This window comes from Mercenaria mercenaria, chromosome 10 (genome assembly GCF_021730395.1).
Source record: "Mercenaria mercenaria strain notata chromosome 10, MADL_Memer_1, whole genome shotgun sequence".
Classification (NCBI taxonomy): Eukaryota; Metazoa; Mollusca; class Bivalvia; order Venerida; family Veneridae; genus Mercenaria; species Mercenaria mercenaria.
This window is the reverse complement of record NC_069370.1, coordinates 74,630,172-74,702,260: the sequence shown is the minus strand read 5'-3', so window position 1 is coordinate 74,702,260 and position 72,089 is coordinate 74,630,172. Positions and strand designations below refer to the sequence as shown.

Sequence of the window (72,089 nt, the reverse complement as noted above, 5' to 3'; positions counted from 1 at the left end):
TTAATTGTAGTTGCAATTATATAGTGGTTTCAATGGTTTGAAATTCTAGAAAGTATAGAATTGTATGCGACACATCGTGTAATTATGGTCTCATGATGGTGAACATTTATGCCAAGTTATTTCAAAATCCCTTAATGCATAAAGAAGTTACTGCACTGACACTAGAAAAGCAGACCATGTTTCACCTTTAAGTGTTACTTTAAAAAAAAAAAGGAAAATAATAAGATGGACATTAAGTATATATTGCCGATGTTTGTACGTAATCTTTGAGAGAGGTAGGTGTAATAGCATTGAAGTAATTGCACAATCAAATATATGAGGACACATATATAAACAGACCGAACAGACAAACCACATGTTGCCTGCTATATTCCACCCTCCTTCGAACTTTGTTTGCGGGTTATAATTATGAAGAAGTACTACAGGAGCATAGGAAACGACGATATTTTATAAAGAAGTCACTCACAAACAGGCATACAGTCTTTTTACGAAACTCGCAAGGACTTGTACAGTATTTAAGCAAGCATGCATATAATCAGGAAATAACACCAAATCTTCTTTCATTGACGGTTATAAACAAATTGGAGAATTTATCAATGATTTTATTTTATTTTACCAAACTAGTATTGTTTCTTTATCCATGAAACAGTGAAATTTACATGTAGGTCATTCTTCAAGCAAGAAAATAAGTACTTTTGACGCCGACAATGTACAATTCTAGACAAAATCTGTGATCAATCGAGTTTTTTTGCTATAATTCTACCTGTCATCAGACTAACACATTATATACAGAAACAAATCATGTTCAGCTTCCAATAAAATGTAAATATACATACATTCGAAGCACATCAGTCACTTTAAAATGTTATTTTTTAACTTCTAGCTGTCAGTTTATTGTTTTGATCACTCGCAAGAGGAAGAGGGGGCTACAGTCGTTTATAGGGTGTGAGTAGGAATTTGATTGCGCGTTTACCACCCGTGTTTTTGTGACCGTTCGATCAAGGTAAAACATTATTCCTCGGTGAAATTAATGATTTAAAATATACATATTTCAATTTGAGACAACCGCCTATAAAGGGACTACGTTAAACAAATTAATCATTGCCTTTATTCTTTATAATAACATAATACCATTTTTTTCAATTCCATCCTCGCGTCTTTATTTCTCATCCTCGGCCGTTCAGTGAAATCCAAAGTGGCATGTTAAAACATTTTTGTGCTATTGATAGGCATGGTAGACATATAGACAAAATAAAAATATGAGCCGCGCCATGAGAAATCCAACATAGTGCATTTGCGACCAACATCCGCGCAATCTGGTCAACTGCCTACTGCAATTAGAGAAACCGTTAGCGAACAACATGGATCCTGACCAGATTGCGCGGATGCTGGTCGCAAATGCACCATGTTGGTTTTCTCATGGCGCGGCTCATATGACCTTTTGAAGGGGTATTTTATTCTTCAGCTAAATAAAAGAAGCATGTTCAAGCGCGTCAGTTACTTTCATTTTCGATGATATAAAACACGTGTTTTTGTGTTTTATTTTCACCAAGAAGTACGTATACGAAACATTTACTTCTGTTACAAACGGGGCAGTACATAGCTATATTGAAAATTCAGCCAAAAACACGTTGAACGCAAAACATCAACAACAAATAAAAAAACACCAAAAAACAGTTATTCCTTAAAAAATGATTTGTAGCAATTCAAACTTTATATAGATATTCAGTCGAAAAATTCGTACTTGCATGATTTACCGTACTGTGTATAACTAACTTATTAAATACATCTACCCATCAAGTTCATTACAAAAATATACTCTGGCAAAAATGACGATATCAATTACAACAACTTGTAACTAATGCAACATATAGTGTACACAGAATATCACTGCGGTCATGTACATAAGCCGTGATATAGTCACATGCCAAATGAAATTTATTTTAGTTAAGTTATCAATATATAAATTTGTGAATTTGTGTACTATACCATTATTCGACAATTTACATGCTGATAATTCTCTGTTACAATTACTAATACGCCTATCCAGTAATTCAATGGCCAGATTCATTTTGTTGACTTTTTCATAGGAATCTACATTATCTAGGATGGTTTTTAATCTGAATACATTATGAGCCTGTTCGCACACATACCCCCTTAACATATTTATTTCTGTTTTCCTAGGGGTATGAATGGTGTCCTCTGGTGCATTTATCTTTGAAATACAGGCATAAAATGGTTGGCTCCGGTGCAGTTTTTGGTCTAATAATGGAGGGGTTACTCCTTACTCCTTTCTTGATGTGGGCTGTGTGTGGGGGTGGGGGGGGGGGGATGTCAGGGGGCTCTCCCCTTTGAACATTTTGAAATACAGGTTTGAAATGGTGGCCTCTGGTGCGTTTCTGGGTGCATATTTTGAGAAAAAAAGTATTCCTTTACCAAAATAGTAGGGTGCATCTTTGATGAGTAATATGAGTAAGCCTATAGGTCACTTCTCAGCCAACTGGAGGGGGCACGGGCCCCCTCAACCCGGCCCTGGAATCCTGGCCTGCGAAATCTCCTGAAACTTCAGAACTTACGTTGACAGCGATCATTAGGTTTTCGTGTTGTTGTTTCTACGCTTGGTTTGACGTCACGCTGACACAATTTAGGTGATAATGGCGACTTTCCAACAATTACTTTACAGGTAAGAAGTCAAAAATTCAAATTTAGAATCTATGAATATAACGCAGTGGCACCTTCCGTAACCGGTAACGTCAAGGTTTTTCGTTTTTGTCGGTGATAGAAAAATCCCTTTTTACACGTTTTCTTTTAAAGCAGCTGTATCGGTATGTTATAAAGGAAACAAATTAACTATTTTTCTAAGATTGATGTCTGGGCTCAAACTTAAAGCAAACTGAATCATTCCCGCCTTTGATTTAAATTTTATCCGCGTAGTCAGACTGGCACAGTCGACAGCTAATTTGCTTTAAATTTGGGACTCAATTAGCGTCAATATTTACTTAATTAATTATTGTTGGGGTAGCTCTGCGTAAGAGAGCCGACATTGCCGCCTATGCACTTGATCGCTCGAGATATTTAGTGACGTCATATATTGTATGACATAATTGGAATTTAGCGTTTTAAAAGTTATTGTGTCATGGCGAGCTGCTTAATGTGTAGAAGGCTATATTCTAAAGAGGCTGAAGCAGTTGACGTCTTTGTATCGTACAGGTTCTTCCTGGATTATTCATTTGGAAAATACTGTGATTAAAGATATTGTTTCAAATGCATAGTTCAGTTATTTGCCTGAAATTCTTCGAAAGACTGCCGCAGATTGACTGGATTATTAGTGGATAAATTTTCGGATGATGGATTTTCAGTGTAAAATTTCTGACTTTGAAAATTGTGCATTTAACTGGACATCGTTTGGAAGGATTTATGGATGAATGGAATAATGATTAAAGGAATTTATAACTGAATACATTACTTAATGGCCGGATTCTTTCGTGCAAAGTAAGTTCTTTTCTATTTTTCATTTTTACATTTTTCAACATTTCGTTTGTAGAGCTATACTAAATTCTATTTCAAACCCATTCTGTTTCTTACGGGAGGAAAAATAGCTAAGTGTAAAAAATAAGTGTGAAACGTCCCCACTGAATAACACGTGAAATTTCCCAAAAATCTCCAAAATAGAGAACATTTGGCAATGGCGACCAGAAATAAACAACAGCGAATTCCCATAGAGAAACTGAAATTTAGTCGCACGGGAAAACCAGACGATTGTTTCAAAAATCCTTGAAATTCTTGAGTGTGACATTTTTTTTATTCACAGAAACATGTTTTATGTTCTTTGATCCCGTTTCATATCTTCATATCAGTCCAAAGTTGAGGTCCAAAATTAGGTGGGACAGACTATAATATAAATCTCTAATTATTTTATTTCTTCTGTTTACATGCTAGATCATTTTCATATCGAAAATGTATCGTGAGCAGAAGTCATTATTCGTAATTTAATAGAATAATTATGATAAACTTGAATTCCGCAAAAAATAGAACAGATAAAGAATGTAAATGTAGAACACCCCTCCCCGCTACACGCACCTTCTCTATTAAATCTGACCGCGTCCGAACCAATTCGATAGTGTCATATAAAATCTTTAAAACTCGAAGAATCAATAGAAATAAAAAATAACAGTTTTAAAATGATTATTTTTATATTTATGATTTTTATTTCATTTTTTCTTTCAATTCAGAATGAATTGATCAGTATGATTGGATAACAAGAGGGTCATAAAGGCCCTGTATCGCTCACCTGACCTATTGACCTAAAGATCATCAAGATTAACATTCTAACAAAGTTTCATTAAGATATGGTCATAAATGTGGCCTCTAGAATGTTAACTAGCTTTTCCTTTGATTTGACCCGGTGGCCTAGTTTTTGACCCCACATGAACCAGATTTAAACTTGACCTTAAGATTATCAAGGTTAACATTCTGACCAAGTTTCATGAAGATACAGTCTTAAATGTGGCTTCTAGAGTGTTAACAAGCTTTTTCTTTGATTTGACCTGGTGACCTAGTTTTTAATCCCACCTGACCCAGATTTAAACTTGGCCTAAAGATCATCAACATTAACATTCTGACCAAGGTTCATTAAGATACGGTCATAAATGTGGCTTATATAGTGTTAACTAGCTTTTCCTTTAATTTGACCTGGTAACTTAGTTTTTGGCCCCATCTGACCCAGATTTAAAGTTAACCTAAAGATCATCAAGTTTAACATTCCGACCAAGCTTCATTAAGATATGGTCATAAATATGGCATCTAAAGTGCTAACTAACTTTTCCTTTGATTTGACCCAGTGACCTAGTTTTTGACCCCACATAACTCAGATTTGAATCTGACCTAAAAATAATCAAGATTAACAGTCTAACCAAGTTTCATTAAGATATGGTCATAATTGTGACCTCTAGAGTGTTAACTAGCTTTTCCTTTGATTTGACCTAGTGACCTAGTTTTTGACTCTACATAATCCAGATTCAAACTGGACTTAAAGATTATCAAGATTAAAATTCTGACCAAGACTCATGAAGATTGGGCCAAAACTGTGACCTCTAGAGTGTTAACAAGCTTTTCCTTTGATTTGACCTGGTGACCTACTTTTTGACCCGAGATGACCCAATATCAAACTCTTCCAAGACTTTATGGAGGGTAACATTCTGACCAAGTTTCATTAAGATTGGACCAAAATTGTGACCTCTAGAGTGTTAACAGTCAAATTGTTGACGACGAACGGACGGACGGACGACGGATGACGACGGACGACGGACACAGGGTGATCACAAAAGCTCACCTTGAGCACTTCGTGCTCAGGTGAGCTAAAAAGATCAAAGGCTGAACTATGTTATTTTCAACTGCGACATTTAATTATATTTTAAGTATCATGTAAGCTAATTGCGACAGGTTGTAAGTTATGTTAGATCATGTTAGGAAATAGAACAAAAACTTTATTAATTCATGGAAAATACCTTTTTTTCATTTTTCTTAACCTGAATTTGTCGAGAACAACCTTGCTGAAAAAAATGTTTATTAATCCAAAATCATCAAAGATAATGCGCATTAGTTAAACTATATCAGCTGTGGGTTTGCAAAGATCTACATATATTTTCCTTTGTCTTTCAGTGGATATTTACAACAAAACAAACTCATTATTGATCAATATATTGAAATAAAGTATAACACTAACATAATTTATATTGTGGAGTCATGTCTTTTTGCCCTACGTAGAGTGCGCATGCGCGAAAATTGTTTCCCGTTGCTAAGGAATTAGTACGAAGTAAAAAGGTCTATAGAGGTATTACATTAATAAACGTTATTGGAAAAATATTTTCATTAGTATTAAGAAATCGTATCAATAACTGGTGTGAACAAGAAAATGTATTTAATGACTCTCAATATGGTTTCCGTGATGGGCGTTCTACAACAGATGCTATTTTCTTATTACATGCTATCATACAAAAGGTTTTATCTAGAAAGTCAAAATTATGGTGCATTTTCATTGATTACCAGAGGGCCTTTGATACAGTTAACAGAGATGCTTTATGGACTAAACTGATACAATCAGGTATAAGCTGTAAAATGATTAACATGTTAAAATGTATATATTGTAATTTTCAAGCTTGTGTAAAAATGTCAGGTAATATGAATATTTCTGACTTCTTCAATGTAACTATCGGTTTGAAACAGGGTGAGCCCTTATCTCCCTTGCTCTTTATACTCTTTATAAATGATATTGCTGAAAATATGAATTTTGATGCATTAACTGAAAAAGATTTTGAACTATTGTCTATGTACATGATCTTATTTGCTGATGACATAGTATTGTTCACTACTGATCAAAATAGTCTGCAGTCACAAATAAATGCTATATATCATTACTCTGTAAAATAGGGAAAGAATTGAAATTGTTGATAATTTTGTATATCTTGCAATTAAATTCACCTACACTGGTAGCATGGCAAATGCTGTTAAAACACTACATGATCAAGCCCTTAGAGCATATAATAATCTCTTAAATGTTTTTGATAATGTTAGTCTTGATATTAGAACAAAGTTATCTTTATTTGATTCTATGATTGTTCCTATTTTAACATATGGATGCGAAGTATGGTGTGTTTATAATTACAAAGAGGTAGATAAATTACACATTCGTTTTTGTAAATATATACTGGGTGTTAAAAGGCAAACCCCTACATATGCTGTATATGGCGAACTTTGACGCGTGCCTTTATCAGTTATTTGTAAGGGAAGAGCTGTTAAGTTCTGGTTGAAAATTATGAAAAATAACGAATTACCTATTTATCACATGTATAATGATTTATGTAATAATGTTAATACTGTTTGTTGGCTAGCAGAATGAATTCTATCATTGATCACCTCGGATATTCGAATATCAGATTTTTCTTTGATACCAGTGTAAATTATTATAATTTGTTAAAAACAAGAATAAGGGACCAATTTGTCCAAGATTGGAGTGTTAATATTAATGCCATTTCAAAATTAGATAGTTATTGTAAATATAAAACTGCATTTTGTTTTGAAAAGTATTTAGATGCAATGTCATATCAAATGACAACCTAAGGAAACAAATGGCTAGTTTACGATTGATTATGTTCACATAATTTAGAGATAGAGCTAGGAAGATATGTTAATGTAGAAAGGAATAATAGATTATGTAAATTATGCAATCAAAATGTTATCGAGTCAGAATACCATTTCATATTATGTTGTCCACGTTATAGTTGCATAAGATCTAAATACCTGGGCCGATGCTCATGGCCTACTGTGCAAAAAGTTTAATACACTAATGTCATCCAATAGTAAAAGATGTATATACAGTCTTGCAAAATATATTAAAGAAGCATTAACTGTAAGAAAGAATACTCTTGAAAATCTACTTGTCTTCTGATCGAATACAACTATTCTGTTGTGTTCTTTGTCTTCTGTATATATGTTCATTTTCTCGTGTATGATTGTTTTTGCCATAAGTTTTTTATATTTGTAAATGGCCAAAGGCAAATGTATTGCTGATTGCCAATAAACTGAAACTGAATCTGAAACTGTTATCATGTATACATCTTTGGGATACTGTTCTTTCATTACGGTTATGCTTAAGCGGTCGGTAATAGGAGGAGGTATGAATGGTGTTGCACGTAGTTTGACTTCCACTGGTTCGGCTTTTGCTTCAAAAGTGTCTTCTTACACGGATGATTGTTCTGCTCTTAATGTGGCTTAATAGTGTGCTTAATTAAGTAGATTTTTCATTTAATTGTATTAACAACTATCTTTTTTAACCAAATATAAAGTACTTCTTTACCGTTATCAAGACACTTTTTATCTCAGAGCACTGCGTGTCATGTCTCGAGTGGAAGGATAAATTTGAACACATGTATTGAAATATTTTAAACTTTGTAAAGTATTCATATTTCATCATTTAGTTGGGCATCTAAGGCCAAGTGGTTAAGATCGCCGACTGAGAATCGCTTGCCTTACAGCATTCCCGGTTCGAAGTCCCACGTGCAATTTATGTTTCTTATAGACACCTGGGGATTCCTCGATAACTCATACTTGCGAAATCGTCCATATGGCACACATTAGTACCAATTTGACTTTAAACAGAACAAAACAAACAAACAAAATTCATAAAATGGTTGGTATTACCTACAAGTTTTTAACTTGGTATAATATAATTGTAAACCAATACTATATTTAATTTACCATGTTGTTCTTATGTATATGTACAGTAGAATACCGTAGTAAATGTAAATAAAGATTGTCTGCTGGAAATGAAGATTGAACTAAAGGAGGTGTCAGGATTTTAGTAAGAGGTTTGGACAACTATGTTATAGAATTTCCTATGCCATTTGATCAGTTTCCAACTAAACCCATTGTTGCACACAATGTCTGTTAAAGTGTTTCGGAATATAGTCTCTTACCTTATTTTGACATCGTATAAACTTGTTGTTTCATAGTCTAGTTCTGCTTTAAGATAAAGTTCATTTGTGTTGTCTATTCCAAATTTGTCTTCCGATGGCGTTTGGCTTACCATGATGTAAGATATGGTATTCGATGCAGTCGCATTTAAAGTAACAATTACCGAACCAACGGTCCTGTCTTCTGCTAGCGTTTCTGTAGCCCCGTTAGATGGCGAATTCCAAGTAACTTAGTAAGAGAAATACATGTGTGAACAAACAAAGTGCACATTCACATATTTGAATGTAGCGGAATATAGAATATAACAAGTTAAAGCATAGCAAAAGTTCCTTCTATGGCACATCTATATAAATATAAAATGATCATCTTAGTATTTACGCTAGTTATTTAGTTTTAGATCCAACAACAAATTAAATCTGTTACCACTTTCAATAGAGTAAACATGGCAATAAGACATTGACCCGGTCAATCCATTATGATTCGATGTGTGAATTTGTTGCGCATAATTAGAGGGTCGCAGTGGGGTTTGTTTTCTCATATTAACCATGCATTTGAAGGTAACGATAATATTTGGTTGTTTACATTTAAATTTGCTGATATATGTCTATCTGGTCGACTGAATGTACATATGTTATGTTCTTCAAGAATTGAGGAAATAAAAGAATCAATCAATCATCCTCGGGTTTAGTATTATGTAATCCATGGAACGCGTTCAGTCAGAGAGACGCCTCAATTGAGAAAGAATAGTTTAACGTCAGAGGTTATTTCTAAGGTCAAGGAGTTTAATTGGCCAGCTTGTAATTACAACAGCTTTCGATATCAGTAGCTCAGTCAAGTGTGACTTACCGAATTAAGATATTCCTTCTCAAGAGAAGGAACAATAACAGTAACCGTACTATACAATTTACACTTATATAAGGTCACAGTTGTATTTATGCAACAAGGAAACATTCAGTTTGACAAAAAATCCGTGATCTGGATCTATCTAGGTAAGGTTTCATGAACTTTTAAAAATGTAACAACAAGTCGCCTTCTTTGGCATTGCAACTAATAATGTATTTGTAGGACTCGGGTGCCCCCATTTAGCACGTGACCGCAGGTTTGTGTTCGTTTGGTATATGGTTCATGAATTTCAATTGCCATTCAAAAAAATAATATAAAATGAAATGAAATACCAAGAGGACCAAGATGGCCCTAGGTTGCTCATCTGACAAACACCTCAAAACAGAGTAAACATGTTTTCTCCCAGATGACCCATATTTGAACTTGGCTTAGATTTCATCAAGGCAATCATTCTGACCAAATTAATTTTACGAATATCCAGTGTAAAATGCAGCCCCTATCGCGTACACAAGGGTTTTCTTTAATTTGACAGGGTGACCTAGTTTTTGACGCTAAATGACCCATATTAATACTCGACCTAGATTTCATCCAAACTAACATTCTAATCAAATTTCATGAAGATCCAGTGCAAAATGCTTCCCCTAGTGCATACACAATGATTTTCTTTGATTTGACTTAGTAACATACCGTAGTTTATGACCCAAGATGACCCATATTTGACCTTGACCTAGATTTCATCAAGGCAATCATTCTGACCAAGATTCATGAAGATGAATTGAAATATACAGCCAATATCGCATACACAATCCTTTCTTTGATTTGACATAGTGACATAGTTTTTGACTCCAGATGACCCATTTTGAACTCGGGTAAATTTCACCAAGGCAATTATTCTGACCAAAATTCATGAAGATAATTGAAAAATACAGTCTATATCTCATACACTATGTTTTTCTTTGATTTGACTTAGTAACCTAATGTTTGACCCCAGATGACCCACTTTCAAACTCGGCCTAGATTTTATCAAGGCAATTACTTTGACCAAAATTCATGAAGATCAATTGAAAAATACAGCTTCTATCGCATACACAAGGTTTTTCTTTGATTTGACATAATGACCTAGTTTCTGACCGAAGATAACCCATTTTTGAACTTTGCCTGGATTTTATCAAGGTAATTATTCTGACCAAGTTTCATGAAAAATACAGCCTAGATCGCAAATACAAGCTAAATGTTGACAGAAAGACGACAGACAGATGCCGGACATCTAGTGATCACAAAAACTCACCTGAGTAGGCTATTGCTCAGGTGAGCTAAAAATAAAGAAAAGTTAAAGACATGAAAAACCTCTGTTTAAACAAGTGAAGAACTCATAAAATGATGCTACAGACCAAGTGTGATCAAGATCATGCAATGACTTCATGAAAAAATGTTTAAAGGTATTTCTATGTTTAGCTCTGCAAGGGGGCCATTGCGCATATTTTAGCAAATTTGGGAGATAACCTTATACTGATGGTACAGACCAAGTTTGATCAAGATCCATCATGCTGTTCATAGAATAAGTCATTTAAAGCTATTTCTATTTGTAGCTCTAGTGGTCACCAAAAGGGGTCAAGTGCCACAATCCGTAATCGTTACCTTCCACCACTTTTGTTCATTGAGAACTAGATCAATCTAACGTTTAATAAGTAACACACAAGATATAATACCTAAGAGGCAATGCGTAAAATGTAAGAGGTAATTAATAACACGTAACACAAATGATATGTCATACATAAGAGGTAATGCATAAAAACTAAGACAAAGTGTCCCTAATAGGCTTCCATAAGATACACCATATCTTAAAAAGTACACTATTTTCAAAATGGTAACATGATAAATGTCATTTATAATAGGAAGATTTACCTGCGCAAATGCATTGACTTACGCACGTAAATACAAGAAAAGCTATCAACGTCTTCCGCATTTTTAAACCAAACACCTCGAAAAAGAAGATTTTGTCATTCGATATTTAGAATGTGAAGTAATAAAACTTAAAACATACTTAATACAAACCAAAAACAAACAACAGGTACAAAACACTAGAATTGAATTATGATTTGCAAATGTTTTAAACGATAAATAACGTTTAGAAGGATATAGTGACATGGTTTCCTTTTTTGTACAAGATTATAAACCATGAGAAATTAAATCATAAATTACAAAGTAAGATATGAATCTTTTTAAAGCTAATTTAAAACTATTTCCACACTGAAACGAATCTTCGAACCTATATAGGTTTGGGGCGGGCGATCTCAACCATTTAACCACGATGGCTCCTCTGTTAATCATTTTTTAAGTAGGTGTGTACAGCTTTCAATTAGATGTTGCGTGGTGATTCTTTACTTTCAAATATGCTATTAGGCATTAGATTCCGTTAGAGTTCAGTGCTAGGATGTCGCAAATGCTGCTATACGAAAGCCATTAAATACCATATAATCGCATGTAACGACTCGAGTTTAATATGCAATTTAGACTCATTCCATGTGAAGATTATTATTATTACTATTATTATTATTATTTACCAGATTTTTATAGCGCTCCTTTCATCCATAAAACAAACGTTCAAAAGCGCTGTACAAACTACATATCACAGAATCATATGGACACACAATACAACACAAAAATACATCAACAATAAAAGGTATTTAACCTGAATCAGATTTTACTCTACATATGCATTTAAATTGTACTAGATATTATAAAGAATAATATACAACAGTAAATAGTTTCTATTGCCAAGTCATATAACAGCTTGTTTTCGAGTGCAAAGCTAGTTTCAATAGACCTTAAAGAAAAGGTGTGTTTTTAATGATCTTTTGAAAGCATCCAAGCTTTTAGCGTCTCTAATTATTAATGGTAGCCGGAAGAGCATTCCATAACTTCGCTGCAGCTGATGAAAATCTACGATCACCGTACCTCACAGTTTTGCTTTTTGGAACAACTAGTTGTTTTGAGTTGTTCTTGGATCTCAGATTTCTTGCTGGTTGATAGAGTTCTAGCAAGTCTTTAACATAGATCGGTGATTGGTTATGCAATGCTTTGTATGTGTGAACTAGAATCTTAAAGTTCACTCTGCGAGTATTTGGATAATCAAAAAAATAATAAAAAAATATGCGTTTAACAATATTTTAGACCCGATGTAGGACAACTACTATATACCGTTAAGTTAGACTATTTCGCGATGTTTTATATTTTGTCTTTAATGTATTTACAAGGTAATTAAGCTAGCGTGATTCTGTGTGACTGATCTTTCCACTTAGTATTCTTTTATAAAGACATGAAAAGTATTGTACAGTAGGTAGTAAGCCGTTGCAACGCTTTTGGAATAATGCAGAATAGTTACATTTAATTTTCTTGTTTTTTCCCAAAATCAGATTTTTATTTTCACATACATTAACATCTTTCAGTGTCATATATACATTATTTATGTTAAACTTGATGAAAATGAACGTGTTGAAAATCATATACCAAAACTGCGGGTTGGTATCTTGTATATAAATATAAAATGCAAGTTATCCGGTCAAAGAGAATTTAAAAATGTTAGCGTCATTGGTCACTTGTAACATAACGCCTGAATTGGTATAATAACCAAAACCTCACTGTCAGTCACTGTGCGTGCGTGCGTGCGTATGCGTGCGTGCGTGTATGCGTATGCGTGTGCGTGTGCGTGTGTGTGTGTGCGTGTGCGTGTGCGTGTGCGTGTGACTAACTCTTAAACGTTGTTACAAATTAATCAAGTACAGTTGAAGAATAAATTGATCGTAACCAATCAAATTATGCGGTTCAATAGTAACTGATTTGTAATATATCAAATGTAATAATAAAATAAAGTAAAATGTGCCTGCTAAGTTTAAATCTTTCTATTTGATATTTCAAAAATGCTTCGAATGTCGGTATTATATCAACAGGTAGAAGGCAATATATTTGTTTTATATCCAAGTGCGCGATGCTGTATATCACCATTTATATCTTTAGGGAAATTTTACACTCGGCAATTTTTCATGTAAGCGTTAGTCTTTTCACACAACCGTGTTTCTTTTTATTTTAAATCAATGCTTGTTTGTTAGTGAGCTCATTGATAGTCGCCTCAAAAATCCATATATGTGACTCCGCCATAAGATTGTTAGTAATATTAGTCAGAGGATAGAGTGCATGATACTGAAATTTCAGACCGTTCTTTGGTTCTTTATCGTGCCAAATGTAAAAAATCCGTAGACGTGAACCTTATCCCTGTGTTAGAAATGTTAGTTGGAGGAATCGAACGTATTATCCTTACTTTATAGTTACTTTAGACAGATTTACCACTGGATCAATGTATACCTTTGCGAAAGTAGCCCTTGGTAGCGTTATATACCGGGCGCGTTCACGTTCTCTAAAAGCACATTATAGACGTTACTACACTTGTCGTAAAGCACAACATAATGGCTATTTATCATAAAGCACAATACAAACGTTATAACACCTGTCTTAAATCACATTACCTACCGGCTTCTTTGTTCCGATGAGGTCTATAAACACCTTATAGGCCACTTAAGAGCTCTATAACAATTAAATTTCCAGACCTATCCTACCTCTACTGTTTACACGAAAAAGACGAAAAATCTCGAGTGCCTGTAGCAGGAATCGAACCACAGTCGCTCGGATGATAGTCCAATGCTCTAACCACTTAGCCAAATTGTCGACATAATTACGCACTTGTCAGAGATTAAAGAGGCACCACAAAATAAGTGTATTCTTTTGTGTTTAGATGATGGTAATTATACATGCTTTGCATGAAGAAAATGAGAAATAACAAAAGTATTTAGTTACAAATTGACAATGACATATATTAGGCCAAGACAATATGTGTAATGTCATAACATTTTATTAAATAACTGTAGCAATGTATACAGAAATCGGTGTCATTAGTAAAATGTCAATCACATTTTGTTTCTACAGTGTAAGATAGTTATTCATCTAGTTCTTGAAACTATGTTGAAAAGAGATTGACTGAATAAGTTTGCAGATGAAGTTGTCAAAACACATTTATTCAGGAATGGCCTAAATTGTCCACCTGAAAGCTTGTAGCATAACTGTTTATTACCTTTATTACCTGTATTTAAACAATGATTTTCATGAAGATTTTGTGAGTGAAAAAGTAGGTCACTAGGTCGTGGTAGGTCTTTAAATTTAAAGTTATGCATAAGCGACCAAAACAATGCAGTAGAATCATGAGAAATCCGTGCCTATCGTTTAAGGGGAACGCGTGACTGACTCCGTAAATATAGTATCACTTGTTTTAAAAGAAAGTACGTTTTATCATCGCTTGTGTCGTGAACACATTACAGACGCTACTACATCTGCCATGAAACACACGAAACCGACGTTATTACACCTGTCGTAAAGCACACTACAGGCGCTATCACACCTGCCGTGAAGCGCATCACAATGACTATCATATCTGTCGTGAGGCACTTCACAGAAGTTATTATTACTTTTTAAACTACATCACAGACGTTATTACGCTTGTCGTGAATCGTAAAGCACATAACAGACTCTGTAACACCTTTCGAGAAGCAAGACAGAAACAATGATATTAGTCGTGAAGCACATTATATGCGTTCTGACGTCTGTCGTGACCTATATTAAAGACATTAGTCCACCAGCCGAGTACCACATTACAGGTGATATTACAGAAGGTGGCTTGTTGTATAGAGGATAAGTGGATGAAAATGTGATTATCTTATAGTGATACTATTGACGGACGTCATCTTTCAATTTCATTTTCCTTAACATAATATAAGTTCATTCTTCTCCGATTTCTAATTCATTTTTTTCTTGTATCTTTAATTTTATATATACTGAAGTTATTTCCTGATAATGTTATTTGCTATTAGTGAAATTTAAGATTGTAGGGGTACTACTACCCCAAGGTATGTGAGTACGGACACATTTAGAGTACGAATGAGTGTATACAAACGAATATGAATTCTACGCGGCATTATGTAAAAACATACCGGATGATTCTTATCAAAATCATTAATTTGATTCCTAAAAACAAATACGTGATACATAACTCACTCACTCATTATTGTTCAACGAATAGAATTTGTGAACCGTGTGAGCGTAGCAAGTGAAGTTTTCAAATCACCTCTGGTTATTGCCAACAACTGAACCGATGCTTCGTAAACCGGGATAAGCGAGTGCGTAAATTTTTGGGGGCAGTACGTCTGAGGTTGGTAAATTACTGATACAACAAAACATACTTTTGATTAAATTGTATCTTTTAAGCTACATGGAAGAAACTACACGTACATGTCAGTCAACACAGAAATGCATATACGTCCCTGCTTGGCAAAGCTTTTCAAATGTCACAGCACCTGAATTGCCTTTTTGCACACGATTTTCCTCCCATTATTACATGGGCAGTTCCAGTAAAAAGTCATGGTAATAAAATATAATTTAAATAAAAAAAAACAGAAAGGCAAAACAAATAATGCTTTTACTGAAATGTTTACAGTAGTTATTTAGCAAAACTAATATACATGTAGTCACTTCTTAACAAAAGAAGTAAAAATGTGTTTCTAAAACAAGATGGATTTTACAGGCTAGTTCTGATAGCAAGTTAGCTTAAAAATGCAACAGATAATCTTGTCACATTGTACCAACTGAATCATTGTCATTTGTTTTTCAGCCTCATCAGAATGACTCTAACATATCACAGGGTAAGACAAATAGGCGGTCAGAAAAGGACTCGAAGCCTGGTTCTCACATTCTGTTGGAATTTGTCCTCGAATTTTAGTGAGTAAATTTCTTAAATAACACAATTCACAGGGTGACAAAATGTGTAACTAGACCGGGGCCTCGGAATTCCGTTCCGATGCTCAACCGACCGAGCTACCAAAACACCTGCACGTTTTTCAGTACGTAAGTCCCATACCGTGATAATAACACCGTAGGTGTAGGTGTAACGATGCCCGTTAGATAAACATATTGAATGACCGACCTATATTGTTGTGCAAAAAAAAAATACCCATAGGTACTGATTAAATGTGTGAAAATAATACATTAATCGTGAATACTAAAACCTTATTAATGGTAATATATCGTATACAAAGTCAATGTTGTCTAAATAGTTAAAAGGTTTGGACACGTTGCTCGGAATCACAGAACACGTTAAATATTCAAACAGTCATGTATTGTAAAGTATGCACACAACAGTAAAAAACTGTAGTAGAAAATATAGGAAACGGGTTGATTGAAAATCCAACAACAAGTACCTTTTACTTAAATGCAATGTTCGAAAAAAGGTAAGAGGATTCTACAGTGTTTTTGTACTATGTGAACCAAATCTTGAAACTTTGAATATAAAGGAGAAAACAATTATTGATACCAGGATTTACCAAGAAAATGGATATATTTCTGTTTCATTGACAAATATGTAGTAGCCATTGTGTACAAAGTCATTTCCATTCTTTAAAACGGAGAAACTTTAGTTTTAGATTTGCAAGAAAAAGCACATTAGTAAAATGTAAAACTGTAACCATGACAAAATTTACAAGTACAAAGAGGTACACAAAATATAACTTCCTTAATAGTTTGCATAACTAGTGGTAAATCTACCCTTACCTCTCATCTTTTGTTGCGTTGTTTAAAGTTTTTATCATCTCATCTGATACTAATATTCCAATTCAAAATAAATATTTAAACAGAATAAATCAATCGAACTTTAAAAGTCTGAATATGTTTTATCCTGGAAAGAAACACTCGCCGCGAGGGAATTTGTATCCAAAATTAACATGCTAAACGAACAGAAAGGTTTCTTTACGTGTATTGTCATTCGTATACACGTTATTGTTCGAAATGATACATTTATTAGCCGACACTGTGCAGTAAAGTGATAGTTTCGTATTTGCATGTCATGGTAAAAATATGAAACGAATTTAAACTATGAGAAAACCGTGTAGACATTGATTTATGTATTTTTTTTTCTTTTCTTTTTTGTTTACAATTCAATTTATTTAAGTGTCTACCCGACCATGAAGCCATAATAACTAGCTTGACATCGAAAGCTCGGCGTTTATATAGTCGTGTATTAAAAGTAGCACGACGTTCCTGTTTAACAGGGCATTCCTAAGTCCAAGACATAAGTATTAAATTAGGTCTGGAATAAGCTTGCACTTAATTCGTTTCAAGGAAAACGCCTACCTCTCCAACAAATATACTAGTCTTAACTTTTGACTGAATATATAAACTCTTTTAAATGGAGGAAGGGAGACGAGGACGTGTGCGATATCCCGCAATCTATCAATCGATAGAATACCACTAGATGTATAATTATAGATGTTTCACAAATTTGTCCATTCACTAGACTGCCTGAGCTGAATAATTTTCACACAATTTGACCCCTGTTCTTTTAAGCCATTTTAGTGCTAACACCGTGTCAGTTATCCCTTTATCTTTACCGTCATGTGTCCATAATAAAACGAATGCTGTTTGCGGGCCAGCAAAATTTACCTACATCTCTTGGTTTTGGTTTTGACAACAATTTACACAGTAGGCCCATGTTTCGTTAACATTAACCTCAGTACCTCCATGAATCTTGATGACGTCATCACAAAATATCAACGGGACAGTGTCATATTTAACAGCAAATATCCAGTATTCTTTCGAATGTATTTTCTGTGCAGGAAATGTGGGCATTCAATTAGTAACAAATAACATATTAAGATCACTATATTATTTTGTCAAGCATACATGTCCAAGGTACACATGACATGCAGTGTTGCCGTCATTCTTCTTTACAGATATGGATTTAGAAAAAGAATGCAAAGATTTTTTAAACTGATACAGAAAAGGAGTGAATTCGCCTAAAATGACTGATTGTTACATTTATTGCCATTCATTGCACACTCTTGATACCAGAAGAGACATTTGACTCCTGAGCTGAAACCTTGAAATAGATCTGAAGACACGGTTATTATTATTATTATTATGGGTCTTGCCGGCATGGGTAAAATCACCGGAAACGCCAGCCCGGTATGCAAGAAACAGACATCTCTTCTTTATTTGCCGTTTGGCATATATACGTTAAAATAGCCATGAGAATCGGAAGAAGTAGAACAATATCTTTGTATAGAAGAATATGCCAAGATAATGTAGAGTTTGTGTTTGAAAGCTAAATCATCGTAAAAATATGTTATTTAACATATTCATTAATCAGCATTAAATAGGATTTTTTATTTAACAAACGTCATCGTGTAATCCTATCATTATGAAAAGGAAGGAACATAAAGATTTTAGTGCTTCTAATTTAAAATATAACCATTTCATAGTCTGTATGAATGAGTTTTTGTGTTTAGTGATTCAGTCAAAATACAGGTAATTGTGCATTTTATGGTTGATGTTAAATGACTGTCTATAAAATTGTCCTGTTTTCAGCTGGTAACAGAATTCCAGTGGGCCCCGGTCTAGTGGTAACACGCTTGACTGTCAATCCTGAGGTCTGGGGTTCGAATCCCGGTCCAGGCACTGGAAATTTCTGCGAGGCTCTTGAGTGTCTCCCACCTAACTAGAGGCCTGTACTGGTTCTTCCCAGAAAAGACGGCATCACATGTATCTGTGATATACACCGGGCACGTTAAAGAATCAGACTGTCTATTCGCAAAGAGCTAGGCTAAGTTAGCCGGACACGTTTGTATCCAAAATGTTCTCTCTGTCTGTTCTGGGGACTTTATTTCACTCTGTCCCTCTGGTCAGATCGCTCTGTGTCTGCTAGTAGAGGATGAATTTCGCGCCCTGAGATGCTGCGTTTGAGATATGTAAAGCGCCTTTGAACGTGTTTATCATGAAAAGGGCGCTATATAAATCTGGTATTATAATGATAAATAATAATGATAATTCAGGGATTCCTGTTTTTAGGAGTTTCAGTCATTTGGTTGCTTATTTTTAGTTGCTGCAACTAATCTATATAGGCGATTCATGCAGAAGACTCTTGTCAATGGTAAAGGTTTGCGGATAGTATATAAATATTGCATTATTGAGAGGGTGATATGAAAACTGTTCACCGCGAGATATAAGAATAATGACCGAGGCGCCAGCCGAGGTCTACATTCATATTTCGAGGGGTTAACATTTTTCATATCACCCTCTCAGGAATGCAATATTTATTTTATTATACCGAAAGCTTACAAGGGCCAAAGCATTTACTGGAAAATCAACATAATAATTTATTTCACATTAAAAAGTAATTACTTACCAAATAATGAAGACAGAATTAAAGAGTCTTTACTTGTTAGAACTCATAATTTGTGGCGACTTTGCTGTGTAATAAGATTTTTTTGATAGATTTAGTCGAGATGTTTACATATCGCTGACTCTAAACGTTATTTATTCTAATATTTCAACATTGCGTCAATCAGTAGCATTTGAGAAACGGCGATAACTTACTTTTATCTAAATGAAACATATAAGTGTAAGCACTCATTTTCTCAGTTAGATCATTTCCAAATTTATTGTGGTAGTTTCGATTCAATATTTGATGAAAAAAAATGTTTTCGAAATATTTTGCACGTAGCATAAAAAAAAGTTCGGCCGTTTTCGCACATGCAAGAACACCAGAAAAAGGTAATTTTATCCTAACGTATAATTATATAAGCGCCTCGTCTAAAAATTTATCGGCTCAGATGCGCAGAAAAAAAAAATAACGCTGTTGCGCATGTGATATGAAATTATTGATCATATCACCTGCGCAGAAATTGAAAATAACGATTTTGCGCATGTGATATAAAATCACTGGGGAATATGGTATATAATTAAAGTTAAACTAATGGGAAATTTGCATTGGACATTTATGTGAGGTATAATAATGCAAGATATAGAAGTCCATTTGTTTCCCTGGTTCTTTAGTATGAAAGATGTAAAGTACTCATATTCAGGACAAAATATTATGGTTGGCTAATACAAGAATTGCTTTATTGTTTCTCTATACAATGTGTTAGCAAGGTTTTATATGACCGTGGCTAGTTATGCGGGTCTCTATGATTAGCCTAATAGTGTAGCCGTATGTGAGTCACATACGAATATACAGTCCTTCAAGTACATTGGACATACCAATACTACTGCATGTCAGGTTGCTTTTGATTAGCAAAAATTCAGCTTAAAGTGGATATCTACACAATGAACTTTCATTTTCTAAGTTTGCTCTGTTACTTGACACTATACTTTATTTTACTGAACATGGCAGTGAAAAGGTTTGAAGCGACAAGGGCCTCTTCAGCCTTTTGGACAAGAGGACTTGGGAAGCTCGAATATGACAGAGCATGAAAATGTTTTTAAATATCAAATCTCATTTGCATTTAAATATAATATTTCAATACAGATCTTGTGTTTAAACTGGTTGTTTTCAGTATTACGGGAATTTTGATAACATTTAATAAATCTTGGAAAAAAATACCAATTATCTAATGCATGTTTATAAAATTAGCCATTCTTTGCATTACTGAACCGTTCTCACTTCAGTTTGAATATTTAGTACTTAAGTAAACAGTCATTCGTTTATCCGAAACCCTATTACAGCCAACCAATTTTGCTCCCACAAGAATGTATGGCAGGGACGAGTTCGCTAACATGAACGCATGGTGAGTACTTCCTGTCCACCTTACAAAAATTTTATGAACCTGAAACAAGCCATTAAATATTTGTGAAACCTTATACTTGCATAAATTATATGATTGTGCTAATTCAAGACTATTGCCTGCATACCGAGTTAACACTAATGCATGATGCAATAAGGTTGACATTCAAATAATGTATGGCTAAAATCTCCTCTCTTTTTTTGTCGAGCGTGTTACAATTATCGGCATATTGCTTTTTTATTAGGCGAAAGAACACAAGACTATGACGACAGAAATGGTACATTCAATTACTATGTGTAACATATGTTTTAAGACAACTTTAGGCCAGTTTGTTGTTACCCAATAAGTTACAGAGAACAAGTAAGTATTAGCGCACACTAGAAGTCCAGGACACTGTTGATTTATGTTACGTTACTTCGCGCAACTGAAATAATCTTAAAATTGACTTTCCACACAGCCAAACAAACAAATTTCATAGTAATCATTTATGTGCATGAGAAATTTGTATTTACCTAATATTATGGTCACACACGGCCTGTACATTTATGGCATAATAAATTTTCCTGCAAATTAAGGTTACTTTCTCTGCTCAATGTCATGCCGTTATTAGTACAAGCGTGCCATATCTGTACATCCAATTATATTTAGGAATCCATCATTTCTATAATATTTGGTTGGTTGTTTTATTTGTGTTTCCTTGGGTCAAAAACACCTACATATTGCTTCGCATACTCTTCCTACAATCCTGACTGTGAAATTTCATGAAAGTCGCTAGTCTCGGACGTGAAATTGTCTTTGAATGTATTGACTCGTTTATAGTTACCCGTCCCCAACCCCTCTTGAATTTAATTGTGTATATTCATAAAGTTCTGCTAGATTACTCCTCAATGAGGGTATGTTAAGTATAGTGGTACTCACTTTCATCCCCGTGCGATACGAGATTTTCACAATGCAGATCTGAAAAAGTCACTGTGCCAACAGTGTTTGTGTTTAAAAGTGTCGTTGCGGCTGTATTGGACTGTTATTTAGGCGCTATATTGGAGCCATGCATGTTCATTCGCCCATCCATTATGTATACATACCTAACATCAGTTCCAAGAATAAAGACGATGCCCACTACCCAATTCACTAAAAACCAGATCAAGATCACAGTCGGAGGTAATATGTCAAAGAGTGTCCGCTCATTGTTGTCTAAACAGCTTGTAAGATCTTCATATGTACACAACCAAGGTCAATAACCCCAAGATCTTTGTCAAATTTGATATTTAAACTGACTTACTTCGTGTCTGCCCCAAATTATCTCAACCACTGTGAATAAAAACTGTTAAGAGATTCTATGGAAATATTAAATACAATCTAGCAAAATGATAGCACACTCGGTTTGATTGAGCCTCATCTTGAGAAGTTACGTAAAGTGCAAAACCTCTCACGCCCCCTAGCCCCGATTTAGGCTGAATTCTATTTCACAGATATTGAACTGACTCCGTGATCCAAAAAGACCAGAAATTATACAATTAGGCTTCTTTTAAAAAAGAAACCTAGGAGAGGTCCAGTGTTGTTCCTTTTAAAGTTATATCAGCCACATAACAATTGTTATCTAATTGTTATCTGGTTATATGATAGGTTGTGCTATAGACGAAAAACAGTTTCCCTGTTGCAGGTCACTGTGACCTATTAGGGGTCATAGTCACTGTGACCATGACCTAATGACCTCAGAATCCAGAAGTCATCTTCGGGTAATGATCAACCAATCCGAGGACTGTAAGCTCAAGCATTTCCTAGTTACTTAATTTCATTTAAAAAGGTTCAAAAGCTACCACCGCAATAATTGTACACTGAACTTGGCCCCTGAGAAAGCTGCCAAATTAGTATCTTACCATTTTTGCGAGAACCTCGCCTGGCAGGCTTCTTTGTCAACGGGCCCAGGAGAAAAGCTTCCCAGAAGCTTTAGAACAACTTCCTAATCGAACGGACGTCTGCCGGAAGTGAAAACAATATCATTCTTTTTTAAATGATTTATATTTTTTTTTCAGATAATTTGTGTGTGTGTGTGTGTATGTTAATGTGCTATTTGAAATTCTAAACATTTTATTTGTTCTAGTTTATTACTCACTTTCGAATTGCCGCCTTGTTTTGATCACGTGATTAACATCTCCGACTATCAGAAGCTCGGAAAAACTCTTCTTATTCTTGCAGGTCTTCCGAACGGGGCAAACGAACCCGACAGTTAAACTACAAATTCATTTAATTGAACGAAATACATTCTAACGTGATTCAATTCATATGCATATCTTTGAATACTACGAACAAAGAATAGTAAATATATATCTATATATTTCTTGTTAATAACTGAACCGTTTCCAACATTTGTAACAATAGTATTATACTATATTTCTTTATTTTAAACGAACAATTATTTTCGTCTTAGAAGATTTCAAAACTTACTTGTGCGCAAGTGCATTGTGCCATTTTAGACTGGCTTACCGTAATTTGCGCTAGAAAGTGAAATCTAACGCCGTAAAATTAATAGATTAGTCTAAATTCTCCTTGTTTGAAAGCCAACACTATGGAGAGGTAGGTATTGATAGACCTCCAATAACAACACTTTTTTTAACACTAGTATCAAATATCAATCGAATTTTCATCCAATTAAACTCAAAATATCCTTTTTGCTATCACTGTTCAGATTAAAGACTGAATGCATGTTCACTCTGTATTGTTTTATATTAACACTAACCTCTAATTTAGGGTGTTATTAAATATTTTCAAGAAAAGAATACTGTAATCTGAATATGTCATTGTCGAAGTTATAACTATAGCTTTTCTATGGTACATCGGAACTAGTTTAAAACTTTAACCGCCTACTTATGTTTAATAATAACCATTGATTTGTTTGTTGCATGAGGTTAGTCTACCTTTTTTCGACAAAAGTTTGCCATCATTATACACAAAATGATTCAACGTTCTAAGACAGTTGCATTCGTATTTATCATTAATGATAGGGCACCCGTAATAACAATTTAAGATTTAATGGTAATAAGAACTCGGCCTTTTTTCTGTGCTGATGTACTGCACACTGCTGCTAAATATTATTTCTGTATGGTTTCATTATTCTAGGTCTTCTACTTTTAGAGATACATGCCACACAAACGTTTATGCCTGCCTTTTATGTGCATTTTTGACCGTCAAGGACAATAACTCTGGTCTAACTACGTGAAATCCAAAATAAAAACCCTGTGCACAGCTTCACATACCTAATAAAATTCCTATGATAGTAAGGACTCTAGATCAAAAACACAACAAAATTCGCACCGACAAGGGCAAATCTAAATGCACCTGTCAAAAAAGGGGGAAAAAAATAAAATGCCATGGCAGAACAACTTAGTAGCAATCTAGTTAAGTGTTGTATCTAGCTGAAAATTGTCCATTTAATACAGAAAATATAGAAAACAATATTTAGGCTCGTACTACTCAAACAAATCCGTTTTGCCAAATATGGGGTTTGGATCGTACAGTAGAGCGGTCATTCGTTTCTTAAAGATCTTCCCGCCTATTGACAAAGTACAATAAAACAAAAATATTATAAAGATCACACAAACCAAACCTTCTTAACATACTTAATCCACTGCCGTCACAAGATACGATAAAGAGAGGAATTGTCGCGATTTTACTCGACAAATGTTGCAGCAGAGTTCATCTTCCTAAATACGTTGAAATCTATAAACTGTTCGTTTAATTAGCCAGTTTAGAAGATTTGGAAGTGAAAAACATGTTTACTCCAAGCTATGTAACCAAACTGCATACATTAACCAATTCTAGCATGTACCATTTAATTCATTTGGGTTTTAGATTTTTCGGGCAGTTAGTTTTTTCATCTTCTGAGGCCATATCTTAATGTCAATAAAACGAGTACATTAATAATTCCACAATTAATAGTAAATAACTTTTATTTTATGAAAAATTCTTTACGTCTCTGTGTGTATTTTAGTGATATGACAGTGATCTATTCGTGCTGTGTTTTATGTCTAAATGAAAGGAATTAAAAGTGCTTCTTCAAGTCACATATGATCATTAAAAGAGTTTTACTATTGTTACTACTAGTATCGTTTTTGTTATTACTTCAAAGGGTCATTAAATGCTAATTCATAACAGAATTGAGATTAGGTCGTCGCTAGGGGACGTGGTGTGTGTGTGGCAGGAATGACTTTTTCTAGCCTTACCTTACACATATATATATTAATATATACTGTTTAAAATAGCAATTAAAGTTTGTTGTATAGCTAGCAGTCGGTATTCTGAAACTTGTCATAGTCTTAATATTATTGAAACACTGTTAAGTTAAATAAGCTTGTGCACTTTCAAACGTAATTTTGCTTATAACTTTATTATAGATATTAGTGCATTTTGCTAATTACAGTGTTCTTTCTACTTAAATTTATACAACCTTATTTTGGGTAATAGGTTTACACTATCATGTACTTGCTATACTTATGATATTGAAATCACTCAGGTCTAACTTTAGCATACAGTCATGTAAGGGTTGATACAAATGCTTACATAAGCTTGACCATTCTTTATGTACAATGGTTAAACACAATTGTACTCCTCACAAAATTTTATAAACAAACGTCTATTGTTATTATGCTTAGTTCAGTTTTTTTTCTAACATAAACATAAAAACATTGCTTTTTAACATTTTTGTTTTTGAGTGTTAGATTTTCTCCATTTTAATTATTTATATCTCTTTCATATGTTACTAGTATTGCTTAAAAAGAAACAAAGACACCATAAATACACCATTTTGACAAATTAAGGTGTTCGTAAATGATCATTGAGAATTTGATATTTTATGAACTGTACCTAAACATTTTTCAGGTTAGCAAAGTCATTATGAAAGCTCTTTTGTAGATGGTATGTTCCTGTATACATTGATCTTACCCATCTATACCCCCCTTGTCCTAAACTGAATTAGGATAGGATCGTTACTGTCAAAGGAATTATCTCTAAACAGCTGTGTTTTTCATCACAAGATCTATACTCAGCATAGATAAAATACCCATCCTATGTTAGGTGTTATGATCTAATATTTCACCGTGAATATGACGTAATAGATGCTATATGGCTCAGTGCACACATCCGGCAAGCTAAAACGTTTGTCATGTACTAATCCCCAATAATAATGTGATTCCCGCCGAAACGAAAGGACGTGTCCATTTTTATAATAAATTCATAATGGACAAGTAATTTGAACTAACTATCAAGTTAGTACACCACACCCTATAAACGACTGTTCTCTACTGTGTTCCGTTTGGACAATCGTGACTTTTTAATTAATACTAAACCGTGATCCACGATGGTACGATGACGAAAACGCGATGGCACGATGATGAAACAACGATGGTACGATGGTGAAAATGTGATGGTACGATGATGAAATCGCGATGGTGCTATAGTACGATGGTGAAATGTCGATGTAATATCGCGTGTTCATCATCGTACCATCGCGTTTTAACCATCGCACCATAGTGACATCGCGTTTTCATCATCGTACCATCGTGCCATCGCGTTTTCATCATCGAACCATCGCGTTTTCACCATCGTGCCATCGCGTTATCATCATCGTACCATTGTGGTTTCACCATCGTACCATCGTGTTTTCACCATCGTGCCATCGCGATTTCACCACCGTACCATCGCCTTTCGGTTAGAAATGGTAGTTCCGTACACTTGTATTTTTTCAACAATAGATGAATGTATCTCAATGTATTTTGTGAGAAGAAATCTACCATTTAGATTCTGCTGTTTAGCAAAATGTTTTACAAAATGTTCAGTGCTCACTCCATTCAAACTGTAAAATCTTCAAGGCCACGTCCTTTGTATTTTATGTATGCATGAAAGTAAATAAAAAGGTAGGTGTAATAGTCATATGGTATTATTCAAACTCAGCTTATTCTTGTTACGATGTAGAAGGTACATAGTGCAATGTGGAAATGAGATTTATCAAGCCTGTATTTTACTGACACATATACTGTACCACTTCGTATGACCACCGGAAGGCGATGGTACGTTGGTGAAAATGCGATGGTACGATGGTGATAACGCAATGATACGATGGTGAAAATGCGATGGTACGATGATGAAAACGCGATGGTACGATGGTGATTACGCGATGGTACGATGGTGAAAATGCGATGGTACGATGATGAAAACGCGATGACACGATGGTAAAAAAGCGATAGTACGATGATGAAAACGCGATGGTACGATGATACGACGGTGAAAACGCGATGGTACGATGATGAAAGCGCGATATTACATCGACATTTCACCATCGTACCATCGCACCATCGCGATTTCACCATCGTGCCATCGCGTTTTCACCATCGTACCATCGTTGTTTCATCATCGTGCCATCGCGCCATCGCGTTTTCGTCATCACACTATCGTGCATCGCGGTTTAGTATTAAATAAAAAGTCAGGATTGTCCAAACGGAACACCGTAGTTCTCCTCCTCTTCCTCTTGCGAGTGATCAAAACAACGCAAAAGGTAAGAAATAGTCTTCAAATTCATTATTAAGTCTAACATAAATATGTGTATATGGTAATATAATAGATTAAACTAATAGGTAATGTTTACAAAATGCTGCCAGAACGTTGACTGATCATACTCATTACATGAAAATTCACTCAACCAAGTCACGAAACTGATGATTAACACGTCAAATTGATTTGTAATCCAATAATCCATGATGTTTTCTGAAATAAGTATGCATATTTCATAAATATATGTAAACAAGATGTTTCATATCTGTTGCGTTTTTGAATGAAATTAATTTTTATCTAGTCGGTGAAAAAACATTCACTTTTTTACGACTTGCCAATTTTGATATTTGATCTGAACGCGTATTTGCGAGTGACACCGTATTCCATCTTGCGAGTACAGTAGGCGATTTATGTCCTTTAAAGGCGTAAATTGAATATTGAATAAAAAAATGCATACAAAATTGTTTCTTTTGATCAGTCGTCATGTATATAATGTCGTTTAATGTCGAACCCCTCGTGCTATGCTTGTACTAATCCAATGGGGATGGGGGTGGAGTGTCTGTGACTCACTATCCTATTTAATTATATAATGAATTGAATGTTTCAGCATCGTTTACATGCAAGTATTCAGTGTTGGTTTTTACACACATATACTATCATAAAATACGGAATTAGAAACTGAAAGTATACACAGGGTCCCTTCTATGTCATGAAAGAAATTAACCGTCGACTCCCTATGGAAATCACGCGAAGAAATATTACCTGACGATTTCAAAATATCGATGAGGTGAGACAGGAGGGGACTATAGGTTGACCCCCGTCTGTCTGTCCGTCTGCCAACAAAATGATCCTCTATTTTTAAAAAAAAAAAAACTATTGCACCTGCAAGTATTCTGCGAATGGGCGTATAAATAGAAAACGATAACGGAAAAAATATCGGAAAAGTCGGTTAAGTCCTTATTAGTAATTCAGGGTTTACTTCATGGTATATCAGTCAATAAGATTCAAAAGTAGTACAACTATTTTGTCACAAATAGCCTAATGGTTTCACTACCTGATTCCCCCTTTCTCAATAATAACATAAACATGTTATCGTTACAAATACCGTGCATGAGTAGTACAGCCGTCGTGTTTAGTCAAGATTTAACCGTTATTTCTCATGCCTGTCAAATTGTTGACGACGGACGTAGACGACCGACGACGGGCACAGGGCGATCACAAAAGCTCACCTTGAGCACTTCTTGCTCAGGTGAGCTAACAAACTCTCATTTTTTCCTCTAATTGCACTTCTGCTTGTAAAACAGGGACTTATTTCATTCGCAGAATGTATTTTCAGTAAAACAAAACAAGTTTCATGATAAATTTCGTGTGTTTATGGCAAATACAAAGACAAAACTGAAATAGAGCTGTTTACTGTGCGACGCTGTCAAGAAAGTAGATTCAATCTTACGCCGTTTCGCTACAAATCACCCCATTTACTGTTCATATTTTCACACCTTATTAATTGTAGTTGCGATGATATATCGGTTTCAATGGGTTGAAATTCTAGAAAATATATTCTCGTGTGAGACACATCGTCTCATTGTGGTCTCATGGTGGTGAACACGTGTGCCAAGTTATTTCAGAATCCCTTAATGCATAAAGAAGTTATGACACGGACACGAAAAACAGACCGTATTTCACCTTTAAGTGTCACTCTAAAAAGAAAAGAAAAATAAAAAGATGGACATTAACTACATATTGCCGATGTTTGTGTGTAAACTTTGAGAGAGGTAGGTGTAATAGTATGCACGACCAAATTTATGAGGACACATATACACTGGTGGCTGACGATGTCAAACCGCGAGCCGTTTCGTTACGAAGACAGGTAATGGTTTCGTTGTGAGTATTTGTTTACATACACGCCTCACACACCCCTGTGTTACTGGAATTCATAACTGTGCATATAAAGGTAAGAGTATTTGTGTGAAACGTAAGCTGTAAATCTTTACCAATTTTTAGCAAAGCAAACATATGACTAATTTGCAGTTGTTTGATCGTGTGTTGAATAAAATCAGACAGTTTCTTTTTGAATGTGTGGTTTTATACAGCAAATTCATGATAAACACAAGCATCCGTTATTAAATGTAATTATTGCACTTAAACTTTCAGCTTTTGAAAACGAGTTCAACATATTTTTCGACTGTACATGTTTTTCATTTGATTTTATGCCTCTATTCCTACAAAAATTGCCTTTAATACTCGGTCGTGTTTATAAGAAACGAGTATGGGTTTTCTCTCGAAGTCACTGCATTAGGTATGGGTTTTCAACTGAAGGTGTATGTGTTTTCTATTGAAGACATCAACAGAATATGTCTAGGTTTTCTTCTGAAGCAATTAGATAATTATACATGTGTGCTGACCTTTAATATAATTTCTTTAATTTGTTGTGTTTAACATTAGGGAAAGATGATTCATTCTCGTCTGTTTAAGTTTCACTTAAAAGCATTCGTCTTGGTAACGTTTTGCATTGATTTAAGTACAAATATGTAGTTACTTCATCCATTTCATGTATTTAAATCTTGTTAATATGCCACTCTATCTTTTATCCGAAATCATGTTTGTCCAAATCGTTCTATTTAGATTTAAACAGCGCCTGTCCGACTGTCCAAAACTGTCTCACTTCAGGAGTCTCATTAGCCGCACATCTTCTAGGCTTGAAAACTTTATGACATCTAGAAACAACTGGGCCGCAATGTGCTTTACACTAAAATCTCCAGAGTCAATCAAATGAAAGAAATTCATCCATTCATGTAGACGACCACAATCAGCTAAATGAGCGGTAACAGACGACAATAACGTTTTAAGTTGCTGAACTACCATTTGTACAGTTTGTATGTCCGCCATTACGTCATCAGGGATGTCATTTGCATTTTCCATTAGTTCATACTCCTCAATGTCGGGCTCTGAATCAGAATATAACACTGTGGTGTCCAACAGTTCCGATAAATCAGCAGCTGAATCGGTTGCCTCAGTTGAAGATATGTTTTCGACATGTTCTTGGTCGACTTCTAATTGTGAATATAATTGACGATGAACTGATTTTGATGGTGTGTTGATTTTGTGTAGTTTTCGAACGGGGCTGTCGCTAGCTGAAGATTTGGTAGGTACTATCATTTTCCCAGATTGGGGATCAAAACTGATTTCTTTGCCGGTAACATTAGACCCCAATACATTGTATGTCATTTGGCGATTACTCCTCCCGTCAATCGACTTCCACATGTAGGACACCTTTTCTGCCGGGTGATCCTCAACACAATGACACAAAAATTAAATGCCAACTCACAGGGCAAAAGGTGAGCTAATTTGTAATTGGTACTAACACTAAAAGTATTTAGATTTTAACATGTTAGAAAAATGTTGAATTCCCCTATGCTCCACTTTAATCTATTTATAGTGATGTTTGTAAATATCAAGTTATCGTCAGGTCACATCTACTTGATATTATTACTTCCTCATTGATATTTAAATATAATTAGAATGTAAAGCTTTATCTGCAGATATGACAGGAAGGGTCTATAAATTGTTCTGGATATATTTCTGTATTTTGCAGTGGATAATTGAGCAAAGCAATCAAGGTAAATGTGGGTTATTTCTTATTTGTTTTATACTAAGTTTATATTAAGGACGGATGAAAATGTAAACCGAGGTTAAGTATTTTAAATAAAAGTATGAATTACAGGGACCTCTATAAAGTGTGTAGAGACATAAATCCTCCTCGTGTATAGTTTTTGACTGATCTTTGAGCCTGAACTTCAAACACGTTTATTTTAAACGGCTAGACATATATTCGGACTGACTTGCATAAATCTTAATGAGAATAACGTAATAATTAGATAAGTCTATTAAAGAGTGTCTGCAAATTCATAGGCGGGCTAGAGCAGTAGGTTAGGACCAACATACGCGTTAGGAACCGACGGTTTGGTATTCATTATGGGTGGGAGTAGAAGAATAGGGTCTGTGAGTTGTTTTGTTTTTTTTTTTGTTTTGTTTTTTAAGAATACATCCTCTGACTTTGGATGTGCTTGGAAAACTATTCTGGCTTCAACATATTGAAAAATATTCTGACTCCCATATAGCCTAATAACTCCATTTCTGGCTCAAGGTCAAAGTTTTGATAAAACATTATTTATTGCCTTGACAATGTTAGTATTCCGTATGTTTCTGTAAATCAGTTTGTCGGTAGTCTGACCTAAATAATGATACAACTATTGAAAAACTAATAATATACATTTCTTAATACCACCATGTCGCATTTCCAGATACAACCGTGATGGCAAAGCGTTCAGTTACCAATCTCATGGTTGTTGGTTCGAGTTCTCTGTCCGACAATACTTTGTGGGTTTTGTTTTTGGTATTTTATCTGTACACTTGATAGACGGGAAAATTATCACAATGATCATGATTTATTGAAAAAAAGACTCAACTATTCAACATTCTTCAACTTACATGCCAGTAAAGCGTTATACAAAATATTCAGGACCGGACAAGTATTAGTTCATTCAACGGACAATACACGGAACTTGAGTCAGTACACAAGAAAAATGATATGAATCGTAAAAAAGTAAAAAACAAAAGTAATATCGTTACATTATATTGAATTTAAAAAAAATAGTGCCTGAACTCAATTCGAACACATGGTAACGTGCGTAAAAGTTTGAGAGCTTACACTTGCTACCGTGCCACTGGTTAACTGTATCGGTTATTCTATTAATATGATGTAGATATTTAGGATACAAACATCGTGTAAAATAACAAAAACGCCAGAAAAAGGGTGAAGATGAATGAGTGCCAGGTCAATAATTACGGTCAATACTAAGGTATAGCATATACATAACACAATTGATTCGAAAGTACTAATGTTGCATTGTATAATTTTGACTACAAATATGCTTTACAAATAAATTAACCTGTACAGTGGGGCCTCCGTGGCCGAGTGGTCAAGGTCTCTCACTTCCAATCATTGGCCCTTAATCGATGTGGGGTCGATCCTCACATGTGAGGAATCTATCCAGCTGACCTACGGAAGGTCGTTGGTTTTACCCAGGTGCCCGTCCTTGATGAAGTATTGGACGGAAGAGCACCTGGGATCTTCCTTCACCACCATAGCCGGAAAGTGGCCACATGACGTTAAACCCAACAAAATATGAGCATATAAATATATATGTCCTTACTGTAATATATGATATACTATATATATATATATATATATATATATATAAAATACTGTTAGATAGAAAGATAGAAAGGCTTAAGACAATGCTGATAATTTTATCCTATAAAAAACACTAGAGTTCAGCATTTTGCTTTTTAGATATTCAAAATCGTCTATGGTAATACTTTCTAATAAGAAACAATGATAAATATCAAACAGGGAATGACACGTTCAAAAACACAGCCTCCACAGCACGCAGATGTGTGCAAACACACGCACGCACGCACGCACTAACGCACGCACTCGCATACAGAGTAAACACACGCGGACAAAACAAACAAATAACGTAAACGCAGTGGCGCTCCGCTTTGCAATGGTCAGTGGCAAAACACCACAGGGGAGCTTAAACCGGTTTATGGTGTGCACGCAACCTCACTCTTACCCCCACCATGTTTCAGAGTCACAGACTAGTGTACATAAAAGTAATCCCTGCATAGTGAATCTCTAACACACGCAATGGAAACAAAAGTCATGGCATGTAAACCACATTCTTTTTTTTTTGGTTTTGGGTTTAACGTCGCATCAACGCAATTTTAGGTCATATGGCGACTTGCCAACTTTGATGGTGGAGGAAGACCCCAGGTGCCCCTCCATTTTATCACGAGCGGGCACCTTAGTAGAACCACCGACTTTCCTTAAGCCAGCTGGATGGCTTCCTCACATGGAGAATTCAACGCCCCGAGTGAGGCACGAACCAACATTGGTAAGGGGCAAGTGATTTGAAGTCAGCAATTTTAACCATTCGGCCACGGAGGCCCCAAAACACAAAAATGCTCCTGTATTATTACAAATGTATATAAGAATACAACAATTTTTATCTTAGATAATCATTTTTTCCAAGACCAATTTGACCTTATATAACTTAAACATAGAGTAACTAACAACCATATTTTCTGTGTTTAAATCCGCTTAAATTTCAGGATCTGGCATGCACAAATTTTGATAATTTTCTCGGGGAGGACCCTAATACAGTTTTGTTACTACGCTTTCTGCAAATAAGATCTAAAATAGCAGTATTTATATTTTTAACTATTTACAATTAAGAATTCAGTTAGGATACAAAACTGCAGTTTGTTACAAGAATTTTACCTTAATTCTTTGGAGAAAATCATTCAATGCAGAATTTGACATTTAAAATACCAACATCTTTGGTGGTAGATATACAGTCTCTTCGATCCTCCCTCCCCCACCCCAACTTATCAAAAAAACTTCCATTACCCTGATTTACGTACATAATACTACGTGCCCGCACTCCCACAAAACTAAATCTTGTCGAGCATACAGTTCTGAAAGCCTAAATTCAAACCTCAGAGATTAGTTGAAAACATAAAGTGAGTTTATCAAGCATTTTTGCTTGAATATACATCAGATAAGCCACACAGATGTGTATAAGGTTGCTGATATAGATCGACCACATTTGAGCCGTGACTAATTTATGCAGGACAGTTGATTCGCTAAATAAGGGTAGGTACATATATGTAATACATAGTAAAGCCGTATAAGTTATCGAGATGAATGTCAACGAATGCATAGCGCAAAGGATATGGCGTGGACTTAAGATACTTGCTTTTTGTGGTTCAGCCTTGGTAAGTTTACATTTTTTTCAATCGTTTGCTTTAATAAAGACCTCATTAGGGAGTGTTTGCAAACAGTTTCATCTTCAGATTATTGATCATGTTCTCATGTTATCGCGTGGCGCCCCGTCACAACGACACAAAGACAACTCGGCAAAATGCTATTTTATCATGTCCTCGTGCTGTCGCTTGGCATCTTGTCAGCACAAAGGGTTCCGACACGACAGAGATAATTGTCGTGTTCTCGACTTACTATTATTATGTCCTCGTGCGTTCGTGCTAGTGGTGCGTCCACAGGGCAAAAAGTATTTGCCGTGTTGCCATGTTGACGTTCTGGCTGGTCCTACATGATGAAAACACGACAGAGTCGAGCCACCATATATCAAGTGGTTGTTAAGATGATGTTGACATTGTTATAAATGACTTTTTTTTCATGCAGTCTAAATGTTATGAAAACGTTTACTTACAAAGAAACAAGTTGTTTCTAGAAATCAAACTCAAAACAACTTGAAAAGGTTGTACGATATATCTTTTTCCAGTCGAAGTTTTTTATTTGTTGTATCTTGTATGAAGAATTTAGTAAAGTAATTTTTCGACTAATTGCAAATGAAGTATTTGGTGTTTTTTACGTTTCCATGTTATTACTAAAATTTTCGAAAACAATTGTATGATAATTAAAAGGTAAAAATCCTGTTAGATTACACATAATGTTAATGGAGATATAAACATTCAATGTAGCAAAGATTGTTCTCTTCCGACATTAGCTTTCTAAACATTTTAACCTGTGAAATTCTGTTGGTTTCAACTGTGTTTAAAAACAGACGTCTGTAAGTAGACATTGTAACTAAAAAATTAAAACCGGAATTTTTAACATTTTGACTCCAAATATATATTGCTAAGTGCATCAGATAATATATATACAATATTAAAATGCTGTGTGTTATTTTTTAAAAGAGATATTTACTCCAAAAAATTTAGTCCCCATAGCATTTTTGGAAATAGGATAGACAACTCCTGAATGACTATCTCATCAAATTTGCTGATATAAAAATAAACTTAGGTATTTTCCCGGGATACCCTCATTAAAGTCTGTTTCTTCATTTCATTCAGACATGGAATGTAAACAAATACAGGAACAACTTAACAGTACAAGGACATCAAACCACCTTTTTTATTTTCCTTCAGGACAGGTACACATGTTAGGTCATACTTGTAGTTAATAAACCAAAATGTAAAACAATTAATTAGCTCATCAAAGAAACGAAGACTAATAACTTCACAATATTTTATTACCTCCCTTCATTACATTTATCATCTACATTCTACATATATTTTTTTGGAATTACCTCCCTTTATCTCAAATAAGCTTTCTTATATTGCAATTTAATCAGTCAGTATTTTTACCTTAATTTTCAGACAAATAAATTTATATTTTTTTAATCCATGGTAAGATGAAAAGCATAAATTATATTAAAGAATACCATAAAAGCATTTATCACACATGAATGCAAGGTATACACAACAAATAATTTTGAGCCTTGTTCAATGACAATGTTCAAAAATATTAAAGCTCAGATGGCATAACAGTGAGATAAAATCTTTTTAAGTTAAGTTAAGTTAATAATTCCCATATTAACTTATGACTACAAAAAATTAAAGTATGTTGTTATTCCCATTTCAGTCCAACATAGCTAAAGAAGTAAATACTACAAAGACTGCATATCAAATTTTTGAAAATAAAGTTCCACCAACATATATTGTTCTTATTTCTTTTATCTTGATTATGTAGTGTACTTATCTGGAATGATGAGATATTTTGAAATGTATATATATAAACAAAACAACCATTTATACCAACCAAATTGTAAAATACTTAAGTTTCTTTGATGTTAGTAATTATATGTTGAGACATGAAAACAACATAAAATATAAACATAAAATATAACTAAAAAAATGTGGTACATCATATGTAGATTAGATTAGACTGTATTATACAAATATTTATATGAAAATATGTGACAACTCTGGTTAAATAGAATATTAGTTAACTTATGGTAAAATGTTGAACTGCTTTAACATTAATCTACATGTGATGAATGAGTTCATCTTACCATAACTTTGACATTTAATGTATTATTAAGAAAACTATAACATACAAGAAATGACTCACAGACTGTATAAGTTGCTGAATGACTGGGTCAATCCCCACCAAAAATACTATGAAACTTAAAAAGTCCAATTAAATGTGTTTCTTTAAATTAGATTGATCACATTTTAACACTTCTATGACTGCAATTGTTAAATGCTTGCTTCTTACATGCATGCAATAATGGAAATAAAAAATGATTTAACAATACATGTATACAGTCTTGTCATGAACACATTCTGTACAGATGATAATACATAGGAAAGTCAACATATTTATTATATGGGTCCATCTCAGTTTACAGCTGGTGCATGGCTGTCTTGCACTTGAATATACATCATGCAGCACAGTTGGGGGTAAATTCCATTTCACATGACAACACACTTGTAGCACTTCTGGAAATACAAATGTAAAACTTTATTACATAAAGAGAATAAAACATGATAGTTTTTAAAACAATTATAACATCATTTTAGACATTTGCAGATATTCTAATCTTAGACATATATTATCAAGCAGCAAGTCAGGTAACTCTACAAATTGACATTTTGTCTAATTTCAACTTGTCTAAGGAATTACCTGTTTTAAGCAGCAATATTGTGTTGCTACTTGGCTTGCTGCTTTATTTAAATTTTACATATACTTAGATCCACTAAATGACAAGTTATTTAATAGGACTGTCTGAAAAGATTGCATATTTTATAACATTCAATGTACATATTCAATAAAATGGTGAAAAAAATAAACAGATAAATCTGATGATGTTCACCTATGATCTCACCCTAAAACCTCCAACAACAACCTACAACCTCTGATTAGTATATGATGTAATAATGATAAACTACCTAAAGTGCTTTTATATAGCATGCAAAAACAATGAACTTGAGAACTGCCAAAACTTCACCTTATGAGTAATATATGTTCACTTTTCCCCTTGTTGAATGTGTTGTTTTTCTTAAAGCATTTGAAATCATAGATATTATAAGTACAATGCAACCTCTGTAGAGCAATACCCTGTGGGATATACAAATATTTTAGTTATTTTGAGGTTGTTGTTCTGGAGAAGTAAATTTGATAGTTATATTTCAGCTTAGGGAAATTCTCATGATGTTGTTAAAGAGAGGTTTTTGCTTCAGAGTGAGCTACTCTGGAGAGGTTGTAATGTGAAAATTGCTTCAAACTTCATCTTGTGAAAAAATGATCACAGTAAAAAAAATAATCCTAGTCATTTTATATATATTGCAAAATCAGCTTTACAGAACTCATAAGTGACAAAAAATTAAATTCAAATATTGCCTTTGTGATGTGCAGCACTGGCCATGTCTTTTTATCACAATAGTTTACCTTATTTATATCTGTTACTTTTATCATAACTTTTATGTCCCTTCTGCACTAACCATTGTCTTCAAGTTCTGAAATATTGTAAAACATTAATTCACACACATTCTAGGAATTCAACATAAAATCAGTGTCAAAGCATTTGAATATAATTGTTTTAATTATCTTAATACAAAGATACAAATGTACTTCATGTTTTTGCTGACTGATACAATATACTGAAATTTGTATTTCAATATTTATTATCAAAGTACATGTTCATTCTACTTTTGAAATGTTGACATTACAAAGCTATCACACATTTATTACTAAACCATATCTACTATCATTATTTTGAATGGAGATAATTCGAGGGCTTAGAGCGAAACTGGTCTATCTGTATATAGAAATAGCAGATAGACTAGTTTCGCTCTAAGCCCTCGAATATGTACTTAGTAAATTGAGGGATACACAAAGCTACAGGAAAGAAATGTTTATGCCAGGCTGACATAAAGTCCAGAAGGTTCACATCCTGTCAGGAATGTCAGTCTTATAGCTGTCTTGTACAGTTATTTCAGGAGCAAGAATGTAGCCATACAGCATATTATAAATGCTTTGAGACCTTTGTTTAACATACAAAAGCATAATACCTCCTGCATTTTTCATAATGGTAACATCTGCTTGGACTGCCACAGGGTAAGACAGGTCAAACAACTATATATGTACATACTCAAACTTTTCCCTACCAAAACTGAAAATGAAAATTATACATTTTTTTCCCTTTATTTTTGTACAAAAGATGACCTATGCATTTAATACAGACTTTTTACATATATTAATATAAATATATTAAAATTAATAAAATATCTCATAACTCATTGTATGATTAAAATTATAATCATTAATAAACTATATCAAACATGAACCTGAAGTGTTCTAATTTATAAAGCTGCAATTAATATTGAAAAAAATGCAACTATTGTATACAATGTATATTAAAAAATATCATGAACCTGATTATAAAACAGTCTCAGTTCAAATGTAATAACACATGACTGTCAGAAAATCAATGTATGTTATACTTTAATGATATCATCATGACATGAATGCCATCAATAAACTTCATATATAACAAACTATACCACTATGTCAGTCCCTTTCTTGTTATTTCTACAGCTTCCAAAGACAGACTGCAACTACATGTATCAGACACTGAAAGTAAAATATACAAATAATCATTACACAAGAGAATTTTTCATGTTAAATGAAGGGAGTTAATTAAATGCAATCTGATAATTTTTGCTAAACATAAAGGGAAGTAATTATCAATAAAATGAATGAAGAAAAATGCATATAATTATAAGGGAGGTAATTCAGAAAAAAACAACAACTTCAAATGTCAGTATAATGATAGTTGACATTGACAATGACCTATATCAAGTATGCACAACATAAGAAACAGCAAGCACTTGAAAAATGCATTATATTTCCTTGCAATATCAAGAATATTTGACTGTATGTAAGGGTTCTCTACATGCTGTTATACTGAAAAAAACTTTAGTCTAAATATAGCTTAGATCTATTTATATCTTCAAAAAAAGGAAGTCCCAAATTTCCACAGCTATTCACAGGCTGAAAATTTTAGGTACTAATATCAGCAAAGAGGTTGATATCTATACTTTTTAATAACTATCGTCAAAGGTAGGGAAAAACTTACTGGAAAGGCATAAACTTCTGATCTAGTCATTTCAATACATTTTCAGCTCATTTGCATATAAGAAGAAATTTACAGAATTCCCCCTGTTTCTCTTCATTTTCAAAAAAATCTGTAAGATGGATATAAACCAAAACATTCTCCTATGTGTCAGCTATCAGATATATATTTCAACAAAAACTGTCAGCTTACCTTGTTTTTAAAAGAAGACAAAATTCCATGGCAACTTTCGCTTCCCCAGAAAAATGTACCGGTGAACACATAAAAAAATCTCAACTGTGATTTTCAAAATAATACAGTCAGACCACAATTATTTCCCTTGAAAATAAAATGCTCTAGTTAAATGCCTACTGTAAGTTGACAAATTTGTACACAAAAATGCAACCCTTTCCCAATAGATTTCTTATTTTGATTGTCTTCAGTAGTATGCATACCTTTTTCATTGCTTCATGCCTAGAGGTACAAGTGCAAGGTCTGCAAGAGAAAATAGGTACCTAGTCAACTAGGCCTGCAATAAAGTTTTAGCTAACTTTTCAACAGTTTTGCCAAATATTTTTCAAAGGACGTTTTCTTCAGCTCATATAACTCTTTTTCAGATCTTTTTTTTCAGTCTGAACATTTTGATTCAGTAACTACCCATATACATGTATCTTAAATAGGTAAATGTAGTACATACTTTAAATTTGTATTTTTAGTTCTACTGCCTATAAAATGTAAATCATTTTATTTCTGCGTGAAAAGCGAATTGTTCCAAGACATTACTCTGGTTGGAGTTGAAGTTTTATATCTGATACTCTCTTAAACACGGGTTTTGAGTATTGTATGCTCATAGATCTATTACTTAAAATTAGTCTCATGCGTGCATTACCCTTATACGACAGTAATATATTCAAGTACAGATACTCTGTATTTTAAGCAGGTGTATAACATTTTCAACTTTAATGAACCCAACTCCTTGTTTGTTTTTATTATCAAATATGTTCACTTGTGTCGTGGCTTTTAATTATATCATCCATTAAAATTTTGAGACGCATACATTTGAGATCAAATTTTATTTAGATCTGCTCTGAAAGTAGCTAGGGATTTGTGTAGCATTTCATTTCAAGAAATTTTTACTGTGTAAAGTTTTAAATGATATTTGGACTATAAATCTTCAAAACTGGTTAATGGCAAAACAGGTTAAAGCAAATAACAAAATATATGCCAAGGACACAAAGAATTTTGCAGTCTTAATTGTATAGTGCCGCTCCAGTATAAAACTACATATCGACTAGAAGTCACTGAATGCAACAACTATTATTGGCTGTTTGTAGCATTTGGTTGTACTTCTACTACTGTTCAGCACAAACAAGCAGGAGATAATGTCACGATACAGTTCCAGGCAAGGACAGTTAACACAGAAAATTCTGCACTTTTTGTCACAAACCAGATACTTTCCCAGAATGACAGCACATTACTTACAGTGGCCTATACCAATGGTGTAGTTATAGTTCCTCCTCGCTGCAATGGCTGTACATTCACTGGTAATGCAGCTACGGGAGACCTTTCTATCAGACTTGAAAACGTACAAGAAGCAAATGGAGGTACATACAAATATTCAGTAATTGAAGCAAGCAGCAGAGTGAAAGGATGTGTCACTGTCTATATATTGGGTAAGATTATTATTTAATATACTCTAACATAAAAAATGTTAATTGACAGTTTAGTCTTGTTCCAGTAATAATGATGTTGTCTAAAGTGTTAATACATAAGTTAATATATTTCAATTAAACCAGATAAATACAATGTAGTTAATTTTTGAAAAGTATTTAATTTGAAAGACGAAATACGTAGGATAAAATGTATGACAGACAGTTTTAAAGAAAGTATGCAGGCGGAATTAAAACAATCTGACCTATGATATAAAGTTTATTCCTGATGTAATTATGTAACAATCTATGCTTTGAGTGATTATTGTTTAGCTCAAGCTTCTGTAAAATTTTCTCCGTTGCATGCTTAATATTGGTAAAAAGGGCATCCTTGTTACAACATTCCGTTTCAGCTTTAGCATATATCATCGATACACCTCCAAGTAATACATTTGACACAAAACTTTTGCCTGCCTATCATGCTATATGATCGTGTAAACAGCCAAAAACGAGTTTTTTTACATTGTCGGACTTGTAAGGCAACACACACAGTGGTTATCAGAATTAAACACAGCATATGAGTTATCCAAACTTCCGAAATACAAGTTTGATTCAGAATTAATAATCATAATTCTATATGTGTTTTACAAACTTGAATAAATCAGGTGTACCACAAACTCCGAAAATAACAGATAACAACAACAATTATGAAGGTCAAAGCATTGTTCTGACATGCAACAGCAAATCAACAACATTTCCACCTGATCCGAACCTTGGTCTCAATTAGAAGTGGAAACTGGAAGATGTTCTCAACCCTTTAGATCTAAGATACACATATACACACAATACGTTGACTATCAGCACTTTAATAAAGGAGGACGCAAACAAACATTTTATATGTGAAGCTTCAGAGTCAGGTCCTGGTGTAACAGGCTTATCTTCTTCATGGAGTGATGCAGTTACTTTCCATGTAATATGTAAGTATGTAAGTGATACATTAGATATTTCATGTATCACAATATAACTTTCAACTTATTGTTTGTTTATGAAGGTTGCTATCTTATCTTGGATATTTATAATCAGGTTAGAATATGATTTTGTTAAATCCACTAAACTAAACTCTTGAAATGATACTGAGCTCTCCATTATATCTATTGCTGCCGTTGTTGTTGAACGTGTCACCACAACAGACATAAAATACACTAAGAACTAAGAGCGAACACTCAATAACTCAGTTTTGGACGTTGCTCATTCCGGCGACTGGTCGTCATACGAACAAGCGGGCGTCGCCACCTAAAAACAAAATAAAAAAGAGAATATATATTTTTATTTCTGTTCTTTCCATTGTGCAACAACTTATCATAAGAATAAGAATATAAATCACAATTGACTGACAATGGGAAAAAGTCAAAATTCGACTATTAGGTATTGAATTTATCGGTGTCGAAGAAAATTTAGGTAATAAAGGCTTTGATCTGGGGCCTAAACAGTAAATGATGTAGGATCGTTTCTTTCCTACCGTTACGATTTTTTTTCATACTTGAAGAACATTAGTTTCTAAAGCAAAGAAGAGAAGAAAATAAGCCGGTCAACGAAATCGTTTTAATTTCCTAGGGCATTTTCTTCTTCAACTATTAAAACCTGTATTTCTGAAATTTTGTAAAATTGAACAAATAGTGGTACTTTATAAAATATAATATCGCACTTAATGTAGTAACCTGTAAATATATTCTGAAAAATAGATCCTTCGGAAGCACCGAGAATTATAGTTGCATATCATATGTTTTTATTTAGTACCGCCATTTTTCGATTTTACAAACTTTCAGAAATGTTAAACAGTGGGTGAAAAAAATGCATTATAAAATTAAAACGAGTTCGGTGACCTGTGCTTTTTCTTCTCTTATTTGTCTAAGAAGTTAATGTTCTTCAAGCTCACAGAGTACAAAAATATTAACGTTAGAAAAAATAAACGATACTACATCTTAAGTAATTTAACGGATTTATGAATGAAATTTTGCATTTATTCATATTCTACGATCGCTTTATACATGATAGATTTTATATAATTTGGCCAAAGGGGCAGTGGTTATGTTAATTATTTAGTACAAACTTTAGAAAACTTCATGTTAGTAACTTATATCCGGAAAATTATACATTTTTGTCAAGAACCGTACAATGAAGCCGATCAACCTGACTAGCGATCTTCCTCAATCTGACCTAAATATGATTTCTACCTCATCTACTTACATTTAGTGAATAAATAAAAACTCGCAAAAATAGATTGCCTATTTTTGCAAGTATACCGTGAACTAAATATATGATAAAGAAATATGTACTACCAATATAACCGAAATGCACTTCATTCTGGTGTATATCGATAGGATTTCAAGACAATTTTATACAGGATAGACTAACGTCTGATCTCTAGTTACCGGTGTCGCGTGAATCACACGCGTGGTTATATTACCACACGTGTGATAATTACGCGGCGGCGTGAGAATCACACGGTTTCGGGTATAGCCGTGATAATCGCACGGGCGGTCTTAGTTTTAGACATATATACCTATATGATACATGTAATTATTCAGGAATGACTTCTGCATCAACTGGTTTTAAAATAATTGGGTATTCAGGAGTGTATCAATTCGGGGGGTGCATCAAAGCCACATACTTTGAAAAAAGGGGTATTTTTTTATAAAAATAATTCAGTCTTTATTTTTAGAATAGTTTCAATTTTTTCTATATATTTCATTCAAATTGGACTGATATGGATATTAGAATTCTGGGGCGGCCAGTAGTGGGGAAAACTAGTGCGTGCATACTAAAATATGATGATATTTGGATTAAATTTCTATTTATGTAAGGGAAACACTTATTCTGTATAAGCTGACTATTTATGTGCGTGGAAACATAGCATTGTATGCTCTCCTTTTTTGGGGGCGTCCAGCCGCAGGTTCTAGGTCTAGGTCAGATTAACGTTCTCAATGTTACGATATTCCTTTATTGTTTCATAATTCATTTAGTTTACGCTATGTTTGATGATCAATATTATAAGATACACGCACTTCTGACACATTATTAATCTATTTCTGTATTAAGACATCCGATGTTTTACTTACATATTTAACTAGACTATGATGACAGCTACTAGCTCATTTAAACAGTAACGAGCCACTTTTTCGAAAGTCAGTACTGGTGTCATAGGAGAAGAAGATGTGGTAGTTACTAAGATGGAGCTTGCACACTCGTCCTCTGGGTCAATACAATAACCACTAGACCACCATCTTGGCCGGTCACACAAAGTCTAATACTGACCTATTGCACTTATTACTTAAAAGATGCATCGGTTAAAAAAGCATCATAGAGTGTTGTACGAGTAATTAATGCACTGCAGTTCCTATTTTATGTGATAATTAAATGAACTTCACACTATAGAAACATGTTTATCGTCTGTGAAATATGTATTAATTTAGTTGCGGCAATATGAATGCACACTTTGCGCTAGGGATGTACATGTAAGGATTTGTTCCCATGAATATGCTTACATTTTATGCAATTTTAGTATTTATGATAGTCAGGGGAATGATCGTGCTTTGTAAATTGCTTTGCCTTTATAAATCCTAATGCATTAGTTTTAACTGTTTTTGTAGGATCGGATAATATTAATGTTGTAAACTGAGATAAAACGCCACATCAACTATGTTTTGACAAATGCTGTATAAATTTTAGGTTCTTCACACGGTAATTGCGGAATAGCATATAGTGATACCGTGTTCGTGCATGCGATTGTGTATGTAGTGCCAATATTATGACGAGATTTTTGATCGATCTCGTAGTGCATAGTTACATTTTGAAATAATTTGGCATCAATGATCATTATAACGAGACTATGTGTGATGTTTAAGATCATTTTAACAACTCAAAAGCTTAAAGGCACGATGCGAATTAGTCCATTTTTCCCCAAGTTACACGAAGTAACGAAACATTGAAGGCGAAATAACGAAGTTTTAACACCCGCCGATACACAAAGTGAGTAATACAAAAGTTCGTGTGTTTGACTCTGAAATTTTTTTCTTTCGCCCTCAATGTTTCGTTAATTCGTGTATTTGCCTCGAATGTCGAAAGGCGAACACACGACAAATAAGCATTATTTCGACCTTTCGTGTTTTTGTTACTTTGACATTTCACCTCGCCGACAGGAACACACGAAAAGGCAAAATTAGCCACCATACGAACACCTGCTTCTGCAACATACGTTTGCAGGCAATGGTAAATTGTTAACTAGACACTTAAATTGTTCCTTGTGTTTAGTAGTAGAGCTATGGTTTTCGGTGAAAGAAAACGACCTTTCATTACTTCACCTGCCTTCTATTATTTTATGATGGACCTGACAGATGCAATATAAATGTCCAGTCTCCATACACATTAACAGAAGGCCAAACACCATCTACAATCACATGTCAGTCAGATTGTTTTCCTTCCTGCTCATACAAGTGGACAAATAGTTCAACAGGAAAAGTGGTTGGGTCAAAGGGAGACTTTCAGATTGACACAGTGACAAGATATGAGGCAGGAAATTACACGTGCACTTGTTACAATACCGCTACCATAGATACACCCGCAACTACAACTCTGCAAGTCATCGTTACATGTAAGTAATAGAATGTGTTTTAAATTTGAAATTTAGAACCAATTATTATTGTTATAAGACTGCGTTTTTAATTAGCAGTCCTCTAAAAAGTTTGTCGGACGTTTAAGGAAATATATTCATGTCCGATACAAATGCGTTTTTAAATTAGCAGTCCTTTACAAAGTTTGTCTGACGTTTAAGGAAATATATCCATGTCCGAATACAAATTACAATGTATTTAACAAAATTATTTTAGAATAGTTATCATTTACTAGTGAGACATTCGCCTTGGTCAATATGACTTTAATCCTATGAATATCGGGTCATATTCTACGGCCCACTAGTCGATAAGTCTTATTATGTAACACTGCCATATTTTCATATTTAAATTCATCAATGAAAGTTCTCTTACCTACCCAGTCGAAATCTGTCATGTGCATACCTTACCTTGACCACATGACCCAGTTTCAAACTTGACCTAGAGATCATCAAAATCATCAAGATAAACATTCTGTGCAAGTTTTATCAATGAAAATAATAATAGTTTTTTGCCATTGACATATCTTATTCTGTGCCTTACTTGATTACCTGCTTTTATGCCGACTTTAATAATAAGGTAAGAACTGTTATTAAGGTGATGTTTACGACGAAACAATACCGACGATGAAGATTCTTTACTACGACACATGATTAAAATGCTGAAATCAACAAATTATACCGACAACGACGACGATATTTGCCGAAGACGACCGAAGCTCACGACAGCGACGAATCCGACGAATGAAAATACGGATGACGAAAATGCCAATGACGAAAAAGCTGTCAACGAGAATAATACCAAGAAAGTAAATGTGTTATGGAAGGAATGTCGACGAATATCCCCGACAAAGAAGAATGACATTGAAGAGAAATGCAAACGACAAAAATGCCGATGAAGAAGAATGCTGACGAAGAAGAATACTAATTTTAATGAATATCAGTGAGAATACATTTAAACCATGAAATATAACGAAAAACTAAAAATCCCATGTAAATACATTATGGGAGTCTTAGGAAATGTAAATACGTTAGTGGAATATATTTTATATATCCAGCGTCTTGGATATATATTATTTTCAGGGATACCTGCAATTATAATATTTTCTGATATGCAGTATAGTGCAAGTTCTCTAAAGTGCGCACCGATGAGATGTGTTAATTGTACAAAGAGGTTGTTACCCTGTTGATTTAATAAGAATTTAAATGTATATGCTTATTACAAATGCCTGCGGGGTCGTGTGGGTCAAACGTAGCTTTCATTGTCTGTTAATTCAGTATGTAATCCTTTTCAATCTGTAGAAATACATCGACATCTTTTACTCGATTAGGTAGATTTTTGTTTTGACCATTTCTAATACTGCGAAAGGGCGTGTCTTCAAATAAAACCCAGTGAATAGTAAGAAGTCGTGTACTATATTGTTAGTTTTTCTTTCAACAGTATCGTTTAGGAAAATATTATATAGTATGAAAGTGCTTTATGTTCCGAGGTTCAAGCTAAACACACAGATGATATCGATTTAGTAGCCGTTGATAGTAATTGAAATCATTTATTAATCGAAGAACGGTTGCTTTTTATCCCTGATTTATGTGATATATTCTTGTATAACACTTTCAGTTGCATCATTTTTCATCGAAGAACACAAAGGCGAGACAAATGTATCTGTTGATGAAAATGAAACTGATGTACACTTTAAGTGTGAAATTGACAGTTACCCAGGATCAAAAGTCCAAAAATTGTTCCAAGACGTTTTACTGAAAGAGACTTATCAGTCAAACAGTCTGACGTTCACTCGTAGCAGCATCACGTGCTCCCATACTGGCGTTTATCCTTGTAAAGGAGACAATCAGCACAGTCAGTCTCCTAGCTCAAACATCAACTTATTCGTGAGATGTAAGTACTTCAGTAAAATCAGAGCATATATGAAAGTGTAATGACTTTTGTCTTAACTATGCATTACACTTGCAGCAAAATGTGTTCCGATGTATTGCGTGTCAATTCATCTGTTTTCCGTCTCACTCTAGTCGATGTCTTGAGTGATGTTAATTTATCCATCCATGTGCACCGCCGTATGAATACATCTGCGGCTGTCTCTAAATTACATTATGTTACTTATAACATGTGTAAATGTTGAGCTCTGCTCAACCCGGGACAAGGCGTGGTCGGTTGCATGCACTTCCACACTACCGTCCATGAACCGAACCTGCAACACTTTCGTTTATGTCGTGTTGGGCGACCTGTGGTTTTCCACTTTTTATTGTATACAACAACAAACGATGTCAAATATAAGATATACTCAAATATGAGTAGAACGAAATTTGTATGATATAGCTGCCGCTCTTTTGATTTAGCGAGCAAGAGCTAACTATTAATCACTTTGTAAGAAATCAGCAAATCGCCGAAAACAATTGATTAAGGTAATAGCGTGTACAATGCGTAGACTGGAATTCCTGATTAAACTCGTCATTTAAGAACATTTGTATTTCGATTTCAAAACTGAATAAAAATAAACAAATCTAACAAAGATTCAAAGATTATGTTTTCCATTCTTGTTTTTATAGATCGAACGTATTTCACTTTCAAACGCTTTGACTAAACTAGACATCTTTTTTTCAACACACTGGATCTCCATTTCGCTATATAAACACACAGAAATCTGCAGTACAACTAAAGATAGAAAATTTCATGCAGGGAGCATATGCATTAAATACTGCTGCAAGTGTTGCACCTAAAAAAAACTTTAACATGCACAATGTTGCAACCCACCACGTTGCTAACGCATTTTGGTGCCTTTTTTGACATGTCAGCAGGTGAAAAGAACGTCTTTAAAAGCATCCTAATATAAAGACTCTTTGTAACTTGTTCTTCATTACCTAAACATGTGAAATAATTTTAGTTAGTTCCTATCACTTAAAGACTGTATGATATTATAACATACAAGAATTTTATTAACAAATTGGTACATTTTAGGCTCCCCACGACCACTTCATCAGATAAAACAAAATAAAACAAGTGCACTGTATGTTCCTGCGACACTAACCTTGACAACAATAGCATACCCAGAGCCCGGTCCAACAGGATTCCTTTGGCACAAAGAAAGTGGAGTGTAATGGATGCCGTTGTTGAGCAATAATGATTTGCTGGTATCATCATCGGGATTACACTCTAATTTGACTATACTAAATGTAACACAGTTAGATTACGGACGCTACAAGGTGACAGCTACGAATGATATTGGCAGTTATGTACAATACATTTTTCTGTTAAAAGAAGGTATGATATCATGTAAAACGGATTTCTCTCTATCTGTTCTAACTTCTGGGGGCTTTATCTCACTCTGTACCTCTGGTCAGATCGCCCTGTGTCTTTACTAGTAGAGGATGAATTTCAAGCCCTGTGTGGCTGCGTTTGCTATATGTAAAGCGCCTTTGAACATGTTTGTCATGAAAAGGGTGCTATTTAAATCTGATACAGTAGTATTAATTTGAAATAGTACTTCGATAGCATGACACACATTTAAGAAAACGCAGTCACCTCACCTGCGTTTACCTCTCTTGGAATCTGACGCATGTACAGGTCTCAAACTTTTACTACATAGCAATTTGTCTCATCATTTTTTCTCATAACCCTTTGTCGGCTAAATCAAAATCATGTTCAAGCGCATACATTTTCTTTTTGCAACAGAATCACGACTTTGCTTTTGAGATCGTATTAGATGAAGGTAAGCGGTACGTCATATAGAAGTGGAAATAGTTTACATGATTGTCTGATCCTTAATTCCTGTATCAGAAACATTAAAATAATTAGCTGGAAGCATAAAATAACCCTTTCTGTATGTGACTGACGCAGAGTTCAATCTCAAAATATATGTGTTCTGAAAGTAACCCCGTATAGCGTCTCTGCAAAGAAAAACATATTTTAAATCGTGAAATTTTCATATTTCATGAAACAATATGATAAAAAATTGCGTTGAATTTGTTTTTTATTTTTTAAAAAAAAATTCATCAAACATTTCAAAATTTGGTTTCTCGTTGTTAGCGCAAATTCTATTTCCTGACAATTATTAAATATCTATTGAATATGCAGAATTATTTGTCTTAAAGATAAAAAAAATTAGTTTTACCTACTTACGATTTTAGCTATTGGTCAATGCACTTGGTTTATAATAGCATCAGTCGCAAGCAAAACGAATCATATGTTGCTCTCTACCGTTAAACGTTTGAGTGTGTTTGGTCAGAATCAAGGATCAATGAATTAAGTTTAATATTGGCCACTTCTGAAGATTTATCTAATACAATTGCTAAAATCAAATCACATTATATATACATATCTTTTAGCTAGATCTCGATTTAGGTGACATAGGTGTATGCGAATATTAGACAAATTGCTATGTTGATAAATTTTGAAACAGACCTGTGTATTTATAATGGCATTGAATTAGACTAAAATTGCAAACGTCACTACAGCCTTAGTATTTAAATTTTGACGTTCCAAAATAAACACTTTAAAGTATAATTTGCGGTAAATATATTTGGACTATAAAAAAAGGCTCAACATTTTTCTTTTTTGCAGTTGTATCAGTCTAAGTCAAATAATTTTAAAAACACTTTTAAAGTAGTTTTGAATTTGCAAAAGTTTACCCTTTGGGTTGTAAGTACATCGCATGTTTCAAGATGCTTCAACGACTGCTTACTTCATTGATAGTGCAAATCCATAATCGGACTCATCTTCACATCAGACTTGACACCATATATATTATATCCAAAGCATATATAAATAATATATAGTTCTTGTTTACGGATTAAAAATGAGGAAAAAAAAGATACAAATGCTCTAAGTCTTGAAGGGTTTGCAGATTGTGTTCTTTATCCTTGGATAGACATACATATTTTATACATTAGACATAAAGAGAAGTATATGTATGAGTTTCAGATATACAAACATATACAACTGAAACTTGCGAAGTGGAAACTAATAAGACGGGAACTATCCTTGGCATTTTTTTGGCATACTGAGTGCAGGTCTTCTTGTTTACGCAATTTATCTTACTATTTTGCTTAAAAGAAGATCTACTGAAAAAGGTATTTAAACAAAACATGTATTTGATTTTAAACAAGACATTAGAATTTTGTTTAAGTGAATACATAACGCAAAGTATAAATTATAGCTACTAAAGAGATTTATAATATACATCAATGTTAAAACAATGTAGGTACATTATATGTGCATAACTGTACACTTGCAGGAAAACAGACGACAGAAGATCAGAATACACGAGTGTAAGCCACTTTTGTTCCTTAATTATTTTAGCTATTGTTACGGTCGCTCTTGTATAGCCTCACGTTTAAGGCCAATCTCTGACAACTGCGTCAGAGTGTTGACTCTTCGGCTCAGTGGTTGGAGCATTGGCCTTCCACCCGTGCGAGCGGGTTCGAATCCCAGCGGAGGCAGTTTTCATTATAAAAGTCTCTCCTCTTTCATTTCTGTTACGCTTCGAAAAGCGTAAGACTATTTAGATATATCTGTAGTCAAATTGAGATTACACAGGCGCATTTTCAACATTTTATTAATCGTCCATGATACATCAATATCATGACATTACAGTTTTTAAGGCCTAACAGAAATAATTGGTACATATAATCTAATCATAATTTTCACCTATTCTGTAGTAGAAATCGCAAAACTACTGATGATGCATTCATGTTTGTTTTTGACGAAACAAATGAAAAAGCATCCGTTCAATTTCAGGACTTATATTAACGTAGCAGAAGAAGGTACAGTGAAACACATTAATGACTCAAGTGGAAACAAAGACGACTCTGCTAAATTGTATACAGAATTAGCGCAATATTCAAAGGATGACAAGTCAACATATGATGTTATTCAAAAGAATTAGAGGGAACGCTTGATAAAAAAAATCATGATTTTGGCATCTCTTGACAATTTGTTTCATCATATCTTGCTTCAGCTATAGCAGCTAGTTTATTGAAGCGATGTAAAACTAGGAAAAGTCGTATTTGACGTATTCAGACAAAACCCGTTTTAAAATATTCACATGGCTAATCAATTTTAAGAATTGTAAAGTTGACAACTTTTGCTCTTGTTGTGTTAGTTTGTGTTGGATTTAACGCGGTTTTTAACAGTATTTCATGTAACGACGGGCGTTTAACCTAACCTTGTGTTCATGGATTCTGTACTTGTACAAAGTGTTCTCCACAAGCAACCGCAAACATGAATCAGAGGTGGAGGACAGTTGATTTCGAAAACAGTGTCTTTCATCAAATCGTCACGGAGAACATACTCATCGGTCGGGGATCTAACTCACGACCATTAGACCTGCGCTCTCCCTATTGAGCTTAGTTGGTGGGTTCTTTGCTCTTGTAGTTTGGCTGTTCTAAGAGTTTATAAGGAAAAATATGGAATTGTTGAATCATAACCCATGAGAATGAAACCTTTCTTTCAGTACTTGACAGAAACCAATAGTATCTATTATTTATATAAGAATATAGTTTCTTCTTGTTAATATTAGATCATGGATATTAACTTGAAACTTGTGTAGAGATGGTGCCTAAACAAGTTGAATTCGATTTTACAGGGGGTTTTTTTCTGTGTGAAATGATTGATAAGTGCACCAATATACTAAATATATATATTTATGTTTTTCCGCTTCTCTTTGTAAAAACAGAAATAATTGACATTTTAAGAAATACCATCTATGGACATCTAATTTAAAGCGAAATGTCTTGTATTGATTGTATTGATTGCTTTTCATGGATTTTGGGATTTCCGGAATTATAGACTATATCAAAAATCTCCATAAATTCAAAAGTTTAGTCTGCTTTCAATTCTTTGTAAGAGCCTTACCCCGCTTACAGAGTTTGCAACAATAAAAAACACTAGTACAACTTATTGGAGGCAGTAGACTCGTAAAGAAAATCAGCAAAGTATGTATATTCGTATGCTATTCCGAATTTTCTCGGAAAGCAACGAGCGCGCTAAGCTATAGTTATGTCCGAACAATGCCGAATTGCTTACGAGATTACACAATCATATGGAAATTGCAGAGTGTCTTTACAGATTTAAAATACCCTAATATTGATGTCCGCAGCCATGCGTGTAAAATTATACTGTTTGCAGCTAATCTCTCCTGAACAGTCAGTGAAATGCTTCAAAAATGTGTAAAACATCTAAAGCAGTTTCAAAATGCTGAAATGAAATGATTAATATAACAACATTGTACGTGGGTTGTTACACGTATGTGAACTAGTTTTAGCTTTTTGTGACTTCGCATTGTTGGATATACATGTACATTATACGTTTCATATCAAAGTTTTTGTAAACAAAGTTATTCTTGGTAAGAGCAAAACAATACATTTAGTTAAAAAGCCAAAACTTAAAATATTCGCATTAACAATTCTTAAAGTTGTACAATTTCTTGAATGAAATTTATGCATTTTCAATCTTGATACACTACTAAACCTTTTAGTAGGGCCACAACACGACGTATAAAATAACTGTTACGAGTTCAGTTCAGTATGCATGCTCAAAATATAGATGACATAAACCCATATTCCAGACCCATATACCTACATATTCCTACATATGTAGGTAATAGTTTTTCTTACAGATCAGTTGTTAAAAGTACCTACTTAGTTTTCTTGTTCACTTTTAACCACTGTTTTCAAGCTGGCTCAGTTTTTTGGCCAATTAATTAAAAAATTAGATTGGTATTTTTTTTACTGCAGAGTGAGTTAAATACACATTAAGGGAGTTAAACTTTTTTTTTTCTTTTTTCGACTTTTCTATATATATAGATATATATGAAAAGACTCGGTACAGGCGGAAAGTCGATAAATTAAGTAAAATAAATGATGTGCCAATATGCGAAACTAGTTTGTATTTTTTTTTTTGTAATCAAATACTGTTAGAAAGGCAAGTTAAGTCGTTTTCTTCCCCCTCTATCTATATTTTGCATAAAATTTAAATGTACTCGTTGGATGTTTGAAGCAACCCGTCTGTAAATTTTTTCCGTTTTTGTTGTGGGCCGACTTCGCAAATGCGTGGCTCTGAGGCTGTGTTTGTAGTGCTCTGTGATTCCGAGAAATCTACCCTTACCTATTATCTTTTTATGTTTTATTTACTAATGGCAGTCAGACTTATGTTATATTTGCTAATGACTGACAGATTGTAAAAAATGTAGAGCAAACAAAACTGTATTTTTACAGGAAATAAAATCTTGAGTTGAATGAAGTATTTATGAATAGCATATTTAAGTACATAAATAAATTTACCCTAGCAGATACAGGATGCAGATCAAATGTAGATAAGAAATAAAATTTATTTTTTTACAGAAGTTTTCAAGTATGAATCAAATTGAAATAGGTCGAGATCTCATACACTTGCTGAATGGGCAAAGTATATCGTGACAATGATCGCAGCACAACATGTTTATCGACACTAAAACAGGAAGAAAATGGCTGACATATGTGATGGTAAATTACCTAACTTCAGTTTTATTCCAATCATACCAGTTTTGATGGGTCATCTCAAGACTATTGTGAACCAAAAATATCATTGTGTAAGGTGTATTCTAGGAGTTTTGAGAAAACAAGAAACGGGATGTTCAGTCTATATTACACAATTGTAAGGACAAACTAAAGTAGTAAATATATAAAAGTAAATGAATGTTGAAATGTCCCCAAAAGTAACACAACAACAGCTGCCTAACTGTTTTCACGACTGTTATCACTTAATACACATTTGAAGTAAGACCTAAAAGGTCAAAATCAACTTATTTAGGGCAGCATAAATTACACGATCTTACTTTCAAAAGAGGCGTGATTTGGAGGACGGTTTAATGATTCGGATTCCGATAACACTGATTATAACGTAAACAGTGTCATAGACAAGACGGCACAGCAAATATCTAGTGAGAAGTCATTCAACCAGGTTCTTTGCAATCCGTTAAGCTGTACACAAGATATAGTGGTTTCCGGTAATATCGCGGGTTCCCCCTATCTCCCTTTGCCTGAAATTTTCGCCAAGCGCCCCCTAGTGTTGACAGCAGTGACCTACATTCGTAAACCGGATCCACGCGTTTTTGTTTACAAACACGTTTTGCAAAATGCCACCGTAGATGGTAAGTATTACATACTTTTATCGCAAACATCCAATATTTCAAAAATATTCATCATCTTATCACCCCTTCCCAACAAAAAAAAAAGATTTTATTTAAATATAACTAAATCCACAGACCGGAAAGCCTTAGAAAGTTCGTCTGATGCATTGTTTTTATGAATGAAATTGTTGTGATCACGTGATGACGCAAGTAGGCGTGTCCAGTAGATGTCAAATTGAAGGCAAAATTTAAGAGGCCCCAAAGGGTTTCTGAAGTTGATTAATTTTCCTATTTTAGAAATGTGAAATTTTCATTATCACACATGAAACAATTTTGAAAATGAGACTTTATTATAAATAACACTTACACTGAGACCCTAACAGGGTTAAAAGAATAAATATATGATTTTTTAAAAATGTCTTGATTTGAATATACAAATGTATAGCCCATGGCAAATTGTGTTAAATCATACATTAATTTTCTAAATATTTTGATCAGTATTTAAATATACAAAGTATAGTCCTTTTATTCACAGGAGCCAGTGCCAAAAGTTCAGCGCCTTCAGCATGATAGGGCTAATATACAGCATGCTTTTGAAGCCACACAAAGGGGCATGTATGTTTATAGGGCTGCAAGACAATACCATGTGCCGGAGTCCACTTTACGTGATCGAACAAGGGGTAACGTCAATGTCGATGCCAAACCTGGACTAAAAACTCTCTTCAGTCCCTGTGAAGAACAGCAACTGGCTGATCACATAACCTGTATGGCCAGTATTGGTTATGGCTACAATAAGTCTGAAATCCAGTATATGGGTAGAGATTTTGCTCTGTCCCTTGGTAAGACTGTAAAATCACAGACTGCTTTAAGCAACTCTTGGTTTTATGACTTCCTTGCTAGATGGCCTAACCTTAAAAGAGTTATGCCTCAAAAGGTGTCACTTGTAAGGGCAAAATCTGCTTCCAAGGAGCATTTAGATGCATATTTCAAGGAACTAGGAACTGTACTTTCCACTAACAATTTACATAGTCACCCTGATCACATATACAATATTGATGAAACTGGTGTTAGCACAGAACATTCTCCAGCAAAAATAGTTTGTGGTAAGGATTCCGTAGCCCAATGTGTTACTTCACCAAGGTCTAGTAATGTAACCATTATTGCATGTGGTAATGCTATAGGTAACTATGTACCACCTTACTACATTTTCCCAGGGAAACGTTGGACTGATGAACTATTAAAAGGAGCTTCACCTAGTTCAGATGGGGAAATGTCAAAAACTGGATGGTCGAACTCCAATGTGTTCCTGAACTATTTGACAAAACATTTTGTTAAATATGTGCCATTGTCTGAAGAAAAGAATAGCCGAAAAAACATTAATTCTGTATGATGGCCATAAATCTCATATTGGTCTTACTCTCACTGAATGGGCAACAAAGAAGAATGTGATACTGTTTGTGTTGCCGCCCCATTCTAGTCACTTGACGCAACCCTTAGGTGTTGGTGTCTTCGGACCATATAAGTCCATGTATAACCATGAGTGTCATGTTTTCATGAAACAAAATCCTGGAAGTTCTATTACCAGATACCATGTTGCTGAACTGACGGCACATCGATATATAAAGGCTTTGAGGCCAGAAAATTTGATTGCTGCCTTTCGTAAGGCTGGTGTGTATCCATTTGATAAAGATGTTATAAATCCTACTCAGGTAGCACCAGCTGTCATTTATGAGTCAAAGGTAGCACCTAGTGACATTGATTCTTGTTCACAAGACACAATTATGTATGGTGCTGATTCTACAGATGTATCAAATCAGTCCAGCTTACCTGTAACAAAAAATAGTACAAGTCGTTAGTGAAAAGAGTGTAAAGGAAGTAGGTTCAGCTAGTGAAAAAAAAGCTCAAAGTTTTTTTCAAGAAAGAAAAATAATCAATGTAGTGAAGAAACCAAAACCTAAATTTATTGCACCATTTTTAGCTGGAAGCCTCATGAAAAAGTCAAACCAAGACATTCTTCACATTTCTGCAAACAAAAAACAGAAAGTTGATTCTAGTGCAGAAAAGACTGCTAAGAAACAAACATTGAAAAATGTAGGCAAAAGTTCAGGTTTGAATGCTAAAAATGTAAATGCTCAGTGCACACCAGTGCCTAGTACTTCAGGTCTAAATAAGGGTAGCCAGCCAATTAATTTGTCACCAGACAGTGTAGAACAGTGACAGTGACATCTCAGTAAATGATAATGACTTGTGCTGTGTGTGTCATGGTTGGCAGCCAGAGGAATTACGCGGTTGTCAGACAATAGTTTTTGTCAAATGGGGCAAATGTGACTTTTGCACACATTGGACACATTTAAAATACTGCAGCAGTGTCTGTATTGAGAAGAGGCAGTGTGTTCAGGTGTCCACACTGTCCTCAACAGGAAGAATAAAACAAAACAAAAAATACATTGAAACTGTTCCTGTTTAAGTTCACTGTTATTTTTTGCAGTTGAAAGTTTTTATAAATTGTTTAAACCTACCTGTTATGAACTGTGACTTTCGTGAACAATATCTACTGTTTTATAGTGTGCAGAAACATTTAATGAACCCCTAGGAAGGCCTCAATCAAATACCGCGATATTACAGGATTATGGGAATTTTTAAGTAGGTCAAATATGGCCGACATTTTTATGTGTTTTTCCACAATTTTCCGCTAGCTAAGAAAGAAAAACGTTTTGCAACTTATGGCAGACAGATGACTTGAAGTTATGATACAGAAAAGAAACTAAAGGTAAGAATTTATCGAGTACCGCGATACGAGGGAAATCCATCCTACATTATATGAACAATAAATATAACAACAATCAAATTCATTGCTCTGAAACCCCAAAAAAACATGATTGTATTGTCTATTTGTAAATCCCAAATTTTCTTGTTGGGTGAAATTTGTAAATGTGGCTTTTCATGATGGAATTTTGTATACAAAATTTTAGTCGAAAGTCTAAAACAAATAAATCCTACAGATTTATGACAAGAAAGAAGAGAAAATGTTGTTTTATTGTTGTTGTTGTTGTTTTTTCTTTTTTGTAAATTATTTAAGGTAAAAACACACAATGTAAGAATTATCGGCAATTCTAGCAATATAGTAGTCAAATGTTTTCTTTTTTCTTTTTTTCTAAATTCTAATAGTTACATGTCATTATTTTTCATATATTCAAAATATAGAGATATGTTAGGTCTCGGGATATTATTTTGAAAAAGAATCTATGACAGAATGTTTATATATAATACATTTTATATAAGATCGGAATTTATCATACGAACAACTATACAATGAATTTATCCAACTCATTGTTTTATCTCATTTTAACATCCAGTGCTCTAAGTCAGCTGTTGAGATCACTCTGTGCATCATCAGTCAGAGGATTTTTAATACTGGTGCTTCTTAGAATAAAAACTAGGTATATTGGTCAAATCAGAAAGAAAATGTTTATATTAAAAAAGGCTATATTCTCTGTATGATTTTTATGAAATCATGTGTATCTTTAAAAATTTAGTTCATGTTTGAAACTAGGTAAAACAGATTTAGAAAATCAAATTACTAATTTATAGTCAAAAGTAGAAAATCTCTTTTTAAAATACTAGTAGACCTTGAGCTGACAATTGACCCTGCCCCCCCCCCCCCCCCCCCCCCCCAGGGGGAATTTTCAACACTATGATTTCCTTAAACTTTATGGTAGTTGGCATTCACAGACAAAAGTTTGCAAGTTTCCGTTGGGGCTTTAACGAGTTACGGAGATTTAAAATACGTTACCATGCAAATTCTCATTTAATTCACCATTTATGTTAATTTATTATTATAAACATGCAAATTGTACAGTAAATCATAATAAACAAGACATTTACATATGTTTATGTATTTAAAATTGAAATTATCATATGTTCATATCTTTTATGTATTATCCGTAACTTACGTTACTCTTTTTGAAATTACTAGAACATAAAAAAATATCAACAAATATGATGATTTTTTAAGTTGTAAAATAATGATAATGGCCAATACACAGTTCAATAATTAGATTTATATAATGATAAAACTGCCCCCTGAGTTAACTTATTCGATACGTCACATATAATACGTTACCTTTCCGAAATATGACTATATATGTTAATGAAAAAATATTTAAAATTTTGGTATTACCTATATGGTTAGGATTTATTATATATATATATATATATATATATATATATATATATATATATATATATATATATATATATATATATATATATATTATGTCTTAATGTATGTGGATTAGTGTCAAAGCTAAGATGTCCAGAATTTATTTCGTTTTTAAATAAATATGATATAATAGGATTACAAGAAACAAAAACTGATGTTTCGGATGATATACAAATTTCTGGTTACAATGTACATGTTTTTAATAGAAAAAAGCTATCTAGGTACCGGCCAGGGGGTATTGCATTACTTGTAAAGCATGAATTAACTCCATATTTAAAAATTGATGTCGATTGCAATTGTAAACTGGTACACATTTTTACAATTTCAAAGTCTATATATGGTATACAGGATGAAAAGGCCGAAGATCTTAAATGTGGCATTGTTTATGTACCACCCGCTGGGTCAAAGTATGCACATGATGACCCATTTCTTGAACTTCAGAACGAAGTTTTTAGATACTGTGTAAATAATAAACACATATTGCTTTTTGGAGATTACAATGCAAGATGCAGTAATATGTCTGACTATGTTCAAATGGACGAGTTTATCTGTGAACTGTATGATTTGGAATTTGTTGAAGATGAGGATGCTGAAAGAATACAGAATTTTAATACATATAATATACCAATCGAAAGAAAAACCATGGATTATGTCATGAACAATTATGGCTACCAGTTGATAGATTTTTGTAGAAATAATAATTTATTTATATTGAATGGAAGAGTCGGGTCAGATTTCCACGACACGAAATTAACATGCAGAAATGCAAGTACAGTTGACTACTTTTTATCAATTTCTTGTGTATTTAGAAATATTTCAAACTTTTGTATAGAAAACTTCTGTGACCTATTTTCGGATGTGCACTGTCCAGTAACTCTTACTTTAAAAACAACTTTTTCTCCTATGTTGAGAAATACAACTACTGAAAAAGAACAATATTGTAAACATTGGGATTCGAGTAAATCAGAATCTTTTACAGAAAATTTTGATATTATTAAAGTGGCAGAGATTGAATACAAGTTAGATGGTTTATCTGGAGAGCAAATTATTTCCCAAAATGATATCGATGATATTGTCTCTGATATTGGATGTATTTTTGAAAATTGTTCAAAGGAGACTTTTGGTATGGTGTACAAAAATGGACACCAGAAACGAAACTCGTATAAAAAAACCATGGTTTAATAGGTCGTGTTTAAATGCCAGAAATTTATATAACAAAACAAGAAGGGCATATAACAGATTTAAAACAAATTACTATAAAACACTGTTGAAACAAGTTAGCAAACCGTATAAGGATACGTTGAGAATTTCGCATAATAAGTTTAATTCGGACAGAATTGGTAGGTTAAGAAGTCTGCGAAATGCTAATCCAAAGCAGTATTGGAAGGTTATAAACTCGAACACAAATTCAAAGCCAGTGAGTGCTCCATTAAATGATTTTTATGACTTTTTTAAAAAGGTGAATGAACAGGTTTATGAAGATGAAAATGAAATAAATGACAATAGTGTTAACGAAGAAGACATACGGGTTAATACAGAAATAAACGGTCCTATAACAGAGCAAGAAATTTTACAAGCATTAAGGAGTCTAAGCAATAATAAATCACCTGGTATAGATAATATTGTAAACGAGCAATTAAAGGCAACAATAAATACTATGTTGCCAATTTATACAAAATTGTTTAATATTATTTTTAATGAAGGCATAATACCAGAAAGTTGGACAGTAGGAGTGGTAAAACCTATATACAAAAACAAAGGTGATCCAAATTTACCAGAAAACTACCGTCCAATATCATTGTTAAGCTGTTTTGGTAAATAGTTTACCTGTATCATAAATAAGAGACTAAATTTATATGCAGAAAAAACAGGTCTTATAAAATCAACACAAGCAGGGTTTAGAAAAAATTACTCAACAAATGACAATTTATTTATCCTTAAAAGCCTAATTGATCTTGTTAATTCTGATAAAAAGAAATTGTTTTGTTGTTTTGTTGATTTTAAACAGGCCTTTGACTCAGTTTGGAGAGTAGGACTTTGGCAGAAATTACAGAAGCAAAATATAAACGAAAAATGCTATAATATCATTTATAAAATGTATGAGAATATAAAGTCGAAAGTTGTGACCCATGATGGAAGTTCTCCTTTTTTCAACTGCTTAAACGGCGTTCGTCAAGGAGAAAACTTGTCCCCTTTTTTGTTTAGTATCTTTCTGAATGATTTAGAGGATTATTTAAACGGTAATAATGTACATGGTGTCGTTAAAGAGTCAGTCTCAGATGATTCTCGAATTTTTTTTAAATTGTTCATTTTACTCTACGCTGATGATACAGTCATTTTAGTGATAATAAAGAGGATATGCAACATGCATTAGATTGTTTCAAAATATATTGTGATAAATGGAAACTTTCAAAAAATGTTGATAAAACAAAAATTGTAATCTTTAGCAAAGGAAGACAGCCAAGAAATCTACAATTTAAAATTGGAAATGATACTGTAGAAATAGTCGATAATTATAAATATCTTGGTATATATTTTTCTAGGAGCGGAGCTTTTTTACAAGCCAAAAACATATTGCCGAACAGGCAAACAAAGCATTATTCTGTCTTTTGAGGAAGATTAGAACTTTATCACTACCTTTTGACATGCAGATAGATCTTTTTGAAAAAACAGTAAAACCAATACTTTTATATGGAAGTGAAATCTGGGGATTTGGTTATATTGATGTTATAGAAAGAGTTCCATTAAAATTCTATAAGTATGTTTTCAGTTTAAAAAAGTCGACACCATCCTATATGATATATGGTGAATTAGGCATCACTCCAGTTTCTGTAGATATAAAGAATAGAATTGTAGCTTTTTGGACAAAACTTGTAGAAAACACTGGTGATGTAGCCCAACAAAAGGTATCATCTAAAATTTATCAGTTGATTTATGAATTACATGCGTCTAAAGAAACTAAATCCAAATGGATTGAGAATATCAAAAATATACTTTGTACATCAGGATACTCAGGAATATGGTATAGTCAAAGTTTTTCAAATCCCAAGTGGTTAATTAAATCATGTTCTCAAAAGCTAAGAGATATTTTCATACAAACATGGTATGCGGAAATAGAAAGAACATCAAATACAAATATGTATAAACTCTATAAAACTGTATATAAAGGAAGCACGTATATCAATACTTTACCTACATATTTATGTAAAAGAATGATGTCATTTTTAACAAGAAACCATCGTTAACCAATAGAAGTTGGAAGATGGAGAGGAACACCTTCAAACGAAAGAAAATGTTTATTCTGTAATTATATTGGTGATGAATTCCATTATGTATTAGTATGTTCACACTTTAATGATATAAGAAAGAAATATATAGACAAGAAGTATTACCAACGACCAAATATCATAATATTTGGAGCATTACTATCTAATGATAATTATAAAGATCTTAAGAACTTAAGTTTATTTATGAATAAGATAATGAAAACTATAAATGTTTAAGGCAAACTGTATAATTGTTATATATTGTGAAATAGTACCCTATTGTTTGATACGTATATGCTGAAATACTATTTCATTGTCTGATACATTTACGCTGAAATAGAATTATTTCATTGTTTTGTTAGTACATTGTACTGTAATGGTAAATTTGTTATGTACTAAAAACTATTTGTCTAGATGTATCTTTTATATCAATGTCCTTGGTTACATGAATCATTGTAATGGTAAATTTGTTATGTACTGAAAAGTATTTGTATATATGTATCTTTTGAATGAATGTTCTTGGTTACATGAATCATAATCTTAGAAACCATTTAAACAGAAGATAATCTGGCGTTTCCCTAATACTAGCTAGTTTTCATTAATAATCAACATGAAGGAAACCGCAAAGCCTTTGGAAAGCTGCAATAGTAAACAAATAAATTTTAATTTTATATCGCGATGGTAAATAATCTAAATTGTCTTCAGAAACAACACATACATTTATGATCCATGTAACAATTGATTATATAGTGTATAATAAATTAGGCTGCCGTTTCCTAATATATCGCTACACTAAACATACATATGTTACCGCCATTGATATTGTTTGAAATGTTTTTCTTTACTGTGATGCTTTGCTGTTCATTATGTATGAGCCTAAGTATTGAAATAAAAGTTGAAAGTTGAAAGTTGAAGGATTTTAAAACCAGAGCTGTCACTAATGGTGACAAATGCCCCCGCAGCGCCTTGACCTTTGACCTGGTGACCTTGACCTTTGACCTGGTGACCCCAAAGTCAGTAGGGGTCGTGTACTTGATAAGTACTATCAGCATGTGAAGGTCCTGGGTGCAGTGGTTCGCGAGTAAAGTGCCTTCATACAAAAAGTTAACGTTGTGACGAACGAACGAACGAACTAACGAACGGACAGACAGTTGAAAACTAATATGCCTCCCTTTGGGGGCATAAAAATGTATACATTGGACTATAAATAAACATCAACAGACATGAACAACATTATCAAATAAATGTATATAGATTTTATAATTCATTAGACAATATTATTTAAATGTATATTAAGAATATACAGCTCTTTGAATGTACAAGTATGACTGCATATTATAATTATCATTAGTATAAATAAATAACATGAACTCCGCATTGCAAAGCAATATTAGTCCTAAGGTATGACCTCTGACGAGTAAGTGTGACCTTAAAACAGACGAGATTCCCCATGGACGGTTAATTACTATATTGAAGCAGTTATTCCACACATATCTTATAATAACAAAAGTTAAGGTCATGGGATACCCTGACTCATGTCCATAAACTTCCAGGATGCCTAGAAAAACACCAAATTATTAAGGCCCTGGGATACCCAGAGCAAGAATCATAATGCTAACACTAATGTATGCCAGATGATACACATATTGCATTAGTTCATAAACTCCTGGGCTGCACGGAGAAATGTACCAAATTATTATCGTGCTGGAATACCCAGGAATGGGACTATCATACCCATACTAATGTGTACTACGGGATACCCATTCTGACCTAAATTTCTAAAACACAGTCAAGATATCTAGCAAAACATATAAATCTGAGAAACTTGGGTTTTCTTGAAAGTTTGGCGGACGGATGGACATAGTTTCTGCATCTTTCACAAGGACAAACCGGAGATGCCCAGGAAGCTAGGAAGACTTCAAACAGATGGACACAGTTTCTGGGTCTATTGCCGGACATGGCTTTGCCTCTGCTGACACATATCTAAATGAGGATCCAAAGTAAATGATCCAAGACCCGGAGTCCCTTTCCTAAGGCCTCTAGCCCAAGAATCTCTATTGCTTAAACCAGACAGGTCCCGCGACAGGTCCCGAAATACCAATTCCCATCTGGAAGGGACCCGTGTTTTAACCCAAGTACAAAGGATGTTTTGGTTAAATAAAGGCTGCACAGCCATATCTACTATCAGTTTTAGAGACTGCAGTCTCACACTGGAGATAAGTTGATCTTGCCGCCACTTAACCAAATCCACACGTCCACTTACTGAGTAAGGGTTAGCAAGCCAAAACCAGACCCATAATTGAGACTCTGGCACAATGTGCCCCTACTGGTCTATCCGTCAGAACAGGACACCTGAACACATCCTTTAGACCCAGCCCCTCCAAGTCGATGTTCCATAATTGTGTAAAGCCATAGTGTCAGGAGCAAGGTCCATACGGTAATTGTTGTCATAACCCAACCCTTTCCCCCGAAATGTGCACAGTAAGGGTAGTGTAAACTACTAATCTTGAAATGAAGGAATTAGTAAAATGGACGTAAAGGACACAGATCCCCAAACAACGACATTGCAGTTTGCGACGCAGGACAAGTATTGCTCAACATATATTTGTTCCATAGTTGCTGTCATAGAGATGGACTTGATGTACATGCACATAGGTTAAATTCAGGAAGATGGAACCCTGTTAGAGAAGGTGGTACCAAATACAATGACACGTTTTCTAGTGGTGGCAACCACCAGGCCTGTACAGCCTCATGACCTAGACAATCCAATGATAGATTAACTTTGGTACCCAACATTATTAAAAGTCAACTGCCCAGTGTGATTGAAGGGCAATACTCTAGCGAGCTTTTGATGTTGAATGGGGTTGCTAGTATGAGGTCCACAAACCTTTGGAATGAAGTGGCCTCCGAACTTCACACAAGTGGCTTGACTTTTCGTTTCGTAACAATGTTCCCCAATATTGTTATTTGTCTCCGACCTTAGGTTCTTTAGAAACCAGTTGAGGTTCAAATGACTGGAAATCAAATAGGGCCTCTGTCTGGCATAAACTTGTCAAGGGGTAACGGCCTTCACCCATAAAAGTTTAAAGTCCCATATTTGCCATCAAAAGAGTTAGTTTTGTAAGAACTTGCCTTCAGACTGGGCAGTCTAATGTCCCATTTTGCACTTTACATACTAGAGTTACATTCATTTCACTTACAGAAAATCCTATTTTGAGGAAGTTCTTATAATTGTCTTATTGAACTATCATCAATATACACAGACAGTATTAAAGAAAGTCACAGTATTCCAGTCATGACCATTACTGGATATCGGCTCCATAGAATATATATGTGCATGGTATATCTACTTAAGGATACAGTTGAAATTGACAACATGTTGGATGAAGTCTATGTTGATGAATGAATCTACTGTACATTGAAAACAATCACAATTACAACATACAGCAGTTAATAAAATGTAACATTTATGTGCACACACATGCACAAGATTTCTAAATATCTTTATATACATGTTTCAAATTTAGCATCATTATAGAGCACTGTTTCGGGCAATGTCTGTCTATATATATTATAAGTATGTCACAACAACGTGCTTAAATAGCTAAATATATATATTTTAGTTGTTTAAAAAATGTTTGGTTGTGTAGTGTTCTCGTGAAGGTGTAATCATGGACCATGTAAATTAGGTTCTAGTTTCACAGTTTGATTGTTAAATGTATGTGTTTAGAATTGAAAGCAAAATATTTAAAACAAAAACATCATTGTAAGTTTGCTATTTTTCGTAAATTGTAACGTACATTGGTTTTTAAATACATGGGTTTAAAGTTAGAATGCAAAGCTATGTTAATACATATTTTGAATGAATTGTAAATATGCTTTTTCTAAGTGCTAAAGTATATTTAAAGTAACAGAACACAAGAGATATCGTTAGTGCGTTCGGTAACGTAAATTGTAACTTGATTTGATATATATTAATACATGTGTTTTAAGTTAAACCTTCAGTTTGAAATGCAAAACTATACTGTTGAGAACAGAATTATATTGTGTTGAAGACATACAATATAATTTGTATGTTTGGTAACGTAAAATGTAATGTAGAATTCAATGTAACACATCTTACAAGTTAGAGGTTTGTTGATAAATAAGTATATAGTTGTATTACATGTAACTAAAGAATATCAATATAAAATTGATAGAATATTTTTATGAAAAACATGTTTGAATTAGGTATGATTGAAAAATAGCATATTTACGTTACATTTTAAGAATCGCTAAAAGTATGCTTTCCGTTAACTTATGCTATTAATCTATATATCATTATTTTTGCTGATCTTTGAACTTTTTAATAGTAACTTCAATTTTTAATTACCTGGTCATCTAAATTTGCAGTAAAAACTTTATGCCAAAAGTGTTTGGTTTTTTAGGGTAACGTATCTTTTTCCGATATTTTTCTTCTTTAACATCACATTTCAGACATTGAAATCTAATCAAATTGCAGCATCTAATATACACCTTGAAATAAAATATGCAAACTTGAAATGATTTACTAACATTATGGTACCATTTGTCTGTAATAATTGATGAAAAAATTATTGGTTTTGCGGGTAACATATTTTAAGGCGTTGTTACGGAGAAAAGCCCCACTCGCCAGTTGCAAACTTTATGCCAAAATGTTCACCACACACTGGAGTTTCAAAAACAATATGGTCCACAAAATTCCCCCTGGGTGGGGAGGGGGGGAGCAAAACCCCCATCTGGCTCATAGTCTATAGATGCCAGATATTCTGTTGGATGTACATGGAACCTAGTCAGGATGTTTGTCTGTTAATGTAGCATTCAAGAATGTAAACCATATAAAAACTAAATCTAGTAAGGATCGCCACACTGGTCAACATAGCAGCAGCATTGATACATTGCTCCAACAACTGTTTTTGTCGAGCCCGCTTGTGTCCAGATGGCCGTCTGTGCGTGCGTCCGTCCGGATTTGATTATCCGGACCATAACTTAACATACATAGAGCACTCCTGTTTAAATTTGGCATGGTTGTTAACCTCAGTGAGTCGGAATGGCATGCGCAAATCCAAGGTTCCTATCTCAAAGGTCAAGGTCACAGTTGGAGGTCAAAGGTCATATCAGATCTTTTCAGCTTGTCCGGACCATAACTTTGACATGCATGGAGCAATATTGTTTATATTTGGCAGGTTCCTATCTCAATGGTCAAGGTCACAGTTGGAGGTCAAAGGTCATATCAGATCTTTTCAGCTTGTCCGGACAATAATTTTGACATGCATGGAGCAATATTGTTTATATTTGGCATGAATGTTGACCTCAGTGTTTGCGCAAACCCAAGGCTCCTATTTCAAAGGTCAATTTATAGATGGAGGTCAAAGGTCATGTCAGATCTTGACAGATGGCGGGCTCGACATTGTAAATTGGCCGTTGGCATCTATTTTTGATATACTAGTGACACTCAGTCGGTAATATCCTGTTGCATCTTTCAAAATCCTTTTATATCTTCAGTTTGTTGCACATGTTCAGCTCTTTCTTCTTGCGCAGGCTTTGATCTGCAAATTTTGAATATCAAACGAATCTAAAAGTTATCGCTGTTTTCTTAATTTTATCAAATAAGTGCACTGTAGCAATCGTAAATGCAACTTTTCGAAAGCATTTTGTAATAATTGTATTAAATGGGCAATAAATATCCTGTGTACTACCTAAGTTACATTTATTTCTAACGATTATTTCTAAAACAAATAGTTCTATTAATCCATAGAAGCTTGACTGATTCGTCCTCATAATCTCTTGCAAGTGTAATTCGCAATATAATGCAAAAAGAGCGAGAAAATATGATATAATGTGATACAATTGAGTACCTTTAAAATGAAATTGGTTAGAATAAAATGCAATTCATGGAAGTGTACCAATTCATAGCATAAACAATCTTTCAGCACAAAAAAACAGATATGTCATGAAGGCGAAGATATAACCTGGTGTATGTATACGGTAGAAAATACAGAATTTAGTAATAAGTACAAATTGGCAAAAGTTTCTTGTTGGCTCGTATCAGCTTCTGCCTAATGAACACGTAAATGTATGACATTATTAACGTAGGCTGCTTATGCACGGGATCAATTTTAAAAATGTTCTGTTCTGTTCCATTCTGTTTATAAACATTGAAATTAGGAAATCATTAAGTGACATGAAATTATACCGACCTGTTTTTATTCAAAACTTACGGGCAAATAAGAAGAAATGTTTACATACTTAATAGCTTGTGTAACAGAAACGACAAATTTAAATTGGTGTTTCACCCTTGTCCCCGGATTTATTATGCATGTTTCCATTTTGTCATTGAAAAAAGAATGTAATGAAAATACGCAATAACAAACATAACTGGCAAGGCATGGATCAAACAATCATTCTAATGTTAGGATATCTTATGCTATAACAATTATGTCTTTGTTAAAATCCAGTTAAACACTTACCTTTTAAATTTGGTATCTGTAGATATTAATATAAACAACAAATCTTTAACATTTGCTTGAGATATCAAAGTCTATATAAAAGTTTACTAGAGGCAGATACTTTTAAAATTGTTTCAGACATATATGATTGAATTCTTGGTATATCATGTGAATGAATATGTGAATAGGAGGCAGCCCTTATCACGAAAGCAGCTGCCATATTCCTTAAATAATTGGAATTATACTGAAAACGAAAAATGCTATAATCAATACAATTTATTTTTTATACATTTTGTGCACTTTCTAGTTTAAACATACGAATTCGTATAATTTAAATGTTGATTATTTATATGTACGTACTGTCAAAGTGAAGTTCTGCGTAATTTTGGACAGTATTTATGTATCCTGTCGCTGACTGTAAACCCACATGTATTCACTATAGTGTACGATGCTAGATCTGAATGGAATTTAAGCTTTTGAAATAAAATTTGACATGCGAACAGAGTGTCTTCTAAATAGAGATAGGAACTAAACTAAAATTGTGAATGAATTCAAAATTTGTCCTTCGGTTTCCAACTTCTTGAAATAATATGTCTCCTTTGTTTACTGCTGAAATGATAAGGTTAAAAGTAATTACCTTGGCAAAACAGCACTTTTGGTTTCCTTCTTTTACCTCTGGCCCTTTTTGCAAAATAACAAGGTCAACTGTGATATGGAAGAAGAAGTTTATTCATACAAGTTCATAATAATACACATGCATGATACAAGCATCATCATAATACATAAATCCAGGATACATTTGATGTAGGTCAACATGACCCATGATCAAATCAAAAGTAGACGATTAAAACAAACTCTGAAATGTTTTGTCAATGGCGGAAATAAGCTTAATGTTTTTATTACATACTTGTCTACGCTAAAGGCTAGTAAACGGATGATACAATCTGGTAACAATTAAGTGAAACTGAAAATATCGTCATTATGGGAATTTTTGCACGCGTCGTCATACATGAAAATGTCGTAACAGATAACGTCACACACCAGTATGAACTTTGAACATTAATTGAAAAATATATATGCGTATAGAAATACATTTTATCACATGTTTGACGTCGCGGGAGTGCGATAAAGCCATTAAAGGTCCACTACCAACACCCGAACGAGTACTACATGAAAACCAGAGTTTGTAGCTGAGACTTCCTATTTACTGAAAATATGACCTATAGCATCGGATCTGACCAAATAGTCACGAATATGTCCAAGAATAACCAGCAAGTAGAGTAAAGAATTTGCCTGTTTCAAACCCAAAGTATGTTTTCCGACTGCTTACGAACCCGTCTTGCATCTTTCGGAATTTTTCGGAAGAATCTTCCGAAACGAAGCTATAATTTATACATAGATGCAAACAATTTTATATGCCCAACGATAACATGACTTTTACAACTAAGCATAGGGAATTCAACATTTTTGTACCTCACAAAAACTTCATGAAAATCATTCTTATAATACAGGTAATATACAGCTATACTACAAGTTTTCGGGAGGACAATTTAGGCTCTTCCCGAATGAAAGTGTTTCAAAGTTCGTCTGCAAACTTTTCCAGTTTATCTCTTTTCAGTATAGTTTTAAGAATATAAATGAATATCTACCTTACTCTGTAGAAAGAAAATGTGATTGAAATTTACCTAGTAAACACTCTGATCTATGTAGTTAAGGCTACATTAATTCAATAAAATTTTAGACATTAAACACATTGTCTTGGCCTAATATAATGTCACTGTCAATTTGAAAATAAAATTGTGTACATCTCATATTTTTCATGCAAACCGTGTATAATTACCATCATGAAAATACAGTTATTTTGTCGCGCGTCTTTTTTATTTGAATTAATTTTAAAATCACGTGATCCCGAAGAATTTCCGACCGATTACGGAAAAGTGATAAACACGAAAGTAGGACAAAATGACCACCCATGTCAGTCTAAGAAAATACAAAAACAATCATTCGTGTTGATTTCAAGGGAATACTTCACAGCTATCGTAATGTTTAGTAGTATATTTCAAAATGTGTAGTAATTTTTAAGGTTTATGTATATTCATTTGTCTTTATTTTGTACCTTTAAATAAAAATGATAATATACTAGTGTAATAAAGCTTCGACGTCGACGTCGTTTATGGTATAGAAGACGTTGGTCAAACTGACTTGTTTATATAGTAAAAACAAGTAGAATGTATGGTGTTTCGAAAGGAAAGGCTAACATGTGATAAAAAGATGGAGGTCAAAAGTCATGTCAGATCTTGACAGATGGCGGGCTCGACATGTCGGCCGTTGACATCTACTTTTGATATACTAGTGACACTCAGTTCGCAATATCCTGTTACATCTTTTGATTTTCTTACACTTTGTGACTTTCCACATTGAATTTATCAAACTCGTTCAACAAAATTGACAAAATGCTCGACACAGCCTCGCATTTTATTATTTTATTAAACTCACCTAACAAATTCAATATGAAAAGGCAATCATGTTATATCCTCTAGACAAGTAAACGGGAATTAAAAATGTGTATGTTTTAATAAAGTTTTCTTAACAAATGCAAAGTTGTGACAGGAGACTATGTGTTTTAGTTCCAGAAAGGTATATGTACATCAGGAAGGAAAATACAAAAATTCCTATCTATGTATTCATTATTATTGTAGATTAAATAATTACACATGAGACTTTCTATTTTCCATGTCTCAACGAAACATACAATGTCGTTATTGTCAAATATTTGTTTCACATATGAAGAATTTAATTTATTAAAACGTTTACTCATCAATGAATGAATATTCAATAATGAAAACTTTAAATGTGTATTACAGGTATACTTACTGTTCTCCTGTCGTGTTGCCTAACTGTGCGTAGCTCAGCCTTTTGCGTCAGACTTTATCATCTACATTGTCTTTCAACATTTTAATATCTACGAGAACCATTTCCTAGGTCTCTGCTTCGGACTCCCGGTCAACACTCGGACTGTCCTAGACTATCTGAATATACGAAATATTTAAAACAATATATAGCCATATCTTAATATTTGATATATGCATTTTCTGGCATATTGACGTATAAATCGTGTTGGTCTGATACAACAAACTATCACAAAAGTGCATCAACAATATATCAGGTTGACAGATGTGGACTTGGGTGTCTAGTAATTAT

At 33.9% G+C, this 72,089-nt stretch overlaps 1 protein-coding gene and 2 long non-coding RNA genes across 3 annotated transcripts; 2 read left to right on the top strand and 1 right to left on the bottom strand.

Moving 5' to 3' along the window:
• The first annotated feature begins 31,035 nt into the window (after positions 1-31,035).
• On the top strand, positions 31,036-42,119 carry LOC128546091 (uncharacterized). The gene is made up of 3 exons (XM_053516531.1): positions 31,036-31,132; positions 40,834-41,172; positions 41,814-42,119. The coding sequence occupies exons 1-3, from the start codon at positions 31,057-31,059 to the stop codon at positions 41,933-41,935; spliced, it is 537 nt and encodes a 178-aa protein (XP_053372506.1). The 5' UTR covers positions 31,036-31,056; the 3' UTR covers positions 41,936-42,119.
• Positions 36,286-39,058, bottom strand: LOC128546250 (uncharacterized). Its single transcript, XR_008365894.1, has 4 exons — positions 38,949-39,058; positions 38,457-38,557; positions 37,834-37,901; positions 36,286-36,884 (listed from the first exon to the last, which is right to left on the bottom strand). It is a non-coding gene; the product is annotated as an uncharacterized LOC128546250 (long non-coding RNA).
• Positions 42,120-45,495: 3,376 nt separating the features above from the next.
• Positions 45,496-53,389, top strand: LOC123561251 (uncharacterized). Its single transcript, XR_008365892.1, has 6 exons — positions 45,496-45,799; positions 47,433-47,708; positions 48,786-49,088; positions 50,748-50,896; positions 51,061-51,094; positions 51,564-53,389. It is a non-coding gene; the product is annotated as an uncharacterized LOC123561251 (long non-coding RNA).
• The last annotated feature ends 18,700 nt before the right edge of the window (positions 53,390-72,089 follow it).

What these genes read in the sequence shown, in the direction of transcription:
- LOC128546091 (XM_053516531.1), top strand. Translation starts at nt 31,057, where the DNA reads ATGACAGGAAGGGTCTATAAATTGTTCTGGATATATTTCTGTATTTTG. An exon ending in AATTGAGCAAAGCAATCAAG is followed by an intron (nt 31,133 to 40,833) that starts GTAAATGTGGGT and finishes GGCTGTTTGTAG; the next exon opens with CATTTGGTTGTACTTCTACT. An exon ending in TGTCACTGTCTATATATTGG is followed by an intron (nt 41,173 to 41,813) that starts GTAAGATTATTA and finishes TGAATAAATCAG; the next exon opens with GTGTACCACAAACTCCGAAA.